Below are 72,089 nucleotides of genomic sequence, written 5' to 3' on the forward strand. Positions count from 1 at the left end.
CACATTACTAGGGGTCGGTGCTACGGATGAAGCAGTGCAGTCTTTCTGAACATCTTCAGAGACTGCTAGGTGTTAAAATTATGTTAAACATTATAGTAGACACTCAATTACATGTGTTCTTACTTTCTCGAATTGTTCTGTACACCACGTAATATTATTGGCTCCTGCGTAACACGGCTGGTAATTCGAATTACAGCCACAGCCACTTTTTGTGCGGTCAAGTTTTCATTTCAGGGCAGCAATCATACACTTCCAGATAAAGAGTGGTATTAATGATACTGAGCCTCTCTTGCTAACTGGGGCGACGCCATCCCTAGGATGGCGTTGACCCTGCCTTTGGTTGCAAGTGGTCAGCTCCGTTTGAAATTGACTAATGTAAGTAAAACCCAATATGTTCTGATTTGATGAAGCTATGCTTCATGATAGACCAAGTAATGATCAACGTAATCGCTTAATACACACAAACTGATTGCAATATGACCAATGAAAGGTAACTGCGTAGAAAACACTCACGTTAATCCCATGAACGTGAAACAGTAGGCACAGCACTAAAAATAACGAAGCGGCCTAATACCGCACTAACAGCGAATGTGTGTCGGCAATCATACTTTATTCAGTTGTGGTGCAGCGGCCATGTTTACACAGTCGAAAGACTGAATACAAAAACATCTGCAGGATCATGTGCCCGTCTCTCCAGATAACAGCAGCGCTATAGCCCACCTAATTAACTTGACGAGAAATTGAAACGATAAAATCTGTGTGCTTTATCTTCCAATTACTGTTAATAATATAAGATTATGTTATTTTTTACGTCAATATTTAGAATGATTTGAAATACTTATTTCTTTCTCAAAAAGTGCACTTTATTTCACTGTGTTACAAAAACAGACTGCGAGGAAGAGAGCCTATGAGCTGGGCACTAAACCTCTCAATTCCTGCCGCCTTCTTCCAGGCAGCATCAACGACGTTCCAAAGATGAGGGAAACAGAAAAAAATGTAAAACTGTGTTTGAACACGGGGGCGAATATTTAAAACGGTGCTTTAAACCACTCTTCTTCCATCGCAGTTAGTTTACATGACAAGAGCAGATCAGAAACTTTAATCGTCATTTTCTCAAACGCTGCTGAGTGTAGGCACGTAGCCGGCCGTTGTGGCCGTAGGCACGTAGCCGGCCGTTGTGGCCGAGCGGTTCTAGGCACTTTAGTGCTACTGTTGCAGGTTCGAATCCTGCCTCGGGCATGGATGTGTGTGATGTCCTTAGGTTGGTTTGGTTTAAGCAGTTCTACGTCTAGGGGACTGATATGAGATGTTACGTCCAACAGTGCTTAGAACCATTTTTTGTAGGCACGGAAGCCGAAATAGGTGTCCATATTCTTTTACTCTTCATTTATTTTGCGTAATTACGTCTGTATGTGAGTGTGGCCTACAGTCGGTTCCCCTCGTTAACCCAGGCTTCCTCGCTCAGTAGGTAGCGCAGCGATTGGTTCGCTGTACCAGACACATGACTTCCCGTGAATTTCAGATACTACACAGACTAGCCGATTCTTTCTACAGAATACTGCCTTTTAATTTCTTCAGTAATGACTAGTTCGCGAAGTAAAGTAATTATATAAGTGAGAATTAACGGTGGTTGCTTAACAGACAACCTTCGAGGTAAGAATCGTTGCAAGCATACGACTGTGCAGTGGGATTTGAATCGGAGTTAATCGGTCCAAATCTAACTTGTGGAAGAGATTTTCGCAGCCGGTATATGGGCAGCAAGTGTAGCAGAGGCGTTTAAATACAGTTTGTGGTCACCAGACACTGCGCCAACTTCGTGGGGTATTTTCAGAACGTGTAGGCTGTCAAGGCCGGGGTCTTCATTCATTAAAGCTTCCTGACTAAGAGGCCGTGATCAAACAGTAGAAATTCTTCCTTCTGGCGTTTCGTTGCCAACTGCAGGCAAATTCTTCCGAGGTGGGTCAACGAATGGCTGCTGGTCTGTGGAGGTGCCGTTTATATAGAGCACATAGAGGGCACCACCACTCGTCACGTGCTGTCGACAGTGAAACTATCTCTGAGTAACATCATTACTCTCGATCCCAGGTAATCGATTTTCACATCGTTGTTTCAAAGTCGTTCGCCATATCTTATCTAACTTTAAGCCTTTTTCCTTTCGGTTAACATAATCGTGCCGTTTATACAGGGTGTCCCAGCTATCTTGTCCACCCAAAATATCTCTGGAACAATAACAGCTATTGGAAAACGACTCTCACCGATATCAATGTAGGGCTGGGGCCCATGAATGTACATACTTGGAAACATTCTAAAACGAAAGCATATGCGTTTTTTAACACAAACTTATGTTTTTTTTAAATGGACCTCCTATATTTTTTCTTCAGCAATCCATAGCATGACAAAGCACATACACAATGGCGTTGATTGCATCAGAATATTTCCATTACGTCCCGAGATATTAAGGCGCGAAGTTGACGCTTGAAACGCCCGACATGCGCTGATAGCGCACGTCCTGAGGCTCAAGCGTGAACCCCATGCTGCCCGTAATCGCGATGTGATTCACATGCGTAATCACACTTCCATACTTATCAGGAGGTGTGAAACGAATAATACGGTCTGCTGCCATCCTGCTGCGATTACGGGCAGCATGGGGTTCACGCCTGAGACTCAGGACGTGCGCTAGCAGCGCATGTCGGGTGTTTCAAGCGTCAACTTGGCGTCTCAATATCTCGGGATGTAATGGGAATATTGCCATGCAATCAACGCCATTATGTATGTGCTTGGTCATGCTATGGATTGCTGAAGAAAAAATATAGGAGGTCCCTTTAAAAAAACATAAGTTTCTGTTAAAAAACACATATGCTTTCGTTTTATAATGTTTCCAAATATGTACATTCATGGGCCCCAGCCCTACATTGATACCTGTGAAAGTCGTTTTCCAATAGCTGTTATTGTTCCAGAGATATTTTGGGTGGACAAGATAGCTGGGACACCCTGTATATCTCAGTGGCTTCTATGGACATACGTGCATAATAATGCAATGCCTTAGCTAGCACGCTTTTCTCAGTACATTATATTCCATGATCATCGTCTTCCATAACATGTTCCACAACAGCCGATTTATCGATGTTTTCAAGACGACAGTTGTTTTTGTTTCGTTTAGGTAGGTGTTAACACTTGTTTTTGTTGTTCCAATACAAACTTAACCACAACTGCACAGAACTTTATACACCCCAGTAGAACACATGGACGATGGTTTTAAGTGGTGAAATCTGATCCCAAGTGACCGAAACCTAATGAAATGTGTCGCGTGATCTACTTCCTACGCCCACTTTTTGCAGTAAACTTCAGTAATTGCTCAGTGAACAAAGATTCCGTGGGTTACTACCAAGGAAACTTGCATAGGATACTCCTAGAAATCTATGATGTATACTCTTGGGTATTATAGATCATCTGTGACTCTGTTCGGTATCTCCTTGTCTCTAAATTCACTGATATGGATACAACGCCCTAAAACCACTTTCATATGCTACAGTTGTTACAATTGCAACTTATGACGAACTTCTCGAATTTAATAGTGGAAACGTAGGGACGATGATATTATTAGAGAGTATTACCTTTAAGATCGGAAATTTCAGTAAAGACGTCTTGGGAAAAATACATGGTGAAGGGAAAGGGGCAGAACATAAGACAGCAGAAGAGGAGTGTTGAAAGGAAAGAGGATTCTGAGTGTAAATCTGGGGCCCTCTGAAGAGGTGACAAGAAAACGTATTAGGTTGAAATCTAAAGTGCCTTTCCTGAAATTTATGTTTTTTTTATATTTGCACCTTTTTCTAAAAAAATGGTTCAAATGGTTCAGATGGCTCTGAGCACTATGGGACTTAACGTCTGCGATCATCAGTCCACTAGAACCTAGAACTACTTAAACCTAACTAACCTAAGGACATCACACACATCCATGCCCGAGGCAGGAATCGAACCTGCGCCGTAGCGGGCGCCCGTTCCAGACTGAAGCGCCTAGAACAGCTCGGCCACGCCAGCCGGCTTTTTCTCAAAATATGAAGTATAAAACTATGAAATGTCGTAGACGAATACCTACGAATCAGTAAATTTGGTCTCAGGAATACATTTTAAAATTATTACTGCAGACTCAGACATTGGGCAAAGTGCTTGGGATTCTGCATGGATTTTATATTGTACTTCTTCCTCGAGAAAACATCTCGAGGGAAGCTAATAAGTTGCAAAGAGATAAAACAAGCAAAATTTTGTTGGAAGCTCTTTAACGCTTTGTAATAAAAGGTGCATATAATTTTTTAATTCCATTAAAAACATTAAATGTATATAATCAAAGGAAGTGTTCAGTAAATTTGTTAATTTTATATGGAGAATGATTCATAATTTCAGTGCTATATCATAAAAATTGTAGATTTGGTGCATCATTTAAATAGTTTTTTTCATAACGTCCCCCCTTAAAACATATTCAATTTATAGGCGCCTGGAGTGAATACCTCGTTCCTTGTTTCCAATACAAATTACTTTATTTAAGATAAGACAACATAAATTTCGTGTGAACTTCAAATTTCTTGAAAATGGCTAAAAGATATTGCAAGAAGCGCTATTCGAATCCAAACATGCAGTATATTACAGAGAACTGAGGGCAGGCTTCATGTAAACTCCAGAATGAGATTTTCACTCTGCAGTGGAGTATGCGCTGATATGAAACTTCCTGGCAGATTAAAACTGTGTGCTGGACCGACACTCGAACTCTGGACCTTTGCCTTTCGCTGGTCAGTGCTTTACCATCTGAGCTACCTAAGCACGACCCACGCCCCGTCCTCACAGCTTCACATATCAGCGCACACTCCGCTGCAGAGGGAAAATCTAATTCTGGAACTATCCCATTGACTTTGGCTAAGCCAAGTCTCCGCAATATCCTTTCTTCCAGGAGTGATAGTTCTGCAAGGTTCGCAGGAGAGCTTCTGTGAAGTTAGAAAGGTAGGAGACGAGGTACTGGCGGAAGTACAGCTGTAAGAACGTGGCGTGAGTCGTGCCTGGGTGGCTCAGATGGTAAAGCACTTGCCCGAAAAATGCAAAGGTCCTGAGTTCGAGTATCTGTCCGGCAAACAGTTCTAATCTGCCAGGAAGTTTCATGAAAACTGTATACCACTTGACCTACGAAGTACAATGGATCGAAATCATTAACTCAAAGTGCTGGAGCGAATGGTCCTCAAACGCATAGCTGATTATGTGGACAAAGCCCTCATTAACGAACAAGCTGGATTCCGACCAGGAAAATCATGCTGTGGCCAAATTCTTAATCTCACACAGTACATCGAAGACGGCTATCAGAGAGGAGAAGTAACTGGGGTCGCATTCCTGGATCTCAGTGCTGCATATGACACAGTTAACCATAAGTTGCTTACACAGAAAGTGTATAATGTCACTAAGGACTACACCCTTTCATGTTCGTTCAATGTCTGCTACAAAACAGACGCTACTATGTAATCTTACAATCTAGAAACAGCCGTTGGAGGACACAGAAAAATGGACTTGCACAGGGTAGTGTCTTGGCTCCAATATTATTTAACATCTATACCAATGATCTTCCCATCAGCCGCCAGACACGAATGTTCATATATGCTGATGATGCAGCAGTGGCCACACAGGATAAAACCTTTGAACAAGTGGAGGAGAATCTCACAGGAGCCTTAACAGAACTTGCTACCTATTACGAAGGCAACAATCTCAAACCAAACCCTAGTAAATCTCAAGTATCCACCTTCCATCTTAGGAACAAACAAGCCAAACGGAAACTCCGAGTCATGTGGCAAGGGGAAGAGCTGAAACATACAAACAGCCAAAAATACCTGGGAGTAACATTGGGCAGAGCACTTACTTTTAAGCAGCACTGTCACAACACTAAAAAAAAGGTCTGTGCCAGGAACAACATACTGCGGAAGCTAACAGGTTCATCATGTGGAGCTGAACCACATGTTTTGCGCACCACGGGTCTGGTGCTGAGTATCTCAGCAGCGGAATATGCGGCGCCAGTTTGGAGGAACTCTGCTCACACTAAGCAAGTTGACGTCGCCGTAAACGAAACTGTACGTATTGCCACAGGATGCCTCAAACAAACTCCCACAGACATCATTTACCCCATCATAGGCATAGCACCACCCACTATCCGCAGACAAGTAGCCGCCGAGATCGAAAGATCAAAACAAAAGAATGATCCTCGACACCCGATGCATATGCACCGAAAACAACGTGTCCGGCTGAAATCCCGCAGGAGTTTCATTGAAACTACTGAAGAGCTCGCCACCAAGCCCGCCGCAAGGCGGCTATCTCTTTGGGAAGAAATGGTGCCACACTCCACAATGGAACTACTTGAGGAGGGATCTGCAGGATTTCAACTACCCTTTACAACTTGGAGGTCATTAAACCGGCTGCGCACTGTAGTAACTGGGTGCAAATCAAACCTATTTAAATGGGGTTACAGTGATGGCGACAGGTGTGAATGCGGAGCAATACAGGACTTGGACCACCTACTGATCTGCCCAGATATGTCTATGACATGCACTTAAGATGATATTTTGAAAGTCAATGACAAAGCAATCTACCCTGCTAATTTCTGGGAAGGGAAGATATAATTGGTGCATCCGGACACGGAAGAAGAAGAAGAATTAACTCAATTATTTCTCGAAAATTATTGAGTTGCCGATTTAGCCTGTGTGAAACAGTTTTCACAATACAGAGCAGCGATTCCACCTGTTTCCAAGGTAATACTTACAAGAGAACCTCCCCTTCGCACACCCCTCAGATTTAGTTACAAGTTGGCTCAGTGGATAGGCCTTGAAAAACTGAACACAGATCAGTCGGGAAAACAGGAAGAAGTTGTGTGGAACTATGAAAAAAATAAGCAAAATATACAAACTGAGTAGTCCATGCGCAAGAGAGGCAACATCAAGGACAGCGTAAACTCAGGAGCGCCGTGGTCCCGTGGTTAGTGTGAGCAGCTGCGGAACGAGGGGTCCTTGATTCAAGTCTTCCCTCGAGTGAAAATCTTACTTTCTTTACTTTCGCAATGTTATGATCTGTCCATTCGTTCATTGACGTCTCTGTTCACTGCAATAAGTTTAGTGTCTATTTTGCGACCGCACCGCAAAACCGTGCGAGTAGTGGACGAAAGGACGTCCCTCTCCAATGGGAACCGAAAACATTTGATAGCAACATTTGTTTTTAACGTTTTCAAATTTTTCCGTGTGTAGACCGCCAAATCCTGCATATGTCCAAGCAAATCTGAACATGTCCTGGAATTTTGGAGAGCGAAGTTGATTATGTGTTATCGCCTGAACTTTGATAATTGTCTGAAAATAAAAAATTTAACTTTTCACTTGAGGGAGGACTCGAACCAAGAACCTCTCGTTCCGCAGCTGCTCACGCTAACCAAGGGACCACGGCGCTCCTAAGCTCACACTATCCTTGATGTTGCCTATCTTGCAAATGGACTACTTAGTTTATATATTTTACTTATTTTTTTCATATTTCCACATAACTTATTCCTGTTTTCTAGATTGATTTGTGTTCACTGTTTCAAGGCCTATCCACTGTGCCAACTTATAACTAAATCTGAGGGGGGTGCGATGGGAAGGTTCCCTTATAAGCGATAGTGTTGCGCTTTGACGTTTTCGTTAAGGGAAACTAAATGAAGCAAATCATTTGACGTAGCAACTTTCAAGTGCTCCCTGGTATATGTATGGGAACTAGCCGCAAATGGCGGGTCGCAGGTGCCGGTCCTTCGTTAGAGTTGAAAGCCTGCATTTGGCAGGTTGGGCGTCCCGGTGGAGCTCCGGGCCACGCAAATTCGGCGTCAGCGGTGCAGCCCTCGCCCTCTCCGTGATGGAGCGCTGCGATCCATCAGCACCAGTCTCCCAGCGACCCCTGTCCCCACACACACGCGGGCCACACCACTACCGCGCAGCGATAACTCGCTCTTTTGCAGCGAACCTCCAGTATCCGGCGCTTAATGGTGTGTCAGCGGGGCGATTCTGAGAGCCGACAGCCGTAAGTGGTCCTAACTGCGACCTAGAGCATTTCCTCTAAAACACAGAATCACTTACGCTATCACAATGGAGTCAATATGTGATACTCGTGAAAGGAATACGTGGTTTTTGACTGGTTGCATTAGATAAACGAAAATCTATCCCACAAGAACCAAGAAGAATTCTGGAGACAGAGGTGTTTCGGATCTCAGATCGGTGTGACTGCCAACGACATAGAAAGCTCAAAACACATCCTTACATTAGGAAGTAACTTTAGTTGGACACTGTACCTTTACTGTGCTATACACTATAGCACCAGGTTTCAGATCAAATTTGTGACGATATTATAGACTTCGTAGCGCGTTTATCTCGACATATACTTCTCAACGGAACGAAATCGACAAATGTAAAAGCTTAAATGAAATTTCCGGCAACTTTCGGCTTTACATCATGGTGCCTGCACATTTTATGGCACACTTACTATAATATATTTTTGTTCCATTTCTGCCAGACACATTGCAAATATTTTTTCATTTATTTGCTATGAAACCTGCATTATGCAATGAGGTGCCAAAGAAACTAGTAAACCTGCGTAATATCGTCTAGGGTCCAGCGAGCATATAGATGTGCTGCAACACGGCGTGGCATGGACTCGACTAATGTCTGAAGAAGTGCTGTAGGGAATTGACACCATGAATCCTGCAGGGCTGTCCATAAATCCTCAAGAGTACTAGAGGGTGGAGATCGCTTCAGAACAGCACGCTGCATGGAATCCAAGATATGCTCAGCAATGTTCATGTCTGTGGAGTATGGTAGCCACAAAAAGTGTTTAAACTCAGAAAAATGTTCCTGTAACCACTATGTAGCAATTCTGGACGTATGGGGTGTCGCATTGTCCTGCTGCAATTGTGCAATTCGGTTGGAATGCACAATGGACATGAATGGTTGCAGATGATCAGACAGGACTCTGACGTACGTGTCACCTGAGAGAGTCCAACTGCACACGCCCCACACCATTACAGAGCCTCTACTTGCTTGAACAATCCCCTGATGACATGCTCAGTCCATGGATTCATGAGGTTGTCTCCATATCCGTACATGTCCATCGGTTCGACACAATTTGAAACGAGACTCGTCAGACCAGACAATACATTTCCAGTCATCGACAGTCCAATGTCGGTGTTCACGGGCCAGGGCGAGGCATTAAGTCTTGTGTAATGCATTCAGCAAGGGTAGACGAGGGGGCTTCTGCTCCAAAAGCCCATCATGTTTCGTTGAATGGTTCGCACGCTGACACATGTTGATGGCCCAGCATTGAACTCTGCAGTAATTTGCGGAGAAGTTGCACTTTCAACGATTCTCTTCTGTCATCGTTGATCCAGTTCTTGCAGAATCTTCTTCCAGCCGCAGCGATGTCGGAGATTTGATGTTTTACCGAATTCCTGATATTAATGGTACACTCATGAAATGGTCGTGCGGGAAAATACCAACTTCATCGCTACCTCGAAGATGCTGCGTCCCATCGTGCGTGCGCCCACTGTAACAACACGTTCAAACTCACTTATATTTAGATAACTGGCCGTTGCAGCAGCAGTTACCGATCTCATGCCTATACCAGCCTCTTTGGCGCTTTAGTACAGGGCTATTACAAATGATTGAAGCGATTTCATAAATTCACTGTAGCTCCATTCATTGACATATGGTCACGACACACTACAGATACGTAGAAAAACTCAAAGTTTAGGTCGGCTGAAGCCGCACTTCAGGTTTCTGCCGCCAGAGCGCTCGAGAGCGCAGTGAGACAAAATGGCAACAGGAGCCGAGAAAGCGTATGTCGTGCTTGAAATGCACTCACATCAGTCAGTCATAACAGTGCAACGACACTTCAGGACGAAGTTCAACAAAGATCCACCAACTGCTAACTCCATTCGGCGATGGTATGCGCAGTTTAAAGCTTCTGGATGCCTCTCTAAGGGGAAATCAACGGGTCGGCCTGCAGTGAGCGAAGAAACGGTTGAACGCGTGCGGGCAAGTTTCACGCGTAGCCCGCGGAAGTCGACGAATAAAGCAAGCAGGGAGCTAAACGTACCACAGCCGACGGTTTGGAAAATCTTACGGAAAAGGCTAAAGCAGAAGCCTTACCGTTTACAATTGCTACAAGCCCTGACACCCGATGACAAAGTCAAACGCTTTGAATTTTCGGCGCGGTTGCAACAGCTCATGGAAGAGGATGCGTTCAGTGTGAAACTTGTTTTCAGTGATGAAGCAACATTTTTTTCTTAATGGTGAAGTGAACAGACACAATGTGCGAAACTGGGCGGTAGAGAATCCTCACGCATTCGTGCAGCAAATTCGCAATTCACCAAAAGTTAACGTGTTTTGTGCAATCTCACAGTTTAAAGTTTACGGCCCCTTTTTCTTCTGCGAAAAAAACGTTACAGGACACGTGTATCTGGACATGCTGGAAAAGTGGCTCATGCCACAACTGGAGACCGACAGCGCAGACTTCATCTTTCAACAGGATGGTGCTCCACCGCACTTGCATCATGATGTTCGGCATTTCTTAAACAGGAGATTGGAAAACCGATGGATCGGTCGTGGTGGAGATCATGATCAGCAATTCATGTCATGGCCTCCACGCTCTCCCGACTTAACCCCATGCGATTTCTTTCTGCGGGGTTATGTGAAAGATTCAGTGTTTAAACCTCCTCTACCAAGAAACGTGCCAGAACTGCGATCTCGCATCAACGATGCTTTCGAACTCATTGATGGGGACATGCTGCGCCGAGTGTGGGAGGAACTTTATTATCGGCTTGATGTCTGCCGAATCACTAAAGGGGCACATATCGAACATTTGTGAATGCCTAAAAAAACTTTGAGTTTTTGCATGTGTGTGCAAAGCATTGTGAAAATATCTCAAATAATAAAGTTATTGTAGAGCTGTGAAATCGCTTCAATCATTTGTAATAACCGTGTATATAACCAAGTTTAACACATTTCGACGATGACTTAATTTATGCAAGTCTCATCAAGCTTATCACTGTGTTACTTGAAATTGGGCCAAAGCTGAAATCCTGACTGTACGATAGAATAAACAATGTATGCAGTCAAACGGCAGAACTTCCATCTAGACAGTATATGACCGTGGCCCCAAGCTACAGGAAGGATATCAACATATTTAAAAGTAGTTTGGGAGAACTGCTATCGTCTGTTGTAGTGTAAGGGCTTTCACTATACACAGTGTACGAGTGTTACTCCTCTGGTAAATTCAGATTTCTTATAAGCCATACATCATCACAGTAAAACAAAAAAAAAAACAAAAAAAATGAAAAAAATACCTGTTTCCACATTTGGTTAAACATTTGTCATAACAGTCAGCAAGCTTTTGTATCCCTAAGTCATAGACATCTGCCGGCTGTGAGTATAACCAGTCTTAAATTACATCTTTACAAGTGAAGAGTGCTCAGCGCCATGTTTGGACTGTATCGTGGGTGAACAACTTGTTCACGTCCAAAATATCTGATCAGGTATTTGGTGTGAACGGCAGAATGTGTTTTGACATTGACATGCAGCAACAAAACTCCTTACATCACTTATTCTGTAATGTACGTCATTGTTTAGCCAGGGTATTGCAGTAATCGGCTGTGTTTATTGATATACTTACATGGATATGGCGTCTGTACTTTCGGACATTTCTGAAGTATATCGTTCTGGCAAACCGACCATGATCTTCTGTGCGGATGCACACATATTCCCCGGACTCTTACGGGACTTGGTAAGAATATCTTCCACGAGTAATGAATGTATCGGGATGGGACACTACGAATGTAGTGTGTGGACATACAAGGTGAGAATGTGGGTCTCGCGGGAGGCGTGTGCGAGATAGTCCCTGCAGTCGCGCAATTCTGTGTATCCTCGGTGGCTCAGATGGATAGAGCGTCTGCGATGTAAGCTGGAGATCCCGGATTCGAGTCCCGGTTTCGGCACATATTTTCACCTGTCCCCGTTGATATATATCACCGCCCGTCAACAGCTGAAAGTATTGATATAATTCTAATTCCGTTCTAGACAGCTGTAGGTCATCAATGGTCATCATGTCCGAAAGAACAGTTGCCATATCCATATAAATATAGCGTTCTGGCAATACCGGCCATGACCTTCTTCTATGCAGATGCACATATTCCCCGAACTCTTATGGATATGGTAAGAATGTCTTCCACGAGTAATGAGTGTTCTGGTGGGACACTGCGAATGTAGTGTGTAGACATACAAGCTGAGAGTGGATCTCGCGGGAGGCGTGCGCGAGATGGTCCGTGCAGTCGCGCTATCCCCTGTGTCCTCAGTGGCTCAGATGGATAGAGCGTCTGCCATGTAAGCAGGAGATCCCGGAGTCGAGTCAGGTTCGGGGCACACATTTTCACCTGTCCACGTTGATATATATCAACGCCCGTCAACAGCGGAGGGTATTAATATAATTCTAATTTATTGTTTTCCCTTGCAGCATAAATTCGCGTAAACTAGACTCGATATCTATCCTAAAACAGGGATTCTATAACCTTGCGTGTTGAGATTGCCTACTTCGCCTTGACTTTGAATGGTGACGTCTGTGACGCCACTCCACTATGTATAGACTCTCGGGTCATGCGAGAAGTGCACTTTCGTTCCATGTGAAAATGTTCTCTAAAAACTGATCACTTTCGTTATGATATCGGTCCAAAATCCGGATCACAATTTATTATTTCCATTTTGGGTTCCTCAGTAAGAAGCCTGGAAACAACGTGTGCACAGTTCGTGAAATTGCAACTTTTCAGAGACAATTTTGTGCAAATCAGCTCTACCCACGTTCGGAAATTCCTATGCTAAAGTTAAAATTGTGAACTGCCTGCCTTCACGAATCTTTCCGCCCACAGGTTTGTCCAGATCTTCTGAGATCGTCAAACACCATATTACTCAACTCATTTTCCATTTGGATGGCTGGTCAGTTGTTTTAAACACTTTTAACTAACACTGTAAATAGCAAACTGAGGCAATACCAATGCAAATGGCGTCATTTGGTGAGCAGGGCATGGTGAGAGTCGCGTTTCAGCGCTCGCGTGACATTAGATTATCTGGGGCGATTCGGTACTTTGTTTGCGGATAACCCTCGTATATTGATGGTCTAAATGAGAACGGTTGAAGTTCGATGAAGTTGATCGGTGACGATGGCGTTTTTTATATCAATGTTCCAACGCCAGATACGTATAGCGACGTGCTACCGACAATAAGTGAGACATATTACATTACTGGCCATTAAAATTACTACACCACGAAGATGACGTGCTACAGACGCGAAATTTAACCGACAGGAAGAAGATGCTGTGATATGCAAATTATTAGCTTCTCTGAGCATTCATACTAGTTGGCGCCGGTGGCGACACCTGCAACGTAACGACATGACGAAGGTTTCCAACCGATTTCTCATACACAAACAGCAGTTGACCGGCGTTGCCTGGTGAAACGTCGTTGTGAGGCCTCGTAAGGAGGAGAAATGCGTACCATCACGTTTCCGACTTTGATAAAGGTCGGATTGTAGCCTGTTGCGATTGCGGTTTATCGTATCGCGACATTGCTGCTTGCGTTGGTCGAGATCCAATGACTGTTAGCAGAATATGGAATCGGTGGGTTCAGGAGGGTAATACGGAACGTCGTGCTGGATCCCAACGGCCGCGTATCAGTAGCAGTCGAGATGACAGGCATCTTATCCGCATGGCTGTCACGGATCGTACAACCACGTATCGATCCCTGAGTCAACAGTTGGGGACGTTTGCAAGACAACAACCATCTGCACGAACAGTTCGACGACGTTTGCGGCAGCATGGACTATCTGCTCGGAGACCATGGCTACGGTTACCATTGACGCTGTATCACAGACAGGAGAGCCTGCGATGGTGTTCTCAACGACAAACCTGGGTGCACGAATGGCAAAACGTCATTTTTTCGGATGAATCCAGGTTCTGTTTATAGCATCAAGATGGCCGCATCCGTGTTTGGCGACATCGCGGTGAACGCATATTGGAAGCGTTTATTCGTCATCGCCATACTAGCGTAACACCTGGCGTGATGGTATGGGGTGCCATTGGTTAAACGTCTCGGTCACCTCTTGTTCGCATTGACAGCACTTAGAACAGTGGGCTTTACATTTCAGATGTGTTGCAAGCCGTTCATCCAATCCCTGCTAAACCCTACATTTCAGCAGGATAATGCACGACCGTATGTTACAGGTCCTGTACGGGCCTTTCTCGATACAGAAAGTGTTCGAGTGCTGCCCTGGCCGGCACATTCTCCAGATCTCTCACCAATTGAAAACGTCTGGTCAATGGTGGTCGAGCAACTGGCTCGTCACAATACGCCAGTCCCTACTCTTGATGAACTGTGGTATCGTGTTGAGGCTGCATGGAGAACTGTACCTATATACGCCATCCAAACTCGGTTTGACTCAATGCCCATTCGTATCAAGGCCGTTATTACGGCCAGAGGTGGTTGTTCTGGGTACTGATTTCTCAGGATCTATGCACCCAAACTGCGTGCAAATGTAATCACATGTCAGTTCTAGTATAATATATTTGTTCAATGAATACCCGTTTATCATCTGCATTTCTTCTTGGTGTAGCAATTTTAATGGCCGGTAGTGTATTTTTCCGTTTGTCTTAAGAAAGACCTGTACAGGATGTATGGCTGTGTACAGGCTGGGAATAGTACCTGACCTAAATAAATGTAACGTATTGTGAATGCATTGGCGAAGAGATTCATTACTTATGATTACTCTATTTCCGATAAATCAGTTTCAGCCGCAACATCTGTATAAATACCCATAATAAACGTTCGGATGGGTGGAAGAGGGCTAAAGCGTAGTGACCGCATAAAAGGAGTTGTAGGAAGAGCAGAATCAATGCTGTAATTAACAGGAAGAAACTTACGGGAATAAAATTCATCCACGAAATAAGTGAGTTCGAAAACACTCAGGTATTGCTAATCAGTCTGGACCTAGTACCAGGTTGAATAAATGCAAGAGGTATCAATCATAGTGATTCTCAACAGACTGAAATGCAGGGGCTACAAGAAAAATGTTGTGCATTACGAAATGGAAAGGAGCGTAAGGCATTGTTGGCCGGAAGTCCCCCATTTCGTCGGGTCGGAGTGGCCGTGCGGTTCTAGGCGCTACAGTCTGGAACCGAGCGACCGCTACTGTCGCAGGTTCGAATCCTGCCTCGTGCATGGATGTCCTTCGGTTAGTTAAGTTTAAGTATTTCTAAGTTCTAGGCGACTGATGACCTCAGAAGTTAAGTCGCATAGTGCTCAGAGCCATTTTTTTTTGAACCCCCATTTTGGGAAGTTCGGCCGCCGGGGCAAGTACTTATTGCATTCGACGCCACGCTGGGCGACTTGCATGTCGGAGATGGGGATGATATGATGATGAGGACAACACAACACCTAGTCTCTGAGCGGAGAAAATCTCCTGCCCCAGCCGGGGATCGAACCCGGGCCCTTGGCGTGGCATTCCGCTACGCTGGCCAGTCAGCCAACGGGGATGGACTGTATCACGAGGAAGTTTGCCGGTGAAATTTTGAGAGCGTACCTTCTAACATCAGGTGGCGCAACGTTTTACTACCTTACAGATACAAGTCGCCAAACGGCCGAGACGGTATTATAAGAAGTTAGAGCAGGTACGAAGGCTTATCCACGGTTTTCCTCCACACCACCATTTGAACTTGGATCAGGGAATGGGGGAAACGAGAGTAATACAAAAACAACGCCCCGCCACACATCGTAATGCGGCTCGCGAAATCACGGTGGTTTTGCTCATTAATGGTACAATGTACTACTTTATCGTTGGCACACAAGATGAGCAGTTCAAGTCTGACAGGAAGATTACTGTTTGATGTTTCATAGATGAGGATGTGGCTGGAGATGCAGCACAGATGCGCGTTTGGACGGGATGGAATAGAAAACCTTCCCAGTCCTTTCGAACTGATCCATTTCGGAACTTTCCCCTAGCGATTTAGTGCTACCACAAAAATCTAAATCTGGATGCCAAGATCGGTACTGTAATTGTCGTCCTCCAGTAGGTGTGTCCACAGATCGTCACTGCCTCGTCTTGATCATTTTGACATTCGGTTCAAATGGCTCCAAGCACTATGAGGCTTAAAATCTGAGGTTATCAGACCCCTAAACTTAGAACTACTTAAACCTAACTAACCTAAGGACATCACACACATCCATGCCCGAGGCAGGATAGGAACTTGCGATCGTAGCAGCCGCGTGGTTCCGGGCTGAAACGCCTAGAACCGCTCGACCACAGCGGCCGGCTTTTGACATTCGGATATGAAGAAATATTTCCTTGTAGCCCGTATGTATCTAGGCCTGATTGTGTCACTCTTCAGTATATTTTAGACCTCTCTGCACTGTTAGTATCGTTTATTTGACAAATCGAAGGTACTATCAAGTAATGAACCGGAGTAGTTACAGCTTTCAATTCACCTTTGGTGAGGTGTGATGGTCCAACAAACATCCGTTCATTTAGTTTTTGTATGCCATCCTTATGATTGGAGGTTTGAGGTACTTCGGCAGTTCACTTATATAATAAAATGGAACACCTACAACCGTCGTTACGTGTTGTTTGTTATATGGCCTCCAGTTTCGATGATTCAGTGCACAATCTTCGGGTCTTAACTGACGCTGAGGGGGTTAACCCCATTCCTATACACGATTCTGCAGTGGCCAACATCTATGAATTTGTTACGCAGACTACCTGTAACAACGGAGTTGTGTCTAACCATCAACTATCAACATGGTTTGGTAGTTTGTGTTTGGAGACGTATTCTTAGACGCAAGTATGGTTTCACGGACAATGTTGCATGTAAACCCTGGACGGACAGACATGTGGATAATGGAGGAATGTTATGGGCGCTACAATGCGAAGGTACCATAATAAAAAACCAGGGAAGTGTATGTGACTTGTCTAAAAGTGCTGTGCAGCTACTAATGTAGGATAAAATACCATTATTAACAGGAGGACACAAATCGAGGTGGCTTTAAATAAAAAAGTGAACAAGTAGTTAACTTCGAAAAACTTCCATAAAAAATTAATTTAAAATATTGAAAAAGTTATTAAGATGTTGAAAATTTATTTTTAAAATTTGCATCAATTTTGTCAAGTAAGAAATGATTCTTCTGAAAAGTAAAACTAGGCTAGGTCAGTTGTTGACTGTACAGTTTTGTATATCCATTCGGTAGTGTCAATGATGCGTGAATGTGGTCTAAAGTAAATATGCATTGTTCTACTGATGAAAGTTGTACGAAGTAATGTGAGAAATTTTTAAGACACTGAATTCACACGACGGGGGATTTTTTTTCCTAATATGTTAAGTAAGTTCATGATAAAAGGAAACATAATATCAGAATGTTAAGTATTTACTACCGGAAAAATTACAGTGGGAAAGTGTGCTATTTCTTGACTGGTTAGTCATGAAAGCCCAGGCTAACCCGGGAGATTCATTCAAAATGAAACCCTTTTCCCGATTCTTGGAAAAGTTACGTTGTACGCAGCCAGGTACGAGTTGCAGGACGGTAGGTTTCTGCTCGGCTTTCCTACTGGCGATCAGCTGCTACGAGTTCACAGGTAGGTGCAGGTCATGCACGAAAAAAAAAAAAAAAAAAAAAAAAACCGCACTGCCGCAGATGTTTCGAAACGTTTTCACAGTTCGGAATATAAACACTGCTTCACACAACAATGTCTTAAAACTCTTTTTGAATGTATATGAAAGGCATGAAGTCTATTGGTAGTCGCGAGCACGAACAACCTTCAACTGTATAATGGAATGATAATTGTGAAAATTTGTTCAACAATTGGCTCTGAGAACTATGGGACTTAACATCTGAGGTCATCATTCACCTAGAACATAGAACTACTTCAGACTAACTAACCTAAGGACATCACACACATCCACGCCAGAGGCAGGATTCGAACCTGCGACCGTAGAGGTCGCGCGGTTCCAGACTGTAGCGCCTAGAACCACACAGCCACTCCGGCAGGCTGAATACTTGGGCTGAGGGGAAATTCGAAACAGAATTTCCCTATTTAAGTTATCGGTTGCCTTAACCGCCTGTTTCCTTAGATCATCACACTTTATTTTAGATATTACGGGTTCCAAGTACGCGCCTTACCCTTTCTTTTCGTTTGCACAAAAGGCAAGCTAACAGGAATGAAACAGACATCAGAGAATGGAAACACATCGTTCAACTCCTTGAAGGTTAAAACGAGATACAGCTTATTTGCAAAAAGTGAACGGTAGTGTGAAATCCTTTGCCATTTGCAGTGGTAAAAGGCTACTGGAAACAGGCGCATTGGTATGATACAAGTCCCGTTCCCCGCTGCATTATTTAAATAATGACCAACTAATCAGGTAGTGGTCTGAGCAAGAACTCCAAATGTCTGCGGAGCCAGGTCCAGTGAGTGTGTGTGCAGGCGACCAACCAACGGCATCACGTGTCCATTTCACGGCAACTACTGCTCTGTCTCACTAAGGCCAATACGAAGAAGACGGACGATGGTGGGGACAACATTATGAACGGCTTCGTACAGTAAGGACGAAGCTTCAAGCGGAAAAGTAGATAGGCTGACACTGGATCAAATGATCTTCCAGTTTGTCTTTGGGGACAGGCTCTCCGCAGAGGTAACACGATTTGGAAACGTGCACCAACATAACAGCATTTTAACACAGCGAAATGTCTGGGAAAGAATTTCAACCACAAAATACACTAATGGCCATGAAAAAGGATCGATAGTGTCAAATCCTTTGCCATCTGCAGTGGTAACAGGCTACTGGAAAGAGGCACAATGGTATGGTACAAATAAAGGCTCCCCGCTGCGTTATTGATATAAAGACCAACAAACGACGTAGTGCTGCTGTACTTCGTTCTGAGAAATAAAGTTGCATTAGGGAGCTGGAGAATCTCACCGGAAGTTACCGCTTCCGTTGTCTGACTAAAACTCCAAATGTCATTGTAGCCAAATCCAGTGTCTGTGTGTGCAGGCGACCAACCAATTGTATCATGTGTCCATTTCACGGCAACTACTGCTCTGTCTTACTAAGCCAATACGACGAAGATAGGCGTTGTCGGGGACAACATTATGAACGTCTTGGTACAACAAGGACGCCGCTTCTAGCGGAAAAGTAGATTGGCTGACACTGGATCAAATTATCTTCCAGTTTGTCTCTGGGTATTAGGCTCTACACAGAGGAAACACGATTTGGATAGGTGCATCAACATAACAGCATTTTAACACAGCGAAATGTCTGGGAAAGAATTTCAACCACAAAATACACAAATGGCCATGAAAAAGAATCGCTAGTGTCGAATCCTTTGCCATCTGCAGTGGTAACGGGCTACTGGAAAGAGGCGCAATGGTATGGTGATACAAATACCGCTCTCCGCTGCGTTATTGACATAATGACCAAAAAACGACGTAGTGGTGCTGTTCTTCGTTCTGGGAAAAAAGTTGCAATTGGGCGCTGGAGAATCTCATCGGAGATTGCCGCTTCCGTTGTCTGAGCAAGAACTCCAAATGTCAGTGTAGCCAAGCACAGTGCTTGTGTGTGCAGGCGACCAACCAAAGGCATCATATGTTCATTTCACGGTAACTACTTCTCTGTCTGACTATGGCCAATACGAAGAAGACGGACGTTGGTGGGGACAACATTATGAACGGCATGGTACAATAAGGACACCGTTTCTGGCGGAAAAGTAAATAGGCTGATACTGGATCAAATAATCTTCCAGTCTGTCTCTGGGGACGGACAGGCTCTCTACAGAGGAAACACGATTTGGAAACGTGCAGAGACATAACAGCATTTTAACAGAGCGTATCGTCTGGGAAAGAATTTAAACCACTAAAAACACTACTGGCCTTTAAAATTGCTATACCACGAAGATGACGTGTTGACATGAGGAAAGTTTCCAACCGATTTCTCATACACAAACAGCAATTGGCTGTCGTTGCATGGTGAAACTTTGTTGCGATGCTTCGTGTAAGGAGGAGAAATGCGTCCATCACGTTTCCAACTTTGATAAAGGTCGGATTGTAGCTTATCGCGATTGCGGTTTATCGTATCGTTACATTGCTGCTCGCGTTGGTCAAGATCCAGTGGCTGTTAGCAGAATATGGAATTGGTGGTTTCAGGATTTTTTTTTTTTTGTGGTTTTCGGGCGCACAACTTCAATGGTCATTAGCGCCCTGACTACTCTAAGAATGCACCGCGAGGCACAAGTTGACAACAACAACTAAAAGGGAAACCACAATAAAAGACAGACTGACAGGCATAGGATTAAAAAACATCATCAAATGTCCTTAGCGAGGTTTGTCAAATTGATAAAACAAAGAACACGAGCAGCTGCTCGTGGGTCATCCGCTAAAATGGCATCTAAAGTAGTAGGCAGGTTAAGATCGAGGCGCAGTGTTTTAAGATCGGGACAGGACATTAAAATGTGACGAACCGTCAGCAAGTGCCCACATGGGCAGAACGGCGCCGGCGCAGCCGTCAGCAGATGGCGATGGCTGAACCGGCAGTGTCCAATTCTTAACCTTGCTAAAACGACCTCCTCCCGCCGAGAAGGGCGTGAGGAGGACGTCCAAGCCACGGGAAGAGGTTTTAAGGCCCGAAGCTTGTTATCGGTAAGTGCAGCCCAATCGGCATGCCACAGCGACACAACGCGCCGACAAATGACGCTGCTAAAATCGGACGAAGGGACACAACAAGAAGCTGTCCGAGGCTGGAGGACCGCAGCCTTGGCCGCGGCATCTGCAGCTTCGTTCCCAGGGATACCGACATGGCCAGGAACCCACATAAAGCTAACCGGCGTACCGACGTCCACCAGCTGCTGAAGAGAGCGTTGGATCCGGTGTACGAAAGGGTGAACCGGGTACGGAGCACTGAGGCTCTGGATGGCGCTCAGGGAATCTGAGCAGATGACATAAGCAGAATGTCGGTGGCGGCAGATGTACAGAACAGCCTGGTAGAGGGCAAAGAGCTCAGCCGTGAAGACCGAACAATGGCCATGGAGCCGGTATTGGAAACTTTGTGCCCCGACAATAAAGGAACACCCGACCCCGTCATTGGTCTTAGAGCCATCTGTATAAATGAAAGTCATGTTGTTGAACTTCGAACGAAGTTCCAAAAAACGGGAGTGATAGACCGAACCGGGGGTGACCTCTTTTGGGAGCGAGCTGAGGTCGAGGTGAACGCGGACCTGAGCCTGGAGCCAAGGTGGCGTGCGGCTCTCGCCCACTCGAAGGGTTGCAGGGAGTGAAAAACGAAGGTGTTGAAGGAGGCGACGAAAGCGAACTCCAGGGGGTAGCAAGGCAGAGACATACAACCCGTATTGAAGGTCAAGAGAGTCGTCAAAAAAGGAACGATAAGAAGGATGGTCGGGCATTGACAGTAGCCGACAGGCATACCGACAAAGCAGGATATCGCGCCGGTAGGTGAGTGGCAATTCGCCAGCGTCAGCATGAAGACTCTCTACGGGACTGGTATAAAATGCTCCGATCGCAAGTCGTAAACCCCGATGTTGTATGGAGTTGAGGCGGCGTAAGATGGATGGCCGTGCAGAGGAGTATACGAAGCTCCCATAATCCAGCTTGGAGCGGACGATCGACCGATATAGACGAAGTAGGACGGTTCGATCCGCTCCCCACGACATACCACTGAGAACACGGAGGACATTTAAAGAACGGGTACAACGGGCGGCCAAATATGACACATGTGGAGACCAGCTAAGTTTCCTGTCAAAGGTAAGGCCTAAAGATCTGATTGTCTCCACGAGTGGGAGAGCAACGGGACCGAGTCGTAAGGACGGTGGGAGAAACTCTTTGTAGCGCCAGAAGTTAATACAGACCGTCTTCTCGGCAGAAAAACGGAAGCCATGGGCGACACTCCAGGAGTAAAGACGGTCAAGAGAACGCTGAAGACAGCGCTCCAAGACACGTGGACACTGCGCGCTGCAATAGATGGTAAAATCGTCCACGAAAAGGGAGCCTGATACATCAGCTGGGAGGCAATCCATTATTGGATTGATCGCGATGGCGAAGAGAGCGACGCTCAAAACTGAGCCCTGTGGCACCCCATTCTCCTGGCGAAAGGTGTCGGACAGGACAGAACCCACACGCACCCGAAACTGTCTATCCATTAAAAAGGAACGAATAAAAAGAGGGAGGCGACCGCGAAAGCCCCACGTATGCATGGTGCGGAGAATGCCCGCCCTCCAACAGGTGTCGTAAGCCTTCTCCAAATCAAAGAACACAGCCGCGGTCGGGCGCTTCCGCAAGAAGTTATTCATGATGAAGGTCGACAAGGTAACCAGATAGTCGACAGCAGAGCGGCGCCTTCGAAATCCACATTGTACATTGGTAAGTAGGCGTCGAGACTCGAGCAGCCAAACCAATCGAGAGTTAACCATTCGCTCCATCACTTTACAGACACAGCTGGTAAGCGAGATAGGTCGATAACTCGAAGGCAAGTGCTTGTCCTTCCCCGGCTTAGGAATCGGGACAACAATAGACTCGCGCCAGCATGCGGGAACATGTCCCTCAGTCCAGATGCGATTGTAAGTACGAAGAAGAAAACCTTTACCCGCAGGAGAAAGGTTCTTCAGCATCTGGATATGAATAGAATCAGGCCCTGGAGCGGAGGACCGTGATCGGCCAAGTGCGTTTTCCAGTTCCCGCATGGTGAATGGGGCATTATAACCTTCACGATTCGAGGAGCGGAAGTTAGGTGGCCTCGCCTCCTCTGCCTGTTTGCGGGGGAGGAAGGCAGGGTGGTAATGAGCGGAGCTCGAAACCTCGGCGAAAAAGCGGCCGAAGGCATTGGAGACAGCCTCAGGGGCCACAAGGACTTCATTCGCGACCTTCAAGCCAGAAACTGGGGAGTGGACCTTAGTGCCAGATAGCCGGCGCAGGCTACCCCAGACAACAGAAGAAGGAGTAGAACTGTTGAAGGTGCTGGTGAAAGCAGCCCAGCTGGCTTTCTTGCTTTCTTTAATAATACGACGACACTGAGCACGTAATCGTTTATAATTAATGCAATTCGCCACTGTAGGGTGGCGTTTAAAGGTGCGTAAAGCACGTCGACGAGCACGTAAAGCGTCCCTACATGCTGCGGTCCACCAGGGGACCGGTACGCGACGTGGAGAAGAAGTAGGGTGAGGGATGGAATATTCAGCAGCAGCGAGAAAGACTTCCGTGAGGTGTGCGACCTGACGATCGCAGCTTGTGAAGGTTTGATCCTGAAAGGTCGCCCTGGAAGAGAAGAGCCCCCAGTCTGCCTTGGAGATGGTCCAACGAGAGGAGCACGGAGAGGGAGTATGCTGCAGGAGATGGATAACACACGGGAAGTGGTCGCTCGAATATGCATCAGCAAGTGCATACCACTCAAACCGGCGTGCAAGTTGGGGAGTACATATAGAGAGGTCTAAATGGGAATAGGTATGAGATGTGTCCGAAAGAAAAGTAGGGGCGCCAGTATTGAGGCAGACAAGATTGAGCTGGTTGAAAAGGTCTGCTAACAAGGAGCCCCTCGGGCAGGATGCTGGAGAGCCCCAAAGGGGATGGTGGGCATTGAAGTCTCCAGTTAACAAAAATGGTGCAGGTAGCTGAGTAATAAGTTGCGTCATGTCTGCCCTGGTAACGGCAGATGACGATGGAGCGTAAACGGTACAAAAGGAAAACGTGAAAGTGGGGAGAGTAATGCGGATGGCTACTGCCTGCAGGCCGGTGTGCAACGTGATGGGATCGTAGTAAATATCATCCCGGACCAGCAACATAACCCCTCCATGAGCTGGGATACCTACCACAGGGGGTAGGTCAAAACGCACAGAGGTGTAGTGTGCCAAGGCAATTTGATCGCATGGGCGTAGCTTCGTTTCCTGGAGGGCTACGACGAGCGGACGATGCGAGCGGAGCAGCAACTTCAAGTCCTCTCGGTTGGAGCGAATGCTGCGAATATTCCAGTTAATAAGTGCCATCGTAAGAAAAGGAAGATGAGAGAAGGGGTCACCTCGAAGGCCGCTTAGGGCCTGGCTTCGAGCGAGCACTGCCGCCGCTAGCAGGAGGCAGACAGTCATCGTCCATGGGGTCTATAGGGTCATCGGCCATCTCAGGAGGATGGCCGGGAGGGGGAGCTTCCTCCGCCGGTGAACGGCCAGATGTTCGGCTACCAGCGGTGCGGCCAGGCGAAACGGATGACGGCCTGGGGCGGCAACCGCTGGGTGGCGCAGGAGAAGAAAGGCGCCGCGGCGGAGAAGGAGAACTGTGCTTCCTATGCGCCTTTTTAGAAGGACGTTTGGTGGAAGTACCGGTCGAAGGCTGGGAGGTCGAGGAACGGAGGAAGTCTGCACGGGATGGTTCCTTCTTGAAGGCCCGTGCATCTGACTTCGGGGTCTTCGACTGAGCAGAGGCTGAGGAAGTGGCTGGTGTCTGTGGGGTGATGGGAGGAAGAGGAGACGTCGACCGCGCGATCTTAGCACTGGCCGAACGGACGACCGTGGTGCTGAAGGTCAGATCACATGTCTGGGTTGCTACCTCCCGGGTAGTCCGAGGAGAGGCGAGGACAGTGCTGTATTTCCCCGCTGGGAGCAGCGTGGGCTTCCTACTAGCCAATAGCTTGCGAGCAGCCGAGGTGGACACTTTCTCTTTGACTCGAATTTCCTGGATGCAGCGTTCTTCCTTATAGACAGGACAGTCGCGGGAGGATGCGGCATGGTCACCCTGACAGTTCACACAACGAGGAGACGGAGGTGGACAGTCACCCTCATGGGCATCCCTGCCACAAGTGACACATTTAGCCGCATTGGAACAAGACTGTCGAGTGTGATTGAAACGCTGACACTGGTAGCAGCGCGTAGGTGTCGGGACATAGGGGCGAACTGAAATGACCTCGTAGCCCGCCTTGATGCGCGATGGCAGCTTAACACTATCGAAGGTTAAGAAAAGTGTCCGGGTCGGTACAAGGTCATTGTTGACCTTTTTCATGACCCTATGGACAGCCGTCACGCCCTGCTCAGCGAGGAAAGATTGAATCTCCTCGTCAGTCAAGCCGTCGAGGGATCTAGTATAGACCACACCACGAGACGAATTCAAAGTTCGGTGAGCCTCCACCCGGACAGGGAATGTGTAAAGGAGTGTGGCCCGAAGCAGTTTTTGTGCCTGAAAGGCGCTCTCAGTTTCGAGTAATAGGGTACCGTTACGCAATCTGGTACAAGATTTGACAGATCCAGCTATGGCATCGACGCCCTTCTGGATAACGAAAGGGTTGACAGAGGAAAAATCCTTTCCTTCCTCAGATCGAGAAACGACGAGGAACTGTGGGGCAGGCGGTAGTATTTTTGTCACTGTTGGCTGGTCACGTTTCCGTTTGTGGGTCGAAGTCGAAAGCGATGGAGTAGAATCCATTGCGGAGGAATCCCCCATGATTGCCAGCGTCTCCGATGGCGCGCTCCTTCCTTGTGGGGACCCCTCAGAGGGCACTCCCGCCTTAGGTGAATGTTTACACCTCAGGTCACACCTCCCGAGAAACAGACGGAGGGACCAATCGGCATGGTCAGAAGGTATCAGCTCAGGCAATCACCCCTCCCCGGGCCTGGCCTTTACCAGGGGGTACGCGCGTGCCTTACATGTCTACCCAGGGCGGGGACTTACGCGTTACCCCGTCACCGGCTACGCGTGCGAACGCGTGGGTCGGTCTTCAGACACGCACAGGGAGGAAGGAAGAAGAGGAAAAAGAAGAGAGAGGGAGAAAGAGGACAGACTGTCTCAAACGCCGAGGCGGAGACCAGAGAAGGCAAGGAGAAGAAGGCAATGAGAAAGCAAGGAGAAGGAGGCAAGGAGAAGGCAAGGAGAAGAAGGCAATGAGAAGGCAAGGAGAAAAAGGCAATGAGAAGGCAAGGAAAAAAAGGCAATGAGAAGGCAAGGAGAAAAAGGCAATGAGAAGGGAAGGAGAAGTCAAGGGAAAGAGTAAGGAAGACAGTGAAGTGGAGAAGAGCAAAGAAAGGAACCAACAAAAGGAATGAAGAAACGAGAAGTGAAAAACCAAAAAGACCACGATTATAGGTCGGGAAACCGTCCGTCTCCGGACGCAGGCGCTAACTACCCCCGTGAGGGGGATGGTCTCCTTTTAGTCGCCTCTTACGACAGGCAGGAATACCTCGGGCCTATTCTAATCCCCGGACCCGCAGGGGGGTGGTTTCAGGATGGTACTACGGAACGCCATGCTGGATCCCAACGGGCTCGTATCACTAGCAGTCGAGATGACAGGCATCTTATCCGCATGGCTGTAACAGATCTTGCAGCCACGTCTCGATCACTGAGTCAAGAGATGGAGACGTTTTCAAGACAACAACAATGTGTACGAACAGTTGGACGACGTTTGCAGCAGCATGGACTTTCAGCTCGGAGACCATAGCTGCCGTTACCCTTGATGATGCATCACAGACAAGAGCGCCAGCGATGGTGTACTCAACTACGAACCTGGGTGCACGAGTGGGAAATCATTTTTTCGGATGAATTTACCTTCTGTTTACAGCATCATGACGGTCGCCTCCGTGTTTGGCGACATCGCGGTGAACGCACATTGGAAGCGTGAATTCGTCATCGCCATACTGGCATATCACCCGGCGTGATGGTATGGGGTGCCATTGGTTACGCGTCTCGGTCACCTTTTGTTCGCACTGACGGAACATTGATCAGTGGACGTTACATTTCAGGTGTGTTACGACCCGTGGCTCTACCCTTCATTCGATCACTGCGAAACCTTACATTTTAGTAGGATAATGCACGACCGCATGTTGCAGGTCCTGTACGGGCATTTCTGGATACAGAAAATGTTCGACTGCTGCCCTGGCCAGCACATTCTCCAGATCTCTCACCACTGAAAACGTGTGGTCAATTGTGCCCGAGCAACTGGCTCGTCACAATACGCCAGTCACTACTCTAGATGAACTGTGGTATCGTGTTGAAGCTGCATGGGCAGCTGTAGCTGTATACGTCATCCAAGCTCTGTTGGACTCAATGCCAAGGGGTATCAATCCGTTATTGCGGCTAGAGGTGGTTTTTCTGCGTACTGATTTCTCAGGATCTATGCACCAAAATTGCGTGAAAATGTAATCACATGTCAGTTCTAGTATAATATATTTGTCCAATGAATACCCGTTTATCATCTGTATTTCTTCTTGATGTAGCTATTTTAATTGCCAGTAGTGTAACTGCCATCAATAAAACTTCCCGATTATGCCTTAATTTATCATTTATCCTACAAAGTTCCACTAGAACGGTTAGGGTTACCGTTCGGATTGTGGGTGTTTCAATTTTACCAGCGCTCTACGGCGACTTTAAAAGCGGCCTAATACGTTGCTAAAAGAAAAGCATGTCGATAAAATCAGTAACGTTGTTTCACGTAGTGAGGATGAAACCTAAAAAACGACGTCTTCCACTTTCTCCAACCTCACTTGTTGTAACCCGCACGATTACCCTATCTGACATGCTTTAAGATAATAGAGAAAAGGTGAAAGGTCCTATACCATGGATTGAAATACAAGCAAAACATATAAGGAGCTAAAACAACGGCACAGGCAAACGTGACTGGCTGATTATTTACTAACAGTGTAGATGAGTCAGTCTCTCCGTTAACACATTAAGATCTTGCCCCTTAAAGATTGGGAAATATATCGGACAGTTCGCAAAACTTTAAAACTGTAACCATATTCGTTGGAACGTCACTTAAAATAGAGGGCAGATCTGTCGGCTAACCTGCCGCAACCCCCTGGCCTGAAAATGAAGCAGTCTAATAAAATGTGACACAAAGTGATTTGTACAGTACAAGCACCACACCTTGGAGGGTCCTCTCGCCGGAGCAAGAAGCCATACGTCATAGGGCTGTGGCCTATACGGAGACGAATACAGAGGCGAGTAAGAAGAAAAATCCCGTCTACGTTGCTGGAAGAAGCCGGCCGGAGTGGTCGTGCTCAGAGCTGTTGGAATCATTTCTGGAAGAATGTACGCCACCGCCACGTTGTGGGCTTTACTTGACGGACCTCATTGTCTGTCACTTCCAACCATTCAACCTCTCACCGACGTAAGAGTTTGTACCTCAACAGTGAGGTGATAGTGCACACAGAGATGACACATTAAACTAAATTAAAATCGTGACATGCCTCCTTGGCTGCTACTTCTGCCCTTACTTTCCCGACAATATCCATGCAACCTGGCACCCAGTAGAAAGACACCACCTCCCCCAGCCACTGTAATTGAGGAAGAATCTGCAAGATCGCATAAAATCCCGTGTTGAAGACAGTAGAGGTTTGAGACAGTCAGACCTTGAGGACATGATCATGGAAGACAACAGAGGAACCATTGGAGTCCTCCTACTTCGAACCATCCTGGAGATCTGTGGTGCTCAGTTAAAAAGTCGTTAAATAACGTATTAAAAATAAATGCAGATGTGCAACCTCTCCTGCACTGCACTAAAAATAAAATTACCCTGGATCTCTGCAATAACCAGGGTGATCAACGGTTAAAAACTTGGATCTGGTGCTGTACTTGCTCCACACCAACTGACTCTAGCACATGTCTCACATGGATCCCAAACAGCCTTTTTCCTCTGGCACAATTAGATACAAGGCGTTCCAGAGGCAGAAAAGCGACAATATGGTATACAGGTGAATTAGGAGCTGTGAGGAACTTACATTTTCGACACACCATGAGGACTTGCCATCGTATTGTAAGAGATGATTCATCAATCTCACCTCAGAGACTGGATATGTGGCGGTTCTGTAGGCATCTGTGGCCAGCCTAATCCCATCATGAAGGACAGCATCAATGATCTTCAGATAGGAAGATCCCTCCGATACGTACATCGTGAACTCATAGTCTACCTGAGCACGTGTGAAGACCTTATAAAACTGAACGTGTCCTGTCTGCTCCCCAAGATCTGTGGTTTAAGCATTTCATAATATTCAGCGCCTTCAGGATTTTGGCTTTCCGGCCTCACAGATGCGATAACCACGGCAACTGAGTAAAAAATTAGGCCCAGAACCCTCACTGCTAATTCAAAACGCAAAATGTTTCCCATATATACACAAATCAGATAAAATAAAAATATGACGAGAATGATTAAAATGAACACACACACTCACTCACCTGCAGAAATCTGAGAAGCCATCTTTGTAGTACACTAATTTCTTCTCTGCACTGTACGTTGTAGCTTGTGAGTCGCTGTTGCGACACTGGAGGAGGAACAGAAAACAGAAAACAGAAAACAGAAAACTCATCCAGGAACAAGCAGCATTTTACAGCACTCTTAACCATATATGTGATACTGTTGATGGCTTTGGGAAAGTGATAACACCTAAAACACTGCACTTAGGACCACTGTTATCCTGTTCAAAACAACTGGATGGTGTGTCACCGATGTGGGACCCAAAAAACCACTTATACAGGAAAGACTGCATGAAGATAGAAAGATGACCACGAAAGCCTCATTCAGGGAGTTGCTCTATAATACTGTGTCTGCAAGTAGTTTTGTATGCCTTACTGAAGTCGAAGAATACAGTGACGTTTACGTATGAAAGCGTGCTAAATAGCTAGCTCTAGCAGTGTCAGGCTGTTCAGAGTTGACCAAAATCCCTGGAATCCTAATTGTGAGAGGCTGAAGAGTTGCCTGATCTCTAACAAGCAGACGATACGAAGGTTAAACATTCGCTTCATTACAGTGGAACTCCAGGGGAGGTGTGCAGGTGTTTTGGTGTGAGGGAGAGTGATCAAAACTGTGTATCTCCAAGAACTGGGAAGGTGACCTGTCTGCCATTATCAGATTAAAGCAGTCAAGAAAGATTTGCTTTTAACTTTTAGGCAAATATTGACACATGATGTACCAGGTTGCCTTATCACGAGTCTCAGACAGTGCCCATTCCAACTCCCACATGGAGATAGGGTAGTTGTAAGAGAATTGTTGAATCTGAACTTTTACCTCACTACTGTCACAGAGTACAGGCGAAACATGAGAACCTCGCTAACATTGGCAGCAGTCTTTGCTACACGCTCTGCCATCGTCTGAGGGATGTCTCTAGGCGTTGTTTGGAGAAGCCCCTGTTACAGCACTGTTGCTAGCACTGTTGCTATTTTCAAACGACTGTACTGAAATCCTTCTCATGACTTCCCATAAATCTGTAGAACAAGTTGAAGGTTTGTTGGAGTCCAGGAACGTTTGCCTTGACCTTTCCTTGTTCCCTTTATTACGCATTGAGCTTTGGCTCTCGCAACCCGAAATGCGTGAGGTTGTTTGCTGTTGGGTGGTACATAAACTGTCGAAGAGCTATGCTTGTCCCAGATTTATGAGTGGCACTCACAGGTCCAGGAAGATACAGATTGCCTCCTAAGATGACCTGAGGTCTCTGGGACGGATTAGCCAACGTCATGATAGATCACTCGTATGATGTCCAACCATTCCTGGACACTGTTGTGGTATGAAAAAACTGCTAGCTGGTTGAAGAGCATCTAGTTAGCTCTGCTGGTTATCCAGTTTTTTGGCTTCTCTTCAGGTAATGCTTCATCCATTAAGTGGATTCACAGTGGGAAGTTGTCATTGGAATGAAGATCTTTAAGTTTCTTCGAGCTAAGAAGAGTCTGCGGGGGTGGGAGGGCAGAAAGAGAGGTCGATGGCTCAGGACAATCCACCAGCAGCCAGGAATTCAGTGGGTCTGCCTGTATGGAGGATGCACAGTTCCTGAAGCATCATGACTTACTCCAACACTTGCCCCCTAGGGCAAGTATGCTACGAGGTCCGTAATATATTAAGGACATTGAACTAACTCACTACGAGAAATGCTTGGGGCAGTTGTTCAATAATGTGTGTGAGAGCCACAGAGTTCATTGCGTCCTGTGGAGGTGAGTACAGTGCGCAGACAGTGATCATTTGACCCACATTAACTACAACGGCTGCTGCTCGTATGTCAACAGCCAAGGCGAGAGAAGGGGAATGGTGTGTGTTATTGACAAACACAGCAACCCCTCCATTGGCTCTGTCACATGTCATCCTTTTGGTGAATGATGAAGGCCAATTCTGGGGCGCCAGTAGCTTTAAAATGTGTTACCTGCAAACACAAGCTCAGGAGTTTCAGCTTCCTCACAAGCGCCTATTAATGTTCCACTATAGCATAGGAGCCATCTATCACGAGGTACCACTTTCATCCTGTCAATCTTTCAGGGGAGAGGGAGCACTTAATTGGTGGAGGCTCAGTCTTGGGGCGAGACGATGGCCCTGAATCGAGTTCCATTAGCTCTACTGAAGAATTAAGAGAGAAAGAGAGACTTCAGAGAGTATGACGTTGACTTCGTCGGTCTGTTTACTTCCCTACTCCATCAGTGGCCGACGCTTTGCCTTTGATTTTTTGCCGTTGGTAGGCTTTGGAATCACAACGGGAGCTTTTGTAGTGGCAGCACTGGTTGGCAAACCAGACAGCCTCAGGGGGGAGGGATTTCTGCAACGCCGACAACCATGGTCTTTTCTGAAATATTGGAGGGAGTGGTTGGAGGTTAGTTAAATGCAGCGACACAGGTGTATCGACAAACGCAGGTACTAGCTCTGACACTAGCAACCTCTGTTTGTGTGGCAGCATCAGGTTTCTGCACTGGCTGTTTCAGAGCTGAAGTAGAGAAGGCACCGAACTTTGTGCACAGTATGGCTTTATACATCCTTCTGTCCTCACCATATTCTTAAGCCCTTTTATCTTCCATTTTTCAAGATATACGCTGCAGTCCTGACTCCAGACAGGGTGAGCCCCACAGCAATTCAACACCTCAAAGGATATGAACAAGCCATTCCTTCATGGGTGGCCTTACCATATTTATCAGAAGTGGTTTTTCTGTGAGACCTAAGAGTAGTAACGCAAAGAGCTGACATTTGAATCAGAGCATTGTGTTGGGGAAGTAAGGCAGCATATTAGTTGAAGGAAATATCTTAATTTTCTATTGAAAGTCTAGATAAAGGGGTCAGGTTTCACAAAACGCCCATCACCCTCTTCATAATGTTTTGCACGTTTGCTACAACTTCTGGAGCTCACTCATCCTTCAGTTCCTCCTTTCGAATGTCAACCAGATCACTGGACGTCGCAAAAGTTTTGCTATAATCCAAGGAGGTGTCTATCACAGTTTCGATGGAGTATTCCACGAGGTACTGAGCTTTGTGGAGGTTCTTAACTTGTTGAAAACTAGAAGTTCCTACCATTAGTATCCCATTATACAATCGCTTGACTGATTTTAAAAAGTTCCAGGCATGCAATCTAAATCTTTTTGAAAATAGAAAACAAACTTTCTCGAAGATTCCCCCTTTCCTTTTCACCATTAAAAACACAATCTGACTACCAGCATGTGTTCTGAATCAGGAGTACTAAGTACATCAATCATTTTATTTGACTCGGTGTTGACACGTACTGGCAGCCCCCCCCCCCCTTTCCGCTAGGAAAAGACGAGAATTTCGTGTGTTCCATCACGATCCCACGAGCAGCTAGGGAAATAAAATTCCACCTACACAGAGCACGCGCGCCTATGTAAGCATTATTCAACAGACGTGCGGCAGGTTCCTTAGAGGCTGTTCGCTATCAACTGTTCCACCTTAACAGCCATGGATGTCGTTGACGCTGAGCACACCTTGAGATTTAGGGAATTTTAATAGAGATTTTTATCTTCACGATCTGGCAGTCAAACCAAGATCCTCGTTGCCTGTGACACACACACCTCCACTGTCGTTCTGCATGGTGATCGCTGAAGCTTACAGTGACAGAGGACTGTTAGTGCTTACCAGTGCCCAACTCAGAAAAGCTGCGGTCAATAGGACCATACCTAGCGCAATAATGTTGAAATGCCATCAGATGGGATCTCTCCATAATCTCACAGCGTACCCAAAAATAGAATTTCTCCAGATAAACTTGCCTGATAAACTTAACTTTCGAGGCATCATCGCACTAAGTGGAAAAATTTGTGCACAAAAATTCCGAGGCCGGAACTTCATGAAGTGACCAGAGGGAGCGATGCTGGTGTTCAAGGATCTTTCTTCGAATTCTGTCAGTGGTGCATTACCAACTAACACAGCCATCTTCATGAGACAGTGACGTGTCAGCACAGCATTGAATTCGACTTTTACACGACACAAGCACAGCGCAATAGGCTGTGGGGTGGTAGGACTGGACCAAGTTACACATCAGGCAATCATCATCGACAGCTGCACTGAAAACTATTTGGCACAGTTCAACGAGACAAATAATAAATAAAACCACGAACACAATTTTTAAAATTACCATTTAGGTGAGAGCAAGTTACTTCGTAATTCAAACATTCATAAACTTCGGCACTTACGACCTATTACACATTTAGTGAAATACAGGGTGATACAAAAAGAATACCACATCTTTAGGGATTTAAAACTCTGCAACGACAAAAGGCAGAGCTAAGCACTATCTGTCGGCGAATTAAGGGAGCTATAAAGTTTCATTTAGTTGTACATTTGTTCGCCATTTCAGCCAATATAGTTTTTGGTCCCTTTTTCTTCGAAGGTGCTACTGTAACTGGACTACAGTATCTGGAGATGTTAGAGAATTGGCTGTTCCCTCAGCTCGAACAAGAAGCACAACAATTCATATTTCAGCAGGATGGAGCGCCACCACATTGGCACTTATCTGTCCGTAACTACCTGAACGTCAACTACCGGTGGCGATGGATCGGCCGCCAGGCAGCCCGTGACAGAGCACTTCATCACTGGCCTCCAAGAATCTTACCCCCTGCGATTTTTTCTTATGGGGGTACGTTAAGGATATGGTGTTTCGGCCACCTCTCCCAGCCACCATTGATGATTTGAAACGAGAAATAACAGCAGCTATCCAAACTGTTACGCCTGATATGCTACAGAGAGTGTGGAACGAGTTGGAGTATCGGGTTGATATTGCTCGTGTGTCTGGAGGGGGCCATATTGAACATCTCTGAACTTGTTTTTGAATGAAAAAAACCTTTTTAAATACTGTTTGTAATGATGTATAACAGAAGGTTATATTATGTTTCTTTCATTAAATACACATTTTTAAAGTTGTGGTATTCTTTTTGAATCACCCTGTAAGTTAAAAATTATTTTCTCAAAAACTATGATTAACCTGAAGAACAACTCACTGAATTTTAACGAGGAAATTTAGTCTTTCGTTACTGCAATGATTGGTATTACGAAAGTAATTCAGAGTACAGGGAGCAACAAATCAGATACTATGGCACACAACCACTTTACTTAAATGGCAGACACCCTACAATGGAGGATATAAAAAATAAAATTTCATGCAATCAAGCAACCTCGTGGGATTCAACAAACTACGCCCAGAAGAAGGAAAAATCCCAGAACTAGTGGGTATTTAGAACAGACTGACATCTGCCTTAAGTAACTAGAAACACAATAATTCACTACAGTACATCATCTCTAGAATTAATCAACGTATTAATGAACATCAGCTAAGCAGCACAAATCTATTATCTTATGTACGTGAGACCAATTATACATTAAGCCGCGAGCGAACTAGATACACGGCCAGCCGGCACGCGCGGGCAAAGGGGCCGGAAAATACACAACAGCACAAGCAGGACCCAACCCAGGACCCCGCATCCGCTACCAAGACAAACAGCACAAATCCCAATAAAACGAAATCAAATGCAAGTAACTAGCGTGCTGGCGAACGGTATATCGATACCCTCTCTCCTCCCCTCTCCCCCCCTCCCCCACCACAACGCAAGACACAGGGCGACTTACAGCAAATAGCCACAATTAAATTTGTGATTAAATGAGAATTAATTACCATATCCACATACTGTCATTGAAGGAATTCTTGTACTTTCATTAATAGAATCAGTTCGAAACTAAACACACAATAACAACTGACGTCTCCGTAACTTGTGAGAATTTATGAAATTACTCATTTAGAGTGAGACACGTGTCTCTCAGACACACTACCACATCAGATAGAAGCGTAACTGTAATGTTATTGCAATTCGCAGCAAATATATCAATGGAAAATTTTATCCATGTGTATCTATAGCAATTGGCCAGCTTAACTCCGTCGTGCGATATAAAGAGAATAACCAGGCGGCACTTAGACAAGGACCAGCCGCCGGCCGGAGTGGCCTTGCGGTTCTAGGCGCTACAGTCTGGAACCGAGCGGCCGCTACGGCCGCAGGTTCGAATCCTGCCTCGGGCATGGATGTGTGTGATGTCCTTAGGTTAGTTCGGTTTAATTAGTTGTAAGTTCTACGCGACTGATGACCTCAGAAGTCACATAGTGCTCAGAGCGATTTTGAGCCAAGGACCAGCCAAACTGTTTCCAACGGCGGTTAACACTGACAGTAGCAATCTACAAACAGTATGTATCCACACTCCAGGCCTTAGTAAATGTTAATCATCACATCACATACAGCCTCACTAGAACCTTGCCTACCTACACATTCGAGGACATACCCAGTAGGAGTAGCAACGGCCGGCCAATAAAATGAAGTCAACAGCACTGAACCCAGTAGTCGATTACGGTCACAATTTACAGCACAATCAAGGCGCATCCTCTTGCTTGCTCGACCAAGCCAGCCGCCTCTGATACCGGAGCCAGGAGACATGCAGGGAGCGAAATATACCAACGGCTTCCCAGTAACGTGACTGCTTCCACGCTGGCGATATTTTCTACGGCGCCGCGTGGAAAGCCCCTTTTAGACGTGCTCTTCCTGCTGCCTCGCACGGCGCCTGTACTGTCCGCCACACTTCCCAATCGAAGTTTCTGCTAGGCGTCTCAAAGCAAAAATCCCCACTACTTGTTAGAGCTTACCCCTCGCCCCCCCGATCAGCCCGGTAGGTGGCGCCACCGCGCGCTCTGCGCAGACCACCGGAAAGATGACCCATACCGGCGGCGTGAATATCGCTGATCGAGCCACACGGCTCAGACAGAGCATGGAATCTCCCCCGCCTCTGTTCTCGCAAACTGAGTAACCAATGCTTATGGCTGTTAATCAAAACGCATCCTAAACGTCATTGTGCACTGGTATGTTGTCATAAGTACGAAGAAATACCATATCCAACAACAACCAGCCACCCAGCCGAGCACCAATGTACCGCAGTAAGAGTCCCAGAAATAATACGAATAACAACATGGATAGGGTACTGCCTTGCAGGACACTTCGAAATACTTGGGTGTGGGAAGTAAGACGACCATTCACATCTACAGACGCCTGAATATCAGTAGTTAGAGAGGTACACATCAATTGTGCAGCATAATTACAACAAACAGCTGACTAACTAGTTTAAATGTATTAGTAAAATCAATATAATGGAAAGCTCCCGACACAGTACATAGCAAGTAACCGAGACGAGCTCACAAAATTCAGGAATGGGAGTCAGGAGAGTACGATAAGGGAGGCGACTCTGATAATGCGCAACAGTGTCTCCAAGCAAAACCGACAAACGGATATTTATGGCCCGCGCTATAATTTTATAGTCAAAATAGTGAAGCGTCATTGGTCAGCCCTGATCCACAGAGACACGCCGGTAATTCAAACTATTTTTCTGCCATTAAAGAGGGTTGGATGAGCACCCCTTGCAACACTTCATTCACCACAAATGTTTAGTATCTCCTATCACAGGCCAAAACCGTACAAAAGATTCCTTGTGATATCCATATAAATTCTGCGATTTGCGGGAAGGGTAGCGAAGTACAGACACCTCGTCACAGCGAAAGAGCTGCAAAAAACTACTCATTGAGAACTGGACTGACAACACTATGAAGGAGGAAACTAAAATCTGCGGACGGTATACAGTTTGATTACATTCCAGTGTAAAGATCGGGAAAGTACACGCATTATATTAGAGAGTGATGATCGCTCACGTCCTTGGTAGAACGATGGTAGTGATACATGCCCTTTGAGATCAAGTTCTATGCATAATTAGATGACACACTGGCGCCAACTCATCTTGGAGAATGTAACGTACTGCGAACGCAAACGAAGACCATCAAGCTGCTGTCCTTTGAGTCGCAGGTGTTTCGCCTTTACGAGGTGAACATCCATAACTCTCAAAGGGACGTCTCGAGCACTGTCATAAAAATCACGAAGGACAGAATAATAAAATTCTCAAATCTTCCTCTTTAGAGCCGATTACCCTGCACTAAAGCACATGAGACGAATTTGAAGCCCATGTTTGACAATGCAAACCCGCCATTTTATAAGTGAGGAATAACACACCTGGGAACGGCTTGCCCGCCACCACATTACAGCGATGATATCATCCAGAGAGGAGCCCACCACATGCAAAAAATTTACTTCCCAAATAGGGCGAGAAAGGTGTACCAACTGCGGAACGTTGTTAAGAGTCACTGAAACAGCACAGCGATCAGTAAATCTGACAGGAATAACATCAACTGATGAAGTCTGGCTACATAGGGAAGCAGACATATAAAACGGTGCAGTCGACTACTAGATGTAGCTGAAAAGTACGTAAACCACACAAATGTGGGATATCTGTAGACCCAAACATCCTGCAGACTCAACGACGCCACCATATCATTAAATTCACGACAATAGTTATAACTGTGAGTCTCATTCACAGGACGTAAGACACAGTTAAAATCACGACCCATCATAATTTTACGCAAATTTTGACGAAGTAAATAAGTGGCATCAGCCTTATGAAACCGCGAACAGTGACATGTAGAAGCATAAACTATAATTTTAAAGCGACATGATAAAAACCGACGCCCTATACCCTGACCATCGTCCAGCGTTTCTGAGTCCACTAACGAAATACCGTCTCTAGAAAGTAGGGCCATGCCAGTAGATCTTCCGGCGTAATATTAGAAAACAGAATACCTAGGGAGACAAAACACATCAACTAACACTTCTTTCAAAGACACGACATCTGCTTTGGAATCATAAATAAACTTTCGGAATGCAGCAGGCCGTAATGTAATGCATATATTATTAAAATTTATGATAAGAAGTGTATAAGTCTGGATGAGTTAGCACGTGTAAGACATAAAAAGAGAACTAGAAAAGAATTCGAGCCTCACGTCCCGCTCTCCACAACACCGGCAGATCGCGGAAAAGAAACGAAAGTAAAGTGCAGAAGTTGAGTCCTTCTCACCGGAAGTTGAACACTCCATTCTTTTCTTTATTTTACATGGTATATACACATTTTTAAGGCCCACTCCTTCTGAAGAAGATATTTTGATAAATATGGAATCCTAGGTCAAGGCCTAAATACAATTTTGTTAAAAAATTACGAAATTCCTCCACCTGTATTAAGGTGCTGGTTTTATTGGCGACTAGTTTCGATGTTACTACCTGGACTCCATGTGGACTACCTGCCTTCCGCATGGAACATGCCTATCTCACCACTGACTACTAGTGTTAGACACATACGGTTGCTGTCAACAAGTATGGGCCTGAAGATGATGTTGTAACAAAATCGAAACTAGTCGCCAATAAAACCAACACCTTAATACAGGTGGAGGACTTGCGTAACTTTTTAACATAAATTATACTTGCTGACGTCCCAAATCGTCCATTTCGATTATGGATATACGAAAATATACTTTTGGTTTGCAACTGGTTGGCTGATTTTTTCAGCCTCTTTAGATTTATGCAGTTGCTGAATCGCAGTCACCTTTAAGAATTATTTTGGTCGCGATGTTGCACACTTAGATTGAAACTGGTGTTTTACTCCACTCCATGACAAGGTAACTGAAGGTAAGGGGCTCACGGGGGTCAGTTGCATGGGGAGGGTGGGGAATGGGAGAAACGTAACCGGGAACGATAAATAAAATCACTACATAAAGAAAATAAATGCAATGCAGCGTCTGAAACAAATGCAGCCTCTCAATAGCCGTAAGAGAATCTGTACTAGATTGTAGCTCCACTGTATCAGAATGAGAATGCGATGGTGTTTTACTAGGACACTGTAAAGGCAAAACTGCACACGATGTCTCTGTCACATCATCGGAACCCACCGCAATAGACATTTCTACAGACGGAGGAGCGGACGAAGAGTCCTCCAACATCACCCTGTGAGAGAGGCGAGAATGGTGAGGGGTGACTTCAAAATCTTCAGTCGTTTAATGAACGAAGTAAGAGCATATGGACTATCAGACCAATTGTGTGATTGGATTGAAGAGTTCCTAGATAACAGAACGCAGTATGTCATTCTCAATGGAGAGAAGTCTTCCGAAGTAAAAGTGACTTAAGGTGTGCCGCAGAGGAGTGTCGTAGAAACGTTGCTAATCACAATAAATACAAATGACTTTGTGGATAACATCGGAAGTTCACTGAGGCTTTTTGCGGATGATGCTGTAGTATATCGAGAGGTTGTAACAATGGATAATTGTACTGAAAGGCAGGAGGATCTGCAACGAATGGACGCATGGTGCATGGAATGGCAACTGAATCCCAATGTAGACAAGTGTGATGTGCTGCGAATACATAGAACGAAAGATCCTTCATCATTTAGCTACAATATAGCAGGTCAGCAACTGGAAGCAGTTAATTCCATAAATTATCTGGGAGTAGGCATTAGGAGTGATTTAAAATGGAATGACCATATAAAATTAACCGTCGATAAAGCAGATGCCAGACTGAGATTCATTGGAAGAATCCGAAGGAAATGCACTTCGAAAACAAAGGAAGTAGGTTACAGTACGCTTGTTCACCCACTGCTTGAATACTGCTCACCAGTTTGGGATCCGTACCAGACAGGGTTGATAGAAGAGATAGAGAAGATCCAACGGAGAGCATCACGCTTCGTTACAGGATCATTTAGTAATCGCGAAAGCGTACGGAGATGATAAACTCCAGTGGAAGACTCTGCAGGAGAGACGCTCAGTAGCTCGGTACGGGCTTTTGTTAAAGTTTCGAGAACATACCTTCACCGAGGAGTCAAGCAGTATATTGCTCCACCCTACATACACTCCTGGAAATGGAAAAAAGAACACATTGACACCGGTGTGTCAGACCCACCATACTTGCTCCGGACACTGCGAGAGGGCTGTACAAGCAATGATCACACGCACGGCACAGCGGACACACCAGGAACCGCGGTGTTGGCCGTCGAATGGTGCTAGCTGCGTAGCATTTGTGCACCGCCGCCGTCAGTGTCAGCCAGTTTGCCGTGGCATACGGAGCTCCATCGCAGTCTTTAACACTGGTAGCATGCCGCGACAGCGTGGACGTGAACCGTATGTGCATTTGACGGACTTTGAGCGAGAGCGTATAGTGGGCATGCGGGAGGCCGGATGGACGTACCGCCGAATTGCTCAACACGTGGGGCGTGAGGTCTCCACAGTACATCGATGTTGTCGCCAGTAGTCGGCGGAAGGTGCACGTGCCCGTCGACCTGGGACCGGACCGCAGCGACGCACGGATGCACGCCAAGACCGTAGGATCCTACGCAGTGCCGTAGGGGACCGCACCGCCACTTCCCAGCAAATTAGGGACACTGTTGCTCCTGGGGTATCGGCGAGGCCCATTCGCAACCGTCTCCATGAAGCTGGGCTACGGTCCCGCACACCGTTAGGCCGTCTTCCGCTCACGCCCCAACACCGTGCAGCCCGCCTCCAGTGGTGTCGCGACAGGCGTGAATGGAGGGACGAATGGAGACGTGTCGTCTTCAGCGATGAGAGTCGCTTCTGCCTTGGTGCCAATGATGGTCGTATGCGTGTTTGGCGCCGTGCAGGTGAGCGCCACAATCAGGACTGCATACGACCGAGGCACACAGGGCCAACACCCGGCATCATGGTGTGGGGAGCGATCTCCTACACTGGCCGTACACCACTGGTGATCGTCGAGGGGACACTGAATAGTGCACGGTACATCCAAACCGTAGTCGAACCCATCGTTCTAACATTCCTAGACCGGCAAGGGAACTTGCTGTTCCAACAGGACAATGCACGTCCGCATGTATCCCGTGCCACCCAACGTGCTCTAGAAGGTGTAAGTCAACTACCCTGGCCAGCAAGATCTCCGGATCTGTCCCCCATTGAGCATGTTTGGGACTGGATGAAGCGTCGTCTCACGCGGTCTGCACGTCCAGCAAGAACGCTGGTCCAACTGAGGCGCCAGGTGGAAATGGCATGGCAAGCCGTTCCACAGGACTACATCCAGCATCTCTACGATCGTCTCCATGGGAGAATAGCAGCCTGCATTGCTGCGAAAGGTGGATATACACTGTACTAGTGCCGACATTGTGCATGCTCTGTTGCCTGTGTCTATGTGCCTGTGGTTCTGTCAGTGTGATCATGTGATGTATCTGACCCCAGGAATGTGTCAATAAAGTTTCCCCTTCCTGGGACAATGAATTCACGGTGTTCTTATTTCAATTTCCAGGAGTGTATATCTCACGAAGAGACCATGAGAATAAAATCACAGAGTTTAGAGCCCACACATAGGCATACCGACAATCTTTCTTTCCACGAACAATACGAGAGGGGAATAGAAGGGAGAACCGATAGAGGTACTCAAAGTACCGTCCGCCACACACCGTCAGGTGGCTTCCGGAATAAGGATGTGTATGTAGATGTAGATGCTGAGTCCGCCGGCTTTTAATTGTTTTTCCGGCGCTGGTGCCATAGCGGTAGCAGGAACCTCATCTTAACGTTCCGGTAACGGCGGGAAGTTGCAGAGAGTTCGGGGCAGTATCTCTCCAACGGCCTCTCAAGGCGAAAAAGTACTGACAGCAAACTGGGGTACACTAATTCAGCTAATGTCAACGGACGAGGTTTCTCATCGGACGACCTTAAAAACGGAAACTACGCTGACAATTGGGTATGAGGTCGCCACTTTCATTACAAAGGAAGCAGTTTCCTTCTTGCCCTGCATATGTAACATGAATCCGGTAGCCAGAAACATACAGGCGTGATGAAGTATTCTCTCGAACCACACGGTTCGTGTACAACTGTAACGTTGCGAGCAATGTTGTGCCAACCAGCGTTCCCTCCAGATGTACCAAACAACTCCAAAGGGAAGCGATGTCGCCTCAAGAACTGAATCATCCTCTTCGAGTGGAAGATTGTAAACTATAATCGGAATATATCCCAGGGTCGCACCTGGTAGAAGGTGTGGACTGACAGATCCATCAAGATGCGTAAATTTCAGTTGAGACCCATTCCGAGAGAGAAGACGATCTACTTACAAGGGATATTGAAACTTTGCAAAATAGTTATACATCAGAACAAAATGGTTCAAATGGCTCTGAGCACTATGGGACTCAACTGCTGAGGTCATTAGTCCCCTAGAACTTAGAACTAGTTAAACCTAACTAACCTAAGGACATCACAAACATCCATGCCCGCGGCAGGATTCGAACCTGCGACCGTAGCGGTCTTGCGGTTCCAGACTGCAGCGCCTTTAACCGCACGGCCACTTCGGCCGGCACATCAGAACAAAGTCAGCTGTACCGACCTACTCAGATGTAGCGCTATCCCTGTAAACCAACCAATGGTGAATTTCTAAAGAGCCTGGTAAAACATAACGTCCGTAAAAACTGAAACAAACGTTAACACGACGCGTAATATACGTTGGAGTCTCAACAGACATCAGGGCTCGGGGAGTGAACGCCGTCGCCAGAGACAAGCCAACAACAGATTCTGTCAGGCATGAACGATGTGACACTGCCCGTATACACACAAGACTGAGTGCACCCAAGTTAAACACACGCGGTGCTGTGGTATGGGCGGAACTAAGGACGACCAGCTCGCTAAACGCTCAAGGTGGAACTTTGTTATCCGAGTGTCCACTCACGGTCAGACCCAAACTTCCTTATGTCGTTGTTCCCGTGTCATAGCCTGCAGTAGTGCCATTTTGATGTAATTAAGAGTAGGTCAGCGTTCTTAGTATCATTATATTGTTGTAGTATATGTAATAAACCACATAACAACAAAAACAACCACAGCTGCAATGTAGAGAGAAAAATAGTATGCAATGGTACATAACACTGCTCTGAAGAAAATAAGATACTGCGAAAATTGCAATAGATACCGTTATAATGAAGAATGCTTAAGAACTCACCAAGAAGCATGTGGTACCGTTTACACATGTAGAGAATATAAGCGCAGTTTTTGGGATCCAAATAATGTAAATGTCGTTTTTAACTATGTAGAAACTGTAAATAAAAAGTGAAAATTATAAATCATAAATGTAGCAAATACAAATTGCAAACAGCCGTTATTCGTGAAAGAAACATTGGTGAGAGTTTTATAGTCAAAGTATGCCAAAACTGTAGTATAGACGGTTGTTATAGTAATGATGAATTCAAAGACTATTACGTTTTACAAAGCCAGGAATACTCTAAAATGGTTACAGTACACAGTTCAATGTTTCATAGCTTCTGTTACTGCAAATGACTAGACACCAGTGCCTACGAGCTTTAATTTGTACGCTAAAGAACTGAAGATGATCATTATGTGATCGAAAACCGATTTTGCTGTTAATAAATCATCAAAATTACGGCCAACGCTGATGTTCCTTCTGATTTTATTTATCATACGGTCGTTGTGACACAGCACTCTATGGAGTCGCCAATCAATAAACCAAAGAGAATTCCTTGGGCCTATACAGAAATATAAATGCAGTTTGATTATGAAGCCCAACAAGAACCTGCTATAGATGTTCCTAATCATATAATAGTCACAATTTTAATGGTGGTACTGTTTGATTTTAAGACAAAATATGAATTTTGTAGTCGGATGATATCTGATAAACATCAGAATTATACTTTTATAGCTCGGTATGTTAAATGTTACAATTAACAATCATTCTGAAATTCTGTGTTGAAAATGCAATAAAACCTTGTATTACCCTCATAGGAACTAAACTGATATTATTGGAGATAAAGCATTTAGAACTAAAAATTACAGATAGCAACAATTTTGAAGAAGGCTCTCTTAGTAGTTTGCCAAAAATATTTGATTTGACAGAATTGAAGAAAGTTTGCTTCCCATATTTGTTGACCACACAGTAAAATGAAAATTACATAGGGCCAATTCCTGATACTGGATATCATTGTGTTGACAGGAACATAAGTATTTTTCAAATGACATAGGAAAAAAGTTACAGAAAATTATGTGTTCAATATGAAGAAAGAAATGAATGAATACTGTAATTCAGATGTAGACACATTGAGAAGTGGCTGTTTATAACGAAGGAAACGTTTCTAGAAATAGTTACTACAGATCCATTCTGTTATTCAACAGCTGCTGGAGTTTGTATGGCTATATTAAGATGTAACTATTTGCCTGAAAGAAGGATTGCTGTAATGGATAAACAACAAAAAGAAAATTCAAGTACAGAATCCGCAGCTTGGTTAAATAATTTAAACAATACTAATATTCAGCATGCTTTCAATGGTAGTGAAGTAAACAGAGCTGAATCTAAAGTAGATAGCTTTGATAAAGAAACAAATACTGTTTTTGTACACCATGGCTGTTTTTGGCATGGCTGTAAAAAATGTTTGAAAGGTGCAGTACCCATACCAAAAGACTTTAGTAAGAAGTAGTGAAATACTAAATGCTGAATATAATTTAATGGAGACGAACGAATGGGATTGGATTAACTAAGGAGCATATAAAAAACTTAAGAAATTAAAACTGTTACCTGGAGTTGCTGAGCCTTCGAATCCAAGAGATGGTTTTTTTAGTGGGCGAACAAATAGAATAAAATTGAGAGCTAAAGCAAATGGTGTTAAGACAAAAATAAGATTTCACATTGTGTGTAGTCTTTCAAATGGTTCAAATGGCTCTGAGCACTATGGGACTTAACATCTATGGTCATCAGTCTCCTAGACCTTAGAACTACTTAAACCTAAGGACATCACACAACACCCAGCCATCACGAGGCAGAGAAAATCCCTGACCCCGCCGGGAATCGAACCCGGGAACCCGGGCGTGGGAAGCGAGAACGCTACCGCACGACCCCGAGATGCGGGCTGTGTAGTCTTTATCCAACTGTACAGTATTATGGTTATTATCCTGAGTGGCTTTAAACAAAAATGAATGGGCCAAAATATTGTTTTAAAGAAACGAAATGCATTTTTAAAATGTAAAGTATTGACACATAAAGAATTGTTTCATCCAGATTTACAAGTATAAATGAAGTCTGATAAAAATGAAACACAGTTGTTTCCATTTTGTGTCAATTGTAATGAAGGAAAAATAAACAAATGCAATGACACCGACGAGAAAAAAAGTTTTATTGACACTTGGATAACTGATAAAGTAAAGAAAGGACATAAGAAAAAGATAGAAAATTTTTGATTTCTAAAATGTTTAGGAATAAAATCAACATTTTGTTTAGAAATTACGTGAAATATTTTATGAAAATAAAATTAACCTAGTAAATATAATTCTGAACCCAAGAAGATGTATATCAAAGAAATGAAAAAATTGGATATTGGCGTAGATCTTTATAGCATAAAAGGAAATGCAGAAAACCCAGTTGTATCTATGATGTTTCTTAAATCATTATGAGCAAAATTTGGACAATGTCAAGGTATGAGCCTGACTGAGTATGTGACAGATTTACAAAAATCTTAAGAGATAGTATTGTATGATCAATGAGATAATATAAATATAAATTTTGTGAATGAGAATATGATAAGGATGTAGTACAAATTCCAGAACTTTTTGTAAATAATAACACAGTTACAGATATTTTTATAACATCATTCACCACATCAAATTCAGGGCATAGGTTGCATGATAGGTTAGATAAGCTAACTAAAACTTTATGCTTCTCTTTAAGTATTTACATATTTATTTTTTGGAATGGACAGTGCAGTATACACCAATGATGGTGAAGTCAATGTAGGGAAATGTTGTATGTTAGGTGAATAGACAGATGAATTAGCAGATAATAAATTCATTACAAATTGGGTTTCGATTTTAACTAAAAGTTATTATTTTGAAGTAAATCATAAAAGCACAGTGATGAAGGTAAAGTTTTTCACTGAAAACTATAAATATATTCCAATGTTGAATAGTGAATCTAAGACACAGCAAACGGAAAATGAGGTGAAAGAAAAGATACAATTAGAGTGCAATCAGATAATCAGTGATGGAGGTATTAAAATTTTTATCAATGAACAAGTTAAAAAGAATTCTCATATCTGTGTGATGATAGAGTAGTTCTAGAAAATTATGGTAGATTACCTTATGGATATTAAAATTAATTAAATTTGTTATTTAATAAAATTTAATAAATTAAGTTTAAAAAAGTTTTCTATATCCTCAAATGTAACATAAAAATATTAATCAGTTTTATGATACAGAATTGCTAGTTCAGTTTTCATACTTTTTACCTTTGTTTTCAGTTTTTTATATTAGAGCTCTTAGACACCAGTGTCCCACTGCCGCTTGATTCAGTTTTTTAGCTATCTATTTTTAATATTTTTTGTTCAATAATTAATCTTTTTTTGTAGTGCCTGTAGTATGTCGGATGCAGTTGACTTACGTAGACGATATTTTTATTAATTTATGCCCTAGTGCACTGAACGGGCCCACTTACTGTTATCCTGCTCACAAACAGCTCTTATTTGGAAATTTTGATACTGCCAAGGTGATTTCCAAACATATACTGCGGAATATAACAGCACACTTAACATAAGTGACCCGAAAATAATCTTTGGACGGAACATATGCATTTGCTTTAATCCAAAGCCTCTTTTGCTATCGACCGATTGGTCACATCAATACCAAAAAGTTCGATGTAGTGAGTACAAAAACATGTTGACTGCTGCTGTTAATAATGCTTCATACTAATGTTACGAGAAACGTTCTGTAAAGCGTCCTTTGTCTGTGTGCTCTGAGCTTTAACTGTAAATACTTCTTCCAAGGACTGAGGTAACCTAAAGATACTGCTCTGCTCTTACTTTTCGTCTCTGGTATTGATGTAAGATAAATGAACATCCGCTAATGGTGCTAGAACGACTCTGCAACAACGAAGAAGATGTAACAGGAAAGAAGCTAAGCACCTACTCCTCAAATATACGAGACAACAGAACTGCGTGTGAAATATGTGGCTGTCTCTAAACGCCCACTATCAGTCTGCTTGATGTAAAACAGCTGCACAGGGACAATGTATTGATGTAGTAGTTCAGATACAGCTGTGTGAAAGTATTAAAGCCACAGAAACGAAAAAAATATACACTAAGATCATATATGTAGCTCATAGTATTGTTACAACATAGCGGAAGTAGTAATACATTTAAAACATTATTTTAGTGTATAGTTCTGCAGCCACATTAAACCGCGTGGGACGTTCAGTAAGTAATGCGACTCATCCTTTTCTCGGCCAATTTCGATTGAAAAAATGAGGAATTTGCTGTGGGACAAACATTATGAATCACCTCGAAGGGAACGATCTATTGATACGTAATCATCGTGGTTTCAGAAAACATCGTTCTTGTGCAACGCAGCTAGCTGTTTATTCGCACGAAGTAATGGCCGCTATCGACAGGCGATCTCAAGCAGATTCCGTATTTCTAGATTTCCGGAAAGCTTTTGCTCCGTTCCTCACAAGCGACTTCTAATCATACTGCGGGGCTACGGGGTATCGTCTCAGTTTTGCGACTGGATTCGTGATTTCCTGTCAGGAAGGTCGCAGTTCGTAGTAATAGACGGCAAATCATCGAGTAAAGTGATATCAGGTGTTCCCCAGGGAAGCGTCCTGGGACCTCTGCTGTTCCTGATATATATAAACTGGGTGACAATCTGAGCAGTTCTCTTAGGTTGTTCGCAGATGATGCTGTAATTTACCGTCTAGTAAGGTTATCCGAAGACCAGTATCAGTTGCAAAGCGATTTAGAAAAGATTGCTGTATGGTGTGGCAGGTGGCAGTTGACGCTAAATAACGAAAAGTGTGAGGTGATACACATGAGTTCCAAAAGAAATCCGTTGGAATTCGATTACTTGTGAAATAGTACAATTCTCAAGGCTGTCAATTCAAGTAAGTACCTGGGTGTAAAAATTACGAGCAACTTCAGTTGCGAAGACCACATAGACAATATTGGGGGAAGGCGAGCCCAAGGTTGCGTTTCATTGGCAGGACACTTAGAACATGCAACAAGTCCACTAAAGAGACAGCTTACACTACACTTGTTCGTCCTTCGTTAGAATATTGCTGCGCGGTGTGGGATACTTACCAAGTGGGATTGATGGGGGACATTGATAGGGTGCAAAAAAGGACAGCTCGTTTTGTATTATCACGTAATAGGGGAGAGAGTGTGGCAGATGTCAAGGCGAGTTGGAATGGAAGTCATTAAGGCAAAGACGTTTCTCGTAGCGGCGAAATCTATTTACAAAATTTCAGTCACCAACATTCTCTTCCGAATGCGAAAATATTTTGTTGAGCCCAACCTACATAGGTAGGAATGATCATCAAAATAAAATAAGAGAAATCAGAGCTCGAGCAGAAAGGTTTCGGTGGTCATTTTTCGCGTGCGCTGTTCGGGAGTGGAATGGTAGAGAAATAGTATGATTGTGGTTCGATGAACACTCTGCCAAGCACTTAAATGTGAATTGCAGAGTAATCATGTAGATGTAGATGTAGACATCGCGGAAATCTCCATTTCAAAGCCTGTTGTTTCATGAAGTTACGATAGTTGTTGTTGGTATGCGTAGCAATGAGAATGGTGGCTGTAGCGGAGGTGCGCTCTGAGCAGAGAGCTGTCACTGAGTTTCTTTTGGCGGAAAAGCTGAACACCGCCGATATTCACAGGCGCTTGCTGAATGTCTATGGAGATCTGGCAGTGAACAAAAGTACGGTGTGTTGTCGGCCGAGAGCAGCAGGGTCGCGCGAATCTGTCTAATCCCTTTCGTGCTGGCCAGCCAAGCACAGCTGGATTTCTGTAATGCTGGAACGTGTGGCCACTCTCATTAGAGGTGATCTTCGGATCGCAGTGGGACACTTCGCAACACAGCTGGCCCTCTCTATTTGTAGCGCTGACCCTCTCGTCAACCAGTTGGAGTACTCAAGGTGTGCGCCCGCACGGTTCCTGGCAGCCTAACAGAAGTCATAAAGAGATGTGGAGGACCATCTGTTCGTAACAGCTTACACTTTGTAAGGCTGATTGTGATGTTATTTTGTCGAAAATCGTCACAGGAGATGAAACATTTCATCACTTCGAAATGGAAACAAAACGGCATTCGATAGAGTGATGGAGTGGTCCCTACCACCTCCCTTTGGAAGCAAAAATTCAAAGCCGTACCCACAGATGGTGAAGTCTTGGCGACAGTCTTCTCCAACTCCCAAAAGGTCATTCTGTTCGGTGTCCTTTCTCACGGTGCAACAACCCATTATTGGGCTAGCCTCAAAAAACTGAAGAAATCAACTTCAGCGAGTTCATCACCATAATAATGTAAACGAAACTCATTTTGTCCATGACAACGCACGCCCTCACACAAGTATACGCACCAGAGAGAAGCACTCTGAATGTTATTCGACTGCTCTTCCTCATTTACTCTACTGCTCGGAACTAACACTTTCCAAATTCCATCTGTTTGGCCCAAAGAAGGATCCACTCCTCGGGAAGCAGGACGTACACTACTGGCCATTAAAATTACTACACCAAGAAGAAATGCAGATGTTAAACGGGTATTCATTGGACAAATATATTATACTATAACTGACTTGTGATTACAATTTCACACAATTTGGGTGCATAGATCCTGAGAAATAAGTACCCAGAACAACCACCTCTGGCCGTAATAACGGCCTTGATACGCCTGGGCATTGAGTCAAACAGAGCTTGGATGGCGCGTACAGCTACAGCTCCCCATGCAGCTTCAACACGATACCACAGTTCATCAAGAGAAGTAACTGGCGTATTGTGACGAGCCAGTTGCTCGGCCACCATTGACTAGACGTTTTCAATTGCCGAGAGATCTGATGAATGTGCTCGCCAGGGTAGCAGTCGAACTTTTCCTGTATCCAGAAAGACCCGTACAGGACCTGCAACATGCGGTCATGCATTATCCTGCTCAAATGTATGGTTTCGCAGGGTTCGAATGAAGAGTAGAGCCATGGGTCCTAACATGTTTGAAATGTAACGTTCACTGTTCAAAGTGCCTTCAATGCAACAAAGACATGACCGAGACGTGTAACCAATGGCACCTCATACCATCACGCCGGGTGATGCGCAGGTATGGCGATGACGAATATGCGCTTCCAATGTGCGTTCACCGCGATGTCGCCAAACACGGATGAGACCATCATGATGCAGTAAAGAGAACAATTCATGCGAAAAATGACGTTTTGCCATTCGTGCACCCAGGTTCGTTGTTGAGTACACCATCGCAGGCGCTCCTGTCTGTGATGAAGCGTCAAGGGTAACCGCAGCCATGGTCTCCTAGCTGATGGTCCATGCTGCTACAAACGTCGTCGATCTGTTCGTGCACATGGTTGGGTCTTGAAAACGTCCCCATTTCTTGACTCAGGGATCGAGACGTGGCTGCACGATCCATTACTGCCATGCGGATAAGATGCCTGTCATCTCGACTGCTGGTGATACGAGGCCATTGGGATCCAGCACGGCGTTCCGTAATACCCTCCTGAACCCACCGATTCCATATTCTGCTAACAGTCTTTGGATCTCGACCAACGCGAGCAGCAATGTCGCGATAGGAGAAAACGCAATCGCGATACGCTACAATCCGACCTTTATCAAAGTCGGAAACGTGATGTACGCATTTCTCCTCCTTACACGAGACATTACAGCAACGTTTCACTAGGCTACGCCGGTCAACTGCTGTTTGTGTATGGGAAATCGGTAGGAAACTTTTCTCAGGTCAGCACGGTTTAGGTGTCGCCACGGGCGCAAACCTCGTGTGAATGCTCTGAAAAGCTAATCATTTGCATATCACAGCATCTTCTTTCTGTTGGTGAAATTTCGTGTGTGTAGCACATCATCTTCGTGGTGTAGCAATTTTAATGGCCAGTAGTGTAGATGATGGGGAAATTCCTGATGCAACAAGACGTTTGCTCCATCGTCGGATCAGAGAAAATGTGTCGCATATCTTATTGAACGCCTGTAGCATACAATAACACGTCATTGTTCACTTCTACCTGCCAGTTTGCATCTACAATCCGCAAGACACTTTCTACATCTACATCTATATGGATACTCTGCAAATCACATTTAAGTGCCTGGCAGAGGGTTTATCGAACAACCTTACAATTTTCTGTTGTTCCAACCTCGTGTAGCGCGCGGAAATAGTGAACACCTATATCTCTCCGTACGACCTCTGATTTCCCTTATTTTATCGTGGTGATCGTTCCACCCTATGTAGGTCGATGTTAACAATATGTTTTCGCATTTGGAGGAGAAAGTTGGTGATTTTAATTTTGTCAGAAGACTCCGTAGCAACGAAAAACGCCTTTCATATAATGATTTACAGCCCAATTCCTGTATAATTTCTGTGACACTCTCTCCTATATTTCGCGATGATAAAAACTTGCTGCCTTTCTTTGAACTTTTTCGATGTACTCCGTCAGTCCTATCTGGCAAGGATCCCACACAGCGCAGCAGTATTCCAAAAGACGATGGACAAGCGTATTGAAGGCAGTCTCCTTAGTAGGTCTGTTACATTTTCTGTGTGTCCTGCCAATAAAACCCAGCCTATGGTTAGCCTTCCTCACATTTTCTATGTGTTTCTTCCAATTTAAGTTGTTCGTAATTGTAATACCTAGGAATTTAGTTGAATTTACGGCTTTAGATTAGTTCCTTTTAGTGCTCATATGTATGACCTCAAACTTTTCGTTATTTAGGGTGAACTGCCTCTTTTCGCACCATTCAGATATTTTTTTTCTAAATCGTTTTGCAGTTTGTTTTGATCTTCTGATGACATTATTCGTCGATAAACGACAGCGACATCTGCAAGCAACCGAAGACGGCTGCTGAGATTGTCTCCTGAATTCACTTCTGTTTTACTCGATGACTTTCCGTCAATTACGACGAAGTGTGACCTCTCTGACACAAAACCTCAAATCCAGTCACATAACTGAGACGATATTCCATAAGCATGCAATTTTACTACGAGCCGCTTGTGTGGTACAGTGTCAAAAGCCTTCCGGAAATCCAGAAAGACGGAGTCGATCTGAAATCCCTTGTCATGTGAATAAAGAGCTGGTCGTGTTTCACAGGAAGGATGTTTTCTAAACCCATGTTGACGGCGTGTCAATAGACCGTTTCATTCAAGGTAATTCATAATGTTCGAACACAATATATGCTCTAAAATCCTGCTGCATATATACGTTAACGATGTGGGCCTGGAATTTAGTGGATTACCTCTACTACCTTTCTTGAATATTGGTGAGACCTGTGCATCTTTGGAGTCTCTGGTTACGGATCTTTCGTCGAACGAACGGTTGTATATGATTGTTAAGTATGGAGCTAATGCATCAGCATACTCCGAAAGGAACCTAATTGGTACACAGTCTGGACCAGAAGACTTGCTTTTATTAAGTGATTTGAGTTGCTTCACTACTCCGAGAATATTTACTTCGACGTTACTCTTGTTAGCCCCTGTTCTCGATTCGAATTCTGGAATATTTACTTTGTCTTCTTTTGTAAAGTTATTTCGGAAGGCTGTATTTAGTAAATCTGCTTTGCAGCACTGCCTCCTACAGTATCTCCATTGTTTTCGCGCAGGGAAGGCATATATTGTTTCTTGCCGCTAGCATACTTCACATACGACCAGAATCTCTTTGGATCTTCTGCCAGGTTGCGAGACAAAGTTTCGTTGTGGAAACTGTTGTAGGCGTCTCGCATCGAAGTCCGCGCTAAATTTCGAGCATTTTTAGAAGATCGCCAATCTTGAGGATTTTGCGTCTGTTTAAATTTGGCATGTTTGTTTCGTTGTTTCTGCAACAGTGTTCTAACCCGTTTTGTGTACCAAGGAGGATCAGCTCCGTCGTTTGTTAGTTTATTTCGTATAGACCCCTCAATTGATGCCGATACTATTTTTTTGAATCTAAGCCACATCTGGTTTACACTTATATTATTAATTTGGAATGAGTGTAGATTATCTGTCAGGAAGGCGTTAAGTGAATTTTTATCAGCTTTTTTGAAAAGGTATATTTTTCCCTTATATTTCGAGGATTTGGGGATTACAATATTCAATCTCGCTACGACAGCCCTGCATTCTCTAATCCCTATATCGGTTTTGATGCTGGTTATTCTCAGGATTATTTGTTGCTAAGAGGTCAAGTGTGCTTTCACAACCGTTTACTATTCGCGTGGGCTCATGAACTTAACGTGTGTATTGGAGTGCATCCCTTATTGTTTTGGTATTTCTCGCGATTCTTCTTCCATTCACGAATGGTACAAGGGAGAAGCGACTATCGGTGATCCCTTGTCTGAGATCTGCTTACACTTCTGGAAAAGTGCCACTTTTGTTACGGCACGCGACGGTCTCGAAGTTGGACTATGTGTGCATCTTACTTCATGAAGTCACCGGAACACGCTGTAGTTCGAACATGAGTCAAGAAATATCTCTCTTGCTCGAAGCTATATCACTCACATGAGGTAGCGCCTACGAATGTAAAAAGGAGTACATACTGATGTACACAGACGCACATTCCCATAGTATCATGCTCTGTGAACACTGTGCCATAAGCTTCAGACGCATATGGAAGCTTCGACCTGTGTTCCCGACACCGTTGTGGACACCTTTATTGGCTCCATAGCTTTTTCGCGGTTTTTTCAGAATCCTCTCTTACTATGGCCAGTCAGCCTTTCTCTGGTTTCTTTTTTTCTTCTTTGCTACCTGCACTGCCACCCCCTTTCCGGACTACGTGATTCTCTAATTGCCAATTATGACGCTCTCCAGTACGTAAGTTCAGCGCTTATTTGGTACCTCAGCCGATTTTGCCGAACAAACGGTGAACTGACTTCTATCCTCATTAGTTCCAGTGATTCCACATACATCAGCAATGGCAAAGACTCTATTAAAATAGAAGAGAGAACTAATTAATTTTCATTGTTTGCAGTGTCAGTCGGTGCACGACTCCACCATTTCTGTTTTGTAGGAGGTCACAAATACTTTTTTTGTAAGCATTCTCCGGTGAAAACCACGTCATGCGAAGCAGACACGTTAAGGTGAATTTTCAACGAAACTTTTACGTAGTATTTTCTGTCATAACCAAGTAAGTATTGTTATTAAACATAGACGTCATCCAACTGTAAGAAGTTCAGTATCTTCACAAAATAAACTGTTGAGCTGACTACACTGCTGAGTGATTTCGGCCAAGTCCACAAGTAAGGTGTGGTTGAAAAAGATCAAAATATCTGCAGTTATAACCGTAATATCCAGTATATTGCGTTGACATCGAGTTTACTGTACAATATGAATTTTCAGTTTTATTCCAGCGAGTGGAAGATAGAATTCTGTTATTTTGCTCCCTTTTTTTGTTTTGTCAGTTTGTTACCACAGTAGGGCGATTTAAACTTCAATATCCGACAATATGATTTTTTCTCGGAAGAAACTCGAAACCCATAAATTCTTTAGTATCGCTTACTGGCATTGAATTCACCTCACCTAACAAAGTAACTTGGGGACTGCCAGTAAGGTCATCCTCTGTAACACTCCATGATGCCTTGGTAACTCACAGAGGAGGGGCAATAGCTTTTGGAATTGCAGACCTGGCATCGATATGCGTTGAGTAACCTAGTAACTATAATAACTCGTCAATTTAGCACATAGATAATAAAGATAAGTTTCTTGATCGAGGTAACAACTCCCTGTCAATATATGGTACGTGTAGCCAAATCTAGCTGCACAAAATAATTCACTATTATGTATTCATACCTGTAATTCCAAAGCCACAATAGTCTGAAATGTTAGAGTCATCTCAAAACGAAACCTGCTTTCATGTTAGTAGACAATGATGGTTCGCTACTCATTTTGAAACTCTATAACTGATGAGCAGGATCATTGGTTGAGACCTTTGTGTAGCTACCATCACTGAATATGATGCTCAGACAACTTACTGATGTTTTACACACGAGACAAACAATATTTTTGTTAAAACAGGCTATGATTTTTTATAACCATACTACAGAATTTTGTAGAACAACTTGTTCAGTGTATGTTACATCCCGTATTTTTATGATCGTTCTCGTTCAAATTACACAAGTTCTTAGACCAGAAATTGTATGAACTAAGAAGGAATCTGTCTTGTTAGTCTGAACGGGAAGGCATCTTTCTGCCGGCAGCAGTAGGACGAGGTGCAAACAATACTTAATTAAAAAATTTGTAGAAGGACTCGAGGTGTTTCTTAAAGAGTGAACAGTCCTCTATGTGAATACTTTTTGTTGAGAAATGGAGAGGCGGTTTATCTGTTTGGCAATGTAGCATCAACTCTGGATTAAGCAGACGTATTGACCAATTCCTTTAGTGGAGCTAATATACGGTGAGCAATTTTAATATCTGAGAACAACGGTAGCGTTTAGGTTTCTGTGTACGATATTGTATAGTAAATTTTTTACGAATTGTGAACTGTGCTGTTCAATGTGGGAATTGTGGATTCATAACAATGATTTGTTACCGACTATCACTCCTGTCTTGCACATTCAAATAAACTTGCATTCTTTAAATCAATGAGCAAACGAATCTCACATATGAGTTGACACTGACACAATATAGAAAGAAATTGAAAATTTACTGAACATAATACAGGAGAATGCTTTTAACTTTGCAATAATACTCACATTATACGCTCAATGCACGTAAACAAAAACTCAAAGCATAAGTAGAGATACAGCTCTGATAAGAGGAGAACATCAAAAAACCATATATATGTCGCAACAATATACATTGGTTAAATTTCAGGATAACTCAATAACCTAACTCAAAAGGTGAAAGTGCAAAAGGCGTTTCGTACGAATAACACTTTAAAAACAAAAGTACAATAACGAAACTTAAAATTCCAATTTTCTGCAATCAAATAATATATAAAATATCAAATGATGTCTGAAACCAGGTTCACAATGGACAAACGGGTGGGAACTCTACAATTATGTTCGAAGAATACAGTGACAACTGTGGAAGAATTCAGTCTACGCGTGATATGTACTTACGCAACCATAACGACAAAGCAGAAGAATAGAAAATATAACGAAAATTCTTCATTGAGCATCTAGAGGAACTATAACATATATCCAGGAAGAGCTCGATATTTGTGTCCACACAGAGGCGTATGAGGATGTAATTGTTAATGAACAAACGGAAAGAAATCACAAATTGTATTCAGTAATCTTTATTGTCTTATTGAACTAATTAATTCCAGCGCCTCACAGCATTAGGAAATAAATTAAAAACAGCAAAATTCCCAAAACAAACTAAATTTTCCTATGATACATGGAAACATACTCTAATACAATTATTGTAGTGTGAACTTATGGTAAAGATATTTCCGTCAGTGATTTGGAACTTGATTGACGTATAATCCAAGACTTAAGTAAGTCTTTCTACAAATTAATAAAACTGCAAATAGAAAGTGAGCATGATGTGTAAAGCCCTAAAAACTCCAAAACCACAAAAACCGCTGGCCGGAGTGGCCGAGCGGTTCTAGGCGCTACAGTCTGGAACGGCGCGACCGCTGCGGTCGCAGGTTCGAATCCTGCCTTGCGCATGGATGTTTGTGATGTCCTTAGGTTAGTTAGGTTTAAGTAGTTCTAAGTTCTAGGGGACTGATGACCTCAGAAGTTAAGTCCCATAGTGCTCAGAGCCATTTTTGAACCACTAAAACCGAGAGAAACTCTCAGCAAACCACACCAGAACTATGTAATGTGATATTTCAAACGTGAAGCATTTATTTACTACCACAGACGTTACCCATTATTTGAAAACTGTATAAAATAAATTACACAGTCATTAATATGCAAGTTCATTAGAAAATGGCATAATAGCCGAAATGAGACGCGTCATATGTAAATAACGAGATTACAAAATCAAAGTGTAGCAGAAACTTGAAAAATACGTAAACAATTGCAACATACGTTCATTCGTCGTAATTCTACATTATGTGTCGTACGATGACTAAGGGCATAGAAAGGGTGCATACATTTAACCAGATGAAAATCACATTTAATTGAACAATGTGAAAAACATAATAAATTCGAGCTCATGCATCGGTGAACACATTGCAGGAAAGAGTGCTCCGTTAAATAATGATCTTGATACCTAATACAATGAAGTAACCCTCTAGAAAACTTTTGCCCCCGGGAATAACTAACTCAATAAACAAGGAGTAGAATTCAACATAGAATAGCAGAAAGCCTTAGCTTGATATACATCATATTAAAGGGACCACATAAAATAATTCATAAACTTTATTTTATGTGGTCCCTTATATGATGTATATCAAGCTAAGGCTTTCTGCTATTCTATGTTGAATTCTACTCCTTGTTTATTGAGTTAGTTATTCCCGGGGGCAAAAGTTTTCTATCAATGGGAGAGCAAATGTACATCCACCCAAGGTACTTGTACAATAACCTAATCACGAAAAGCTCCCACCTGTGACCGACACCGTAAACAAACGCCAGATAGACAACATATACAAACCAAACAGGTAGGGTCGACTGCAACACATTAAAGGAACGTTACGTCCTACGCAAGGACACAAAGAAATATAATGTCAATAACAGACAAAAGAATCCCTAAAACACAATGGAAGAAGAAGAAGTCGCAAGACGAGATTTCTGTCCTTGTAAAAGGAAATACAAGTTGAGGAGATTTTCGCAATGCAGAAACAGGGCTACGAATCTTCCCCACTGCAAATGCAATTCGAATTGAAACAACCAAAGCAGTGTGCAACAGTAAACCTCCTAAAAGAATCTTACCAAAGGTCAGGAGAAGGCTCTGAAAAATTTAAATGCAGATTAGGAGGTAGTGGTTCTTCCCGCTGAATGAGCCTTGTTGAAAAGACTGAATAAACGTGTCCCAGACTGCATGGACCGTCCGAAATTCATCAAATTGATCTTTCTGTGAGACAAACTGCTAATTCTATCAATTCTCCCATATACGTAATAGAACTATATCTGGCAACACGTTTACAAACATACATTGATAAAACTGATTCTTATGTAAACGACTCACGACATTTTATTGCCGAATTTGATAGATTAACTTTCGCCACATAAGATATTTCTGTAAATTTAGATATAATGTCTTCATTCGCTGTCATTCCACTTAAAAAAGTATTTTTTACATAACGGATATTTTACCATGGGTTTTGCCTAATCTTTTAACGCACCGGTTTTACTCTAGGCAATACCAGTGGGACGACAGATTTTATGAGCAAGTTGGCGGTGTCGCAAAGCCAACGCATTACGTTCTGCGATTGCTAAGGTTATGTGGAAATATTCAAACAGTCAACTCTAGAAAAGCAAATAAGAATCTGTGCCAGTGATTTAAATTTGTGGATGATAAGTTCGTAGTAAGGTCAAATGGACTAAAAAGTTTAGCAGTATTCTTCTGTTATCCAAATTATACAAAACTCTAAACCTAGTTTACCATGAAAATGGAAATTGTTAACACAATATCCCTTTCGGAAATTTGGTTATGAGACAGACTGATGGAAGGTTTAAGCGTATGGTATGTCGGAATATCACGCATACAGACCGATATTTTCATAAGAGATAATATGTCAAGTCATAAATGCACATTTGATTTTCTTTTTCGCCTTCACTTGTTATTCCAGCATCTGTGAATTTGTTATGTAGCAAAGGAAACGTGAAAAATGTTTGTATATGACTTGCTATAAGTGTGCCGTATGTGTAGATGTTATAAATTCAAGACACAATACACCAATGATCGAGAATTGCGGAAGTGTGCTACAACCTGTCCACAGAAGTCACAGACTACTGGTGAAACTGGGCGCTGAGACTGCAGTCGACGTCCATCGTCAACAACATTAACCCTGTTCAAAGGAGTGCTAGTGCTGTAAATTTCTCAGTATTATGGTTCCAATCAGTTGTAACATTGTCCATATTGGCAGCACTATTTCAGCCGAACTAGTATGAGGTTCGAGTCTTGAATGGAGATAGTCTTCCTACAGATAGTTGTCTGGAGCGTGAAATTGGTTGTGGTAAGTCACAATAGCAAGAGATTACCGACGAAACTTGTTGCTTCGCACATCTTCTCCAAATAAAAATGATCAGAGGTACAGGTTTCTATTTTTGCGATTAACAAAGTCAGCATTCACGTAATAATTAATGGGACTAAGTGATTATTTATTGTTATTAAAATATATATCACTACGAAAAATTCAAAACAGTCATAACAACATATTGTTCACTTCTTTATTCAATCATTTTTCGGGAGGATGGACTCCCACACTTGGGTAGAGCTCAAGTCTGCAGCCCCGCTCCCACTGTCCGTGACATAATAACTGTAAGCACTGAGGAATGAACTGAAGTCCGATATACACTATTGGCCATTATAATTGCTATACCAAGAAGAAATGCAGATGATAAACGAGTATTCATTGGATGAAGATATTACACTAGAACTGACATTCGATTACATTTTCACGCAACTTGGGCGCATAGATCCCGAAAAATCAGTACCCACAACAACCACCTCTGGCTATAATAACGGCCTTGATACTCCTGGGCATTGAGTCAAACAGAGCTTGGATGGCGTGTACAGGTACAGCCGCACATGCAGCTCCAACACGATACCACAGTTCATCATGAACAGTGACTGGCCTATTGCGACATCAGTTGCTGGGCCACCATTGACCAGATGTTTTCAATTGGTGAGAGATTTGGAGAATGCGCTGGCCAGGGCAGCAGTCGAACATTTTCTGTATCCAGAAAGGCCCTACAAGACCTGCATAATATAATCATGCATTTTCCTGCTGATGTAGCGTTTCGCAGGGATCGAATGAAGGGTAGAACCATGTTTCGTAACACATCTGAAATGTAGCGTCCACTGTTCAAAGTGCCGTCAATGCGAACAAGAGGTGACCGAGACGTGTAACCAGTGGCACCCCATACCATCACTCCGGGTGATACGTCAGTATAGCGATGACAAATACACGCTTTCAATGTGCGTTCACCGCGATGTCGGCAAACACGGATTCGACCATCACGATGCTGTAAACAGAACCTGGATTCATCCGAAAAATTACGTTTGCCATTCATTCACCCAGGTTCGTCGTTGAGTACACGATCGCAGACGCTCCTGTCTGTGCTGCAGCGACAAGGTTAACCGCACCCATGGTCTCCAAGCTGATAGTCCATGCTGCTGCAAACGTCGTCGAACTGATCGTGTAGATGGTTGTCGTCTTGCAAACGTCCCAATCTGGTGACTTAGGGATCGAGACGTGGCTGCACGATCCGTCACTGCCATGCGGATAAGATGCCTGTCATCTCGACTGCTAGTGATACGAGACCATTGGGATCCAGCACGGCGTTCCGTATTAACCTCCTGAACCCACCGATTCCATATTCTGCTAACAGTTATTGGATCTCGACTAACGCGAGCAGCAATGTCGCTATACAATAAACCACAATCGCGATAGGCTACAATCCGACCTTGATAAAGTCGGAAACGTGATCGTACGCATTTCTCCTCCTTACACGAGGCATCACAACAACGTTTCACCAGGCAACGCCGGTCAACTGCTGTATGTGTATGAGAAATCGGTTGGGAACTTTCCTCATGTCAGCACGTTGTAGGTGTCGCACCGACGCCAACATTGTGTGAATGCTCTGAAAAACTAATCACTTGCATAACACAGCATCTTCTTCCTGTCGGTTAAGTTTCACGTCTGTAGCACGTCATCTTCGTGGTGTAACAATTTTAATGGCCAGTAGTGTAGTATTAGTCACCACTTTGGGTTGCCTGCGTATGTGTCTGTTGTCTGGCCGCCACCGGATACCAGACGGAGCGCTGAGCGCGTACTTCGTGGGACTGTTTTTAAAAATATGCCGACCCTGTATATCGATATGTATAAAATATCGTTATCGGGTCTTGACATACAGAATAATGCTATCGGTGTATGGAAATATTGAAGGCAAAAATATCGATGTACCGGTCAAAAAAAATATAGCAGCTGCACATTGTAAATACACTGCCAGAGTTGTATATTTAGGTGTTGATTTATTTTTAGGTATTCTATACATCAACAAGTTTGCAGCCTGCTTATACACCTTAGAGCAAGAATTGAAAGGAGAACGATGCACGTTCACACTTGTAGACAACCACTTTGCCAACTATGGTAACTGCAGGTATGTGGTACAATAAAAGGTATCCGATGGATCCCTCGTTCGCTTTGGCCACGTATCGGATTTGTCTGGAAAACTTCATGTCGACTTACCTGCTTTTTCAGTTCTGTACACGCCAGCGACCCAGGAGTTGTAGTGTCGATACTGTATAGTGAAGTTAAACGTTGCAGCCTCTGTTGCTATCACTGAGCGCCGATCGCGTTGGCATTTTCCCTCACACGTCTCCGCCCACCGCAAAGACCAAATGTTGTCACTTAGCTTTCTGTTCATGAGTTCCAGCAAGTGTTTTTGAAGAATGCCAGTGTGAAGAAATAGCATACTTGTTGCGTTAAAGTTGTTTTAAGAGAATCTGGTGTGCTATTTCTCCGTAATGGATAAAATGCCTCTGAGCACTATGGGACTTAACTGCTGAGGTCATCAGTCCCCTCGGACTTAAAACTACTTAAACCTAACTAACCTAAGGACGTCACACACATCCATGCCCGAGGCAGGCTTCGAACCTGGGATTGTAGCGGTCGCGCGGTGCCAGACTGTAGCGCCTAGAACCGCTCGGCCACTTCGGCCGGCCGTAATGTACAACTTGTTATTCTATTCACACCACCACGCAGTCGCCCCTGTTCTTTGTGCTTCGCACAGCCAAAGAGAAAGGTTGGACGTTATGAAACCTCACAAGTCTGTGAGACTCCATCCCACAGTTCTACTACAAGTTCAAAGGAACAGCTTCAAATATTTACTGAAAACTGGGAAAAATATATAAAATGAAAATATCAGAATTTGATGCTGCCAGTTCGATGTCGATTACGGATAACCGGTGAAAAAAATATCGCCGAAGTTTTTTGGAAAAACTACCGATGTATTGATATAAGGATATTTTTCAACAACCCTAGTGCATATCCACACAGTGGTAGGTGGGCGGCGTCTGCCGGTCGGGCGGGCGTCGCCGGGTACCGGGAGGTGTGCTGAGCGCTGCCAGCTCCGAACAGAAACACCATTACTGCACTTCCTCCTGGACCGCTGGCAGTGGAGAGCTGTTGTGCCACTGCCACCTGCTTCTTGTAACGCATACAACACATCTGATCGCGAAGGAAACAAATACATACTGACAAGGGGAGGCCACGACGTTTGGAACGCGGATTGACTGCAAACTTCGCAGCCTCGTAGTACGCCGTGAGGACAACAAAATGTGTAAGCAGTGGCGCGTACTTCTCAAGCGTTATTGAGAAAATCGCAATATAATTTCGGTCGTCAAATATATATACCTGCGCGTGGCCCTTTTTTCCATGAAGCGGCGGGGGCCGAGTACGCCTGCACGGTAGCTCAGCGTGTTCGGTCAGAGGGGTAACTGTAATAAATGAACTGAGTTAATCGATCAACAACGAAATTAAAAGGGTGTCTTACGACGTCCGCCCCGAACAGCTGCGACGAACGAAAGAGAACAAAACGAGATTAAAAAAAAAAAGTGGTTAGCGTTCAAGCCTCGTAATCCCTGTATCGGTGGATCCAGTCCCGTTCGTCAGTTTCTTTTTTTTATTTTCAACACAGTCATTTTCTTCACTATTTATATTACAATTGATATAATTGGAAAAATGTGTGTAATCGGATGAACTTTTAATAAATTTACAATGTTATTTGGCTGTCTACAATTTTTTAGTATCACAAATAACATAATATTCGTAACTGACGACTAGTAAACGACCAGACGCGTAAAGTGATACTGAAAATTTATACTTGTCCGTGATTTGAGAAATCCCCGGTCTAAGGCGCTGCAGTCATGGACTGTGCGGCTGGTCCCGGCGGAGGTTCGAGCCCTCCCTCGGGCATGGGTGTGTGTGTTCGTCCTTAGGATAATTTAGGTTAAGTAGTGTGGAAGCTTTGGGACTGATGACCTTAGCAGTTAAGTCCCACAAGATTTCACACACTTTTGAACATTTTTTGAGACATCCCTTATACCAGGAAGGAGCTCAAAACTACCTGTTAGCTGCAAGTTTTGACCGGCACACACAGCTTTGGAAAGCTCTACAATTAATCGTCGCTTTCGACATTACGAGTACAAGTTGAAGGATGGTATTTTTCGTCAAAACATGGAAAACATAAAGTTATGAATATTATATTATTTATGATAATAAAGATTTGTAGATTGCCGAATAACATTGTAAATTTAATAAAAGTTCTTCCGATTACACGTATTTTTCCCATTATATCCGTTGTAATATATAAAGTAGAGAAAATGACTGTGTTGAAAGTAAGAAAAAGACTGACGATCGGGACTCGATCCAGCGATTACGGTGCTTGAACGCTAACCACTTTTTTTCGTTCATTTTGTTCGATGTAGTTCATTTCGTTTTGTCGGAGCGGACGTCACAAGACATCCGTTGAAGTTGACCGTTGATCCTTTGACTCAGTTTTTTATTACAGAGAGCACGCAGCCCTATGACCGATCACGCCGAGGTACCGTGCGGGCAACCATTTGGCTGCCGCAGCTTCATGGTAAAAAAGGCCAGACGCAGGTATATATTTGACGACCGAAATTATCTTACGCTTGAGAAGTAAGCGCTACTGCTTACACATTTTGTTGTCCTCATGGAGTACTACGAATGTACGAAGTTTTGCAGTAAATCCGCGTTCCAAACGTCGTGGCCTCCCCCTAGTGAGTAATAGTTCACAATACAGAGGGCCAGACGGCTGTCTGTCAAATAACTGCTTCCAGTTGTAACACATGCACCCTAAACCCGTACAACAAGGTGACGTGCCTACCCACGCGAGCGACTTCCATTTGTTCTCCGGACCTCTGTATAATGCATTAGCTGTCGGCATTTCTGTGATCAGAAAATTCCAGACTCCCCTCCTGCCTTTGTCTCTTTCGAGTGGTTACTTTCTGTTGCTGTGAACACGTGCTCGAACCAACGTGTTCAAACAACCAGATGGTTCCATCCCTCCTCAGAATACTGTACTCATGCTGAATAATGATGGGGCAGAGGAGCAGACGGCAGAAAATAGTCTATTTGAACTCCCTGTCAAATTAATTATTGAAGAACTTGCTGAAATCACATAGATAACATAAACTCTCACCACCAGCTTACGAAAATTCTTCATAGCAAAATATTTTCTGCGTTTGAAAGTCAATATAACACATTTTTAAAATCAAGTACTTAAATCTCCTCCATAATTAGATGGTAGGCCTAAGTATATCAACTGTCTTGTAAGAACCAACGTTTGAGGAAACAAGCACCCTCTTCTACCACAACATTTCAACTTCATACTGAACATACCCGGTTAAAAAGACCTCCAAATCGAACACACCCGCGTTCGCAAAGCGCTCAGCATCCGCCGACTGTTGGGGAGTCACGGCCAATTCTGCCTGGAGAGGCAGATGCCTGCGCATCTCCGGGTATGCACAAGCCGGCTGTAACAGACGCTCAGAGACTGGACAGACTGTCACCATGACCACCAAGCATGAGGCCAATCAACTTGCATGAGGGAATAGTGATCCAGCACAAACACTCGACATATGGAATCTTCTCACACAACACACAGGTTCGTCTCTGTCACTGCTCATCCAGCGTACTGGTTACTTCGCTAGCCGACGGCTGGAAACATTCTTTGTAGCTGCCGGTCATACGAAGCTAAGCCATAGCTTCCAGCCGACAGGAGACTTATTCCGGCTCCTGCCATTGGCTGTGGCACACTGTGAGACCAGCTGGTGCTGTCTGCATCTATTGTTCTGGGCCCACCCGTTTAGCCGTGAGGTCTAACGCACTGCTTTCCGGGAGGGAAGGCGTGATGGTCCCCGGCACGAATCCGCCTGGCGGGTAAGTGTCGAGGTTCGGTGTGCAGGTGTGTCTGTAGACGGTTTTTGAGGCGGTTTCTCATCTGCCTCGGCGAATCACTCAAAAGAGGAAAGGCCACTGGACCTGATGGGATACCAGTTCGATTTTACACAGAGTACGCGAAGTAACTTGCCCCCCTTCTTGCAGTGGTGTACCGTAGCTCTCTAGAAGAGCGCAGCGTTCCAAACGATTGGAAAAGGGCACACGTCATCCCCGTTTTCAAGAAGGGACGTCGAACAGACGTGCACAACTGTAGGGCTATAGCTCTAACGCCGATCAGTTGTAGAATTTTGGAACACGCGTTATGTTCGAGTATAATGACTTTTTTGGAGACTAGAAATCTACTCTGTAGGAATCAGCATGGGTTACGAAAACGACGATCGTGTGAAATCCAGCTCGCGCTATTCATCCTCGAGACTTCAGAATGGTTCAAATGGCTCTGAGCACTATGCGACTTAACTTTTGAGGTCATCAGTCGCCTAGACATCACACACATACATGCCCGAGGCAGTACTCGAGACTCAGAGGGCCTTAGACACGGGTTCCAAGGTAGATGCCGTGTTTCTTGACTTCCGAAATGCGTTTTATACAGTTCCCCACAGTCGTTTAATGAACAAAGTAAGAGCATATGGGCTATCAGACTAATTGTGAGATTGAATTGAAGAGTTCATAGATAACAGAACGCAGCATGTCATTCTCAATGGAGAGAAGTCTTCCGAAATAAGAGGTGTACCGCTGGGGAGCGTCATAGGACCGTTGCTGTTCGCAATATACGAGACCTGTTCAGAAAGTAAGCTCCGATTGATTGCCAAATTGAAACCACAGTGAACATCAGAAATGTTTTACTTGTAACAATTAGCTACACCTTTCAGCTACTTCTCTACGTAGTCGCCGTTCTGACTTAGACTTTTGTCATAGCGTTGTAGCAACTTTTCAATAGCCTCATCATAGAAGGCAGCCGCCAGTGCTTTCCGCCAATTCTCCACGCTGGCCTACACCTCGTTGTCTGTGTCAAAATGTTGTCTTCAAAGACAGCGGTTCATGTGACCAGAGATGAAACTCAGGGGGAGACAATTGCGGACTGTATTGTGGGTAATCTCACATTTCCATTTGAAAACGATGCAGGAGCATCTTCATTGCCCCTGCAGAATGCGGCTGAGAATTGTCTTGAAGAAGAAACAGCACGACAGTTATGTAATGTTAGCTGCATAGCTTCAGGCGAAATTTCTCACCAGGCCCTCGTACTTGGCGGCAGACACTATTTTCTAGACATCTTTACGCACTCACTGCGAGCTCAGAAATGAGACGAGTGACGTGATGCTAACTGGGGTTATACTAGAGACACTACCCAACACATCTGTGCAAAGCTTTATCGGATTTTCATAGTCGTTTCCATTTCGCGACCGATCGGAGCTTACTTTCTGAACGCCCCTCGTACATAAATGACCTTGTGGATAACATCGGAAGTTCACTGAGGCTTTTGGCGGATGATGCTGTTGTATATCGAGAGGTTGTAACAATGGAAAATTGTACTGAAATGCAGGAGGATCTTCAACGAATTGACGTATGGTGCAGGGAATGGCAATTGAATCTTAATGTAGACAAGTGTAATGCGCTGCGAATACATATGAAGAAAGATCCTTTATCATTTAGCTACAATATGGCAGGTCAGAAACTGGGAGCAGTTAATTCCACAAATTATCTGAGAGTAGATGGCCGCCGAGTAAGTGACGCCAGAAACTATTTTCAGAAAGTTAAGTGATTTAAACAGGAATATAATTTAGTGTAACACCGACAACAAATTAAATACGTGCATTAGTGTATCGTTTAGTCTTGCCGTTAAAGGTTTCACTTTTCTTTGCGCATTTTTTCAGAAAACACGAAAAGATCGTAACTTCGCGGAGTCGCGTTTAGGCTTAAATTTTGTAAACGTGTTTGTTTCTTGTTCCACGGTAATTTCACTAGTTTCAAGGTAACAAATAAGTCAACTACCGTAAATAGCGTATAACTTCATTGTTTTAATACAGATTTCAGAAAAACAGCGTAACTTTATATCAGAAACTTGCTTATGTACATTTGTTTATTGGCCTAATTCTCGTAACGTTTTTGGAGAATCGAACTTAAAGTATCTCGTTTAATTGTCCTTTTTTTCATTCCACTGAGTGAAATATACACTCCTGGAAATTGAAATAAGAACACCGTGAATTCATTGTCCCAGGAAGGGGAAACTTTATTGACACATTCCTGGGGTCAGATACATCACATTATCACACTGACAGAACCACAGGCACATAGACACAGGCAACAGAGCATGCACAATGTCGGCACTAGTACAGTGTATATCCACCTTTCGCAGCAATGCAGGCTGCTATTCTCCCATGGAGACGATCGTAGAGATCCTGGATGTAGTCCTGTGGAACGGCTTGCCATGCCATTTCCACCTGGCGCCTCAGTTGGACCAGCGTTCGTGCTGGACGTGCAGACCGCGTGAAACGACGCTTCATCCAGTCCCAAACATGCTCAATGGGGGACAGATCCGGAGATCTTGCTGGCCAGGGTAGTTGACTTACACCTTCTAGAGCACGTTGGGTGGCACGGGATACATGCGGACGTGCATTGTCCTGTTGGAACAGCAGGTTCCCTTGCCGGTCTAGGAATGGTAGAACGATGGGTTCGATGACGGTTTGGATGTACCGTGCACTATTCAGTGTCCCCTCGACGATCACCAGTGGTGTACGGCCGGTGTAGGAGATCGCTCCCCACACCATGATGCCGGGTGCTGGCCCTGTGTGCCTCGGTCGTATGCAGTCCTGATTGTGGCGCTCACCTGCACGGCGCCAAACACGCATACGACCATCATTGGCACCAAGGCAGAAGCGACTCTCATCGCTGAAGACGACACGTCTCCATTCGTCCCTCCATTCACGCCTGTCGCGACACCACTGGAGGCGGGCTGCACGATGTTGGGGCGTGAGCGGAAGACGGCCTAACGGTGTGCGGGACCGTAGCCCAGCTTCATGGAGACGGTTGCGAATGGTCCTCGCCGATACCCCAGGAGCAACAGTGTCCCTAATTTGCTGGGAAGTGGCGGTGCGGTCCCCTACGGCACTGCGTAGGATCCTACGGTCTTGGCGTGCATCCGTGCGTCGCTGCGGTCCGGTCCCAGGTCGACGGGCACGTGCACCTTCCGCCGACCACTGGCGACAACATCGATGTACTGTGGAGACCTCACGCCCCACGTGTTCAGCAATTCGGCGGTACGTCCACCCGGCCTCCCGCATGCCCACTATACGCCCTCGCTCAAAGTCCGTCAACTGCACATACGGTTCACGTCCACGCTGTCACGGCATGCTACCAGTGTTGAAGACTGCGATGGAGCTCCGTATGCCACGGCAAACTGGCTGACACTGACGGCGGCGGTGCACAAATGCTGCGCAGCTAGCGCCATTCGACGGCCAACACCGCGGTTCCTGGTGTGTCCGCTGTGCCGTGCGTGTGATCATTGCTTGTACAGCCCTCTCGCAGTGTCCGGAGCAAGTATGGTGGTTCTGACACACCGGTGTCAATGTGTTCTTTTTTCCATTTCCAGGAGTGTGTAATAAATAGCGTATACCTTCATTGTTTTAATAGAGATCTCCGAAAAACAGCGGAATTTTAAATCAGAAACTTGCTTGTATACATTTGTGAATAGGCTTAATTCTTTTTTGATTTTCGGTAATTTAATTGATTTATTCTGTCTAAAGTATTATTTTTGCCATGAGTGAGAAGTGCCTGACTTGCCGTAGAATTGTTAGTTCCGGGGTTTCGTGTGATGGATGCAGAAGTTTTTTCATGGGGGGGACTGTAATGGCGTGGGTGTCGGGGAAGTGGATCAGGCTCATCAGTGGTTATGTAGGATTTGCAGCAGATATAGGAAGATAGTGGAACAGGAGGGGAAAATTGCTGCCCTTCAGGCTGAGGTAGATCAGGCTAGGGAAGATCTGGACAGGTTAAGGAGGGAGAAGGGCAAAGAGAGGTGGAAAGTGGCAACATGTAACAGAAGGAACAGGCCTAGAACTAAGTCTGACAGTTTTGTGGTGAATGTCAAAAATTAGTCTGACGTGTTGCTTCAGTTAGAAACTGATGAGCCTCAAGCAGAGGTAGGTGAGGAAGGGCACAACAAACTTTCAATAGGAAATTGAAAAAGAATGTAGGAAAGTCATCGAAAAGGAAGAAAATTTTGTTGTTAGGCAGTTCTCATGCCAGAGGTGTAGGCCAACTTCTGCAGGAGGAATTAGGACCAGAACACCAGGTCACAATTTTTTTCAAACCAAGTGTTAGTCTGGATCAGGTGACAGAGGATTTAGGTTCACTCTGTAAAGGATTTACCAGGGAAGACACCGTGGTTATTGTGGGAGGGCCAGGGAACAGTATCAACAGTGATCCTGGGTGCAGTATAGTGTGTGACCTGGTGAAGATTGCGTCGGTATCGAGACACACCAATGATGAATTTGTACCTGTCCTGAGACGCCATGATCGGCCTCATTTGGACTCTTCTGTTGGGAGAGTTAATTTGGAGTTGGAACGGCTGCTTGGGTCGGGTGCGGGGCTCATATTGGTGTGGTTCCTGTTGATTCTCTCAGTAGGTGGGACTATACCAGGCACGGCCTACATCTCAACAGGAAAGGGAAGGGTAAACTGGCTGGGATAATAGCAGGAAATTTAAGGGGGGGACGCACTGCCATGAGTGCGAAAATACCAGTGGTTACAGGTGTTGGAGCAGCACCTTTTTTAGGATAGTTAAGACCGAATGATGTCAAGTTCTACGAGAGGTCAGGATCGAAACAAATCTTCAGTTTAGAAAAGAAATTAAACAGCACAATTCTAGCACATTGAATCACCAATCACAGCTGTCAATCATAAATTTTCACCAATCACCAGAAATTTAATCTCCACCAAGTTGTATCTCAGTCCTTGGTAATTGCATTGATGAATTAAAGTCACCCAACCCAGTTGACATAATCTGCCTCTCTTAACACCATGTGACCACTGGTATAGGAACTAGGCCTAAGCACAATGAGAAACTCAGTCAGGAGAGTACTGCAAATGTTAGAATAAGGAAAAGTTCTCATAAAAGTATAATTAAAAATAATGTAAGTATATTTCATCAGAATATTGAGAGTTTAAAGAATAAAATAGATGAGCTTCTGGTTTGTTTAGAAGATTTAGAAGCTGAGGATGAAATAGATATACTATGCCTGTCTGAGCATCACATTGTTACTGATATGGATAAGGTAGATGTAAGTGGATATAAGGTCTCTGCACATGTAATTAGAGAAAATATGGAGAAAGAAGGAGTTGCCATATATGTAAAAAGTTATCATTGTGCAAAAGGTATAGAAACAAAAAAGTTTTGTGTAGAGAAACATACAGAAGCATGTGCCTGTGAGCTTAAATTAAATAAAGGCACATTTATAATTGTAACTGTATATAGGTCCCCATCGGGAAATTTTCATCTGTTTCTGAAAAATTTCGACTCCTTGTTGTGCTATCTGTCAGACAGGGGAAGCAAATTATTATTTGTGGGGACTTCAATGTAGATTCTATGAAAGAGGGTAATAGGAAAAATGACCATGAAGTATTACTCAGTTCTTTCAATTTGACACCCGTTATTGATTTTCCTACTCGGGTGGTAAAGGATAGCAGCTCACTGATAGATAACTTCTTTATAGACCAAGATAAGTTTAACCAGACATGTGATGTGATGTCCTTTATCCAAAATTTTTGAGAAAGTAATGTATTCAAGAGTAGCTTCACATATCTGTAAAAATAAAGTACTAACAAAATGTCAGTTTTGTTTCCAGAAAGGTTATTCAACAGAAAATGCCATATATGCTTTCACCAATCAAATTTTGAATCATCTGAATAACCGACACCACCCGTTGCGATTTTTTGTGATCTCTCAAAGGCTTTTGATTGTGTAAATCATGAAATTCTGCTAGACAAGCTCAATAATTGTGGCATGAGTGGGACAGTGCACGAATGGTTTAATTTGTACCTAACTGGAAGAGTGCAGAAAGTTGAAATATGCAGTTTTCATAATATGCAAAAATCAGCATATTCCTCAAACTGTGGAACTATCAAGAATGGGGTCCCACAAGGGTCGGTCTTGGGTCCTTTGTTGTTCTTAATAAATATTAATGTCTTGCCATTCTATATTCATGAAGAGGCAAAGTTAGTTCTCTTTGCTGATGACCCAAGTATAGTAATCACACCTGACAAACAAGAATTAACTCATGAAATTGTCAATAATGTCTTTTAGAAAGTTACTAAGTGGTTCCTTGTAAACGGACTCTCACTGAAGTTTGATAAGACACAGTACATACAGTTCCGTACAGTAAATGGTATGACGCCATTAATAAATATAGACGTTAATCAGAAGCATATAGCTAAGGTAGAATATTCAAAATGTTTAGGTGTGTCCATTGATGAGAGATTAAATTGGAAGAAACACATTGATGATCTGCTGAAATGTTTGAGTTCAGCTACTTTTGCAATAAGGGTCATTGCAAATTTTGGTGATAAACATCTTAGTAAATTAGCGTACTACGCCTATTTTCACTCATTGCTTGCGTATGGCATCATACTTTGGGGTAATTCATCACTGAGGAATAAAGGATTTATTGCACCAAAGCGTGTAATCAGAATAATAGCTGGAGTCCACCCAAGATCATCCTGCAGACATTTATTTAAGAATCTAGGGATATTCACAGTAGCTTCTCAGTATATATACTCTCTTATGAAATTTGTTATTAACAACCAAAACCAATTCAAAAGTAATAGCAGTGTGCATAACTACAATACTAGGAGAAAGG

Source organism: Schistocerca nitens, chromosome 6 (assembly GCF_023898315.1).
Source record: "Schistocerca nitens isolate TAMUIC-IGC-003100 chromosome 6, iqSchNite1.1, whole genome shotgun sequence".
Lineage (NCBI taxonomy): Eukaryota > Metazoa > Arthropoda > Insecta > Orthoptera > Acrididae > Schistocerca > Schistocerca nitens.